The 72089-nt window shown below is 33.0% G+C and overlaps 1 protein-coding gene and 1 long non-coding RNA gene across 2 annotated transcripts; both read left to right on the forward strand.

Annotated features, from left to right (window-relative positions):
- The first annotated feature begins 23994 nt into the window (after window positions 1-23994).
- LOC134710906 (uncharacterized) lies at window positions 23995-25516 on the forward strand. Its single transcript, XM_063571322.1, has 2 exons — window positions 23995-24842; window positions 25105-25516. The coding sequence occupies exons 1-2, from the start codon at window positions 23995-23997 to the stop codon at window positions 25514-25516; spliced, it is 1260 nt and encodes a 419-aa protein (XP_063427392.1).
- Window positions 25517-34689: 9173 nt separating this feature from the next.
- LOC134709590 (uncharacterized) lies at window positions 34690-40338 on the forward strand. Its single transcript, XR_010105993.1, has 3 exons — window positions 34690-34764; window positions 37916-38106; window positions 39746-40338. It is a non-coding gene; the product is annotated as an uncharacterized LOC134709590 (long non-coding RNA).
- Window positions 40339-72089: the final 31751 nt, after the last annotated feature.

Here is a 72089-nt window from a genome sequence, read left to right on the forward strand (position 1 = left end):
AATGTCATATAGATAGAGAGTATAAGAGTACAACTGTGACAAGTAAAACATTTCATAACAAGTTGCTACAAAGATTGTTTGGCTTAAATTGTGTTGTTTTGACATACTGTGAACTCGTTAATTGGATTGCAACAATATAATATATGGATGAGTGATAATAGGTGGCAAATGGTCAGGAAGAAGAAAAAAAACATCATTTTGCTTAACTTTAAACACAAACTATCGTCCAAATAGCAGCACTTTCTGCTTAAAAATTATTTCACTTTCTCAAAATCAAAAAAGGAAATCTAAATATAATTTTTTTTTTAATTTAACCAGTATATAACGTTTGAGCAGCAACATCCATATAAGCCATCCTTTTTATTCTAAAACTCGAACAGTATTTCAAAAAGTGGGAAGAACCTCGCATTTGGTTTCATTAAGAGTCAGTATGTATCAGAATCACTTCACTTCTTATTATGTTTCCTTTTTAAACCTATGAAAGTTGATGACTTGTACTTCAGAAGGTGTTTCAATGTCTGTTTTGCTGAATGTAGAGTTAATTAATTCAGCGATGCATGTGTACGGCTTTAATTAAATGGACACCGTGTTTCAGTATCACTTTAACGTATACCATCTGGTCCCTCAGGCTCAAATAGCAACTGACGGCCAATGTCATCATACTCAAAAGATTGAAATGACTTCTCAGACAGGTACATATCTCACCTAGAGAAACAGGGCAGCTGTGTTTTATCATCACTAAATGAATGTGAAAAACGAAAGCCTCACTTCCCTTGGTAATGCAATTTTATCTGAATAAGATCACACACAGGTTTATTCCCCAAAGTCATGTTAGTTCAGAAACGCGAGTCTGGCGTACTAAATTATGATCCTGGTACTTTTGATAACTATTGTGACGTCTTTCAGATTCATCTGACCCACTCATGCTCATAATAATAAGAGAATCAATTCAATCATTTGCAAATTAACAACTAACTTTCTTAGGCTTATATTCCTCTATGGTGGTATCTGCTAGTAGAATGCCATTTATTGTGTCTATTTCCTCAAAATGGGGAGTACAGCAAATTACGGGCAAATATATTTATTGGTAAAGATGGGTTTCGTCTAATGATAGAGCCAAAGTTTGAAGCAGTTATTCTTTTACGACTTTCAGAATGCCAAAGGCCAGATTGAGACTGTTGAACTGTTGATAGTGTATAAATGTGTTTACATTGATCTACAGAAAGATTGATGTGTGTATCCAAAAAATCATTCTGAAATTTTTCAGGATCTGTGATAGATACATCAGTACTAACCTCAATAGCATCTGTACCATACGATTGTCTAGCTTTCATTGTAGTTCAGACTTTTAGAGATGAGACTTTCCGTTTCCACCTTTTTTGTTTGACATCTGGTTTTGATTTGTGACGAATGTTTTTTTTAGCATCTATTCGTTACCTTTGTATCTAGCTGTAAAAAAAATTCCTGGTTCTGTCGCTGTACAATTTTCCCCAAGCCTGACATGACCACTGCGGACCTAAATTCACGCGAAGAGCTCCTCCGTAGCATCTTGCATGCCATGACCCACGATTACAAAGGTTATAGACCTTTCCTCCATCAAATTTGGTTCGGATTTGCATCCAACTCTCTGCCAGGTTAATTGTACTGTTCCTGGTAAGGCGGTCTGATTTCTCAGCTATTCTGTTAAGGAAGGTCAAGACATCCTTAATTATAAATTGTTCTACATTGCTGTATTGAGTGATTGTACCAAGTCTGAACTCTTCCTGGGATGCCAAGGACGATCCTTCTGACCAGAAATCTATTAAATGATCAGAATTTGATGAAGTACATGTATGAATATCAGATGATGTATCTGTTAATTGGGTTTTAGCGCGGCAGAAGTTAGAACAGTGATCATGTTGACCATAAACATGATTGACCGAGTTAATGATGTCATGGCGAATTCGTTTAATTGCTGTTGATACATCTACTGTTTGTTCTTTAAGTTATGTTGACCTAAAGCGGATGGCACATCTTAACGCACTGACCAGGCGCACTCGCGTTGTTTTAGACAAATGGTGTCTCCCTTTGTACAGTGGGTTTTCAGTAATCATCTTTTCCAAGTTGAAACGATAACATTTACATATATGGTTGGCGCATTCCTCCTTAGTTACCTGTCTTCTCCATCGTGGCACTTCTTCCCTGATAGATGCAAAAACAGAAAAGTCCCCATCGCCTACCAGTCTCATGTACCGCAAACCCCGTTTTTCTTCTGCCTGTTTAAACTCTTCTAAAATAATTTCACTTTCCATGGACTGGCTCTCTTTTTCCCAGTTCTTTAAAGCATGTGTGAGGTTTATTGTCATTCTGACAGCAAATATGGCGGTGTTTTTTCCTAACACATATGTGTTGTAGAACACATAGTTTCTTAGTTTCTTTCCCAATTATGATAGCAACCCCTCCTACAGCGTTATAGGAATGCTTGAGTCCTCTTTGATCAACCTCGAGCTACATCTACTATTACTGTTATAGCAGGAACTTCATGGTGGTAATCATTCCTATCAGTTTCCTAACGTCTTTCTCCTTGACCTGCCATCATCATCTCGTTCTAAAAAGTAAAATCACAAAAATACTGAACTCAGAGGAAAATCAATACGGAAAATCCATAATATAGAGTGCCACCATTTTCCAGTATCAGTTTCAATTAATGTAAAAGTTGGCTGAGACAATCCAGGTGGATTCAATGTGGCCATTAATTCATTCAAATGTAATGGGCCATTGCCAGTGACCATACTACCCCATACGGCACGCACATTGACGTCGTAACGTTTTGAACAAGGGACTCGTATCACCGATTAGTCAATAAACTGATATTTTCCCAATGTTTACTTCACTTGATAAAAAGATCAACCGTAGTTCTTCAAACTGGAAGTGAGTTCTCTCATATAGTTATTTCTTTCGCATTAGAATTTTATGATGAAATCGATTGTTTAATGTCCAAAATCTTAATTCACCTGAAATATATAATAAAAAATATCAGAACACTCATTCAATTTTTGAAGAAAAAAATGCTATTTTTGTTATATTCGAAAGTGCGGTGTAATATCAGACCATGAACTACTACTTTCGTTTTCAGAAGGATCAAAGAACATCCAATTCAACAGTTTATTTTACTGTGTAAATGGTAAAAAAAAATTTTTGAATAACAGCGAAATATTCTCATACACAAATGATTTTGCAAGTAAAAATGTGTCAAGGGAGATCAAGCCAATTAAACAGTTGTAAATAGTAAAAATTCAATCATACAACAATGTAAAAATGGCGGCTATCCAAAAGCGTTGGACACTCTGTTATTTTTAACTTAAAAGCAAGACAAGATGACTTTTAGGAAGTTGAAGGTATAGCTCGACCTGCATTGAAACATTAAGAATACTCGGTGCCAATTTTGGGTGATATAGCATTGATGTAAGAATATTTTGAAAAAATATGTGTGTTGTGAAGATGCATTTTAAACTTTTAACATTGGAATAGCGTATTTAATTTTAAGGTTTGATACAAGCCCTGCATGGACCCACAAATACTGGTAAAATCTTCATGATTGGTAATTGCACCACCAGATTGAAATTTTGACTTTAGCGGAACCTTAAGCCTAGAGTTCAACAATACGTAAATGCACATACTAGACGTTTTAACACCAAAACATTCTTGACAAACAACAAAATCCATGAACCGGGTGATGCAAGTAGCAGTTAACTGGAAGCCCCAATATGCCCGATATACTATTGCTGATGCTATCTGGAAAACCTAATCAGATGATGTACTTATTTGTAAAAGGCTGTGCTGATTCGCCTGACAACAAATCTGCTCATCTCTGCTAATCCTGCACACAATTGAACAATTGAACTGAGTTTCAATCTTGGATGACGAAACAGGCTGACGAAAATTACGTTAAATGTTTTAATTTCCTTAATAACATGTTCTACATACAGTCTACGGTTTCTGTGTAAAATGTTGAATTTCCTTCATTATCTTTTCTTAGCCCTTGTTTGTCTAACAATTTCAACAGATTTGAATGGTGTTACTAGAAGATATTCATTTGGATAAATACTGTGGAGGAAACTCGAGTGCATCCCCGTGTCCAATCGGGCCTCTAAGATGATATGCGTTAGCATCATTGTCATGTCCGAGAAACCCTGAGTGGATATATACGAATGTTTTTGTCGCTTTCACAGATACCTTACAAACGTTATAAATATATGTACTTTTGATTTTCTTCATATTAACCATTGAGCCTCCTGTAAATCGCCATTTGCTTTCATTGCTGCTTGTACCTTTGAACTGAATGTGTTTTGAGCAAATATGTTGCTTCGTCTATCTTAATACTCATTTGCCAATACCCATGATAACTCCGTTCCATTTTCTTACCATATAATGTTCCTGCATGTGACGAGTAATAGTAAAATGTGTCTTTTTGACATATTCACAATTTCAATTCTTAAATTTATTGGTTGATGGTTTTGATTCAATTTTCGTTTTAGGTAGACACATTGATATCCTTCTGGTGATATTGGTGTTTTAATTAATTATTTAACTTGTGAAGACATTCCAGGACGTACTTTTTAAACTCAGTAACACTTTTGCTGATCAAAACCATATCCAGCCACTCCATTTTCTACTTCTTGCATGTCATCATCAAAATTATCATCATTAAAAAGTAGATTGTTTTTTCTTTGCAGCACTCCACACGAAATGATAAATTTGCAGGTAAATGATGGAGATGTTAATTCGTATTTGTATATTATTTTTCATTCGAAAAAAAAAAAAACTGTTTCTAGATTGATCTTTTAAAGATAATTGTCTTTTAGTCCCTTTTTTCTAAATCGTCATGCCTGCATATATCATGAATTAATATTAAGCCAGTGCTTTTTGATCTATTTGTGCTTCTATAGATACAAATACTGACACAATGTAAGTGATCCAGTGAATATATTGGCACATGTAACGATAGTATTCTGTTTTTTGGAACTTTTCTTAATTTTTGTAATTTTGCTTAAGTAGGTAGTTTAACTTTTTAAGTGTATGTTTGAATGTATCGCTGATGAGTCTTTTGTAGACCAAAACACGCGTCTGCCGTTAATATACAATTTCAATACTGGTAACTATGAGTTGATTCTATAATTTTTTAAACAGATGTAAAGATGTGATCGGGTCGAGCCCATTCTTACCATGTAGTCCTGCTGACGACTCTCCTAGATTGTGTTGTGTTAAATTTGTTCAGAATTATTGGCAGATGTTATTTTAAAGATGAGGAGATGTATCTACCACTGGCATACGACCTCGTTCAAAAATATGGAAACGTTTGAAAATATGTTTAACATATTTGGGAGTGACCAAATATGGAAGGGCAAATGTCTTTCTTTCAACGATAGGAAATTTGAGGTTTCAATCATCTCTTTTAAATTTTTTGACAATTCACGGTAATCTTAATTTTACATTTTATTTTGGTCCAGTACACATGACGATTTAAATTTAGAGTCAATTTTAATCAACAACTACTACATGTACATAACAATGAAAATCAGTGGTAACTTTGAGAAATATAGCACTCAGCCAATTATTTACCTGATTTTAATGATTATTTGGGTAATTTTTAATTTTAACAGGCTTTATAGTAGTAGGAAAACAAGCAATTAAACCTCAGAACACTTACTGTAAGTCATGAATCGCACGAGTCCTGTTACTTACAATGTATACCTGTTTTAATGTTTTCGAATATTCGAATAGAATATTTATCTAATTGGGTGATGGTCTCTAAATCTTTCCACTAAAATACTTGTGTTTTCGAGTAACTGTATTGTCTCTTCAAGGAAACTACCTTTTTCGCCTAAACTGCTGGCGTATGTCTTTACTAGGTGTAAAATTTCCTTATTTAAAACATCCCCGGCAAACTTGTTTCTCATTTTAGATTCACATGATAAAAAATGTTATTGCTTAGTTTTTGATGTATTGGAAATAGATTGTTTGCAATATCACACATACATATGCATTTTTAAATGTCAAGTTCCAGTAAATACAATGCTCATTGTGCTACAGATGCCTTTTATATGTGTTCTCTTTATTACTTTTCACTAGATTGTTTCTTGATTTTTTTTATTATGTGTGAATAATCCATAATAACATACACAAACTGGTTTGACAAAGAAAATATATTCTGCCCTTTCATAGTGGTTATTGAAGCAGACTTAAAATCTCCGTAAAATTTTGACAAAATTTCTTTCAGTTAAGGGCCCCATCCATGCTGATGTACCTGACATTTAACCCTAGAAAAATAAATTTAAATCAGAAGCTATAGCTTGTTTTGTTTGGAAGTGGAAAGCAAAACTCTGTGATGATTCCTAAATAGACAAAATGAAGCACATGAGTTGCCATAGGGATTTCTATTTTACCACTATTTATACTGTCCATGAACTATGATTCATTCAAAATGTCGGCGAAGCCTACAAATGATTTTTTTTCATTTTTTGGAGTAAATTTGTAAATAACTCTGAATAGACAATCCATCTAAGAGAAGACCTCCGTCATTTTTCTTTGGGATAAATTTTCAATACAATGCCTCATTCTTCATCCAGTTTTAAAGTTCTTTATTTAACCCAGCCTTTGATGAAATCTGCCTTTATACAACTGCTGGAGTTGTTGTCATGGTAAAATCAGGAAACCACTGTCTGAGATCTGCATAGCACTAAGGACTTACTCCATAAGGCAGGGCATAAACTGATAATGTTTGCATTCCTGGCAACGCCTTACCATGTCCAATGATTAGAAAGTGCCCTTTTCTGGGTCTTTAAAACTCCATAATTTTGGGTGAACAGTCCTTGTGCGTTTCATTGAAGTATGTCTCTATATCATTACTGTCCCTCTCATATACTGTCAATCCTGTGATCACATGAGCAACACGACGTTGAAAAAACAGAAGACAATAGGTACAGATCGAATAGTCTTCGCAGTCAATATAAAATGTCTACAACTCAAAATGGTTCAAAAGAACCCTGCATGTATATTTTATGTAAAAGACATTTCTTACGGAATTGCGCAGCCGGTGGTCCAAAATTTTGAAAGCAAATGAATGCTTTCTCTTTTCTCGTTACGGCAGTTTTCATTCGTTCGTAAAATGTTGAGAATCTCTAGCAATAAATTTCACTTTGAACGAGGTCTTATGCCAGTGGAAGATACATCTCCTCATTTTTAAATTAACATTTGCCAATAATTCTGAACAAATTTAACATAACAAAATCTAGGAGAGTCACCTATAATCTAATGTCAGCAGGACTACATGGTAAGAATGGGCTCGACCCGATCACATCTTTACATCTGTTTACAAAATTATAGAATAAACTCATAGTTACCAGTATTGAAATTGTATATTAACGGCAGACGCGTGTTTCGTCTACAAAAGACTCATCAGTGATACATTCTATCATACACTTAAGAAGTTAAACACCTACTTAAACAAAATTACAAAATTAAGAAAAGTTCCAAAAAACAGGAACTGAACAGAATACTATCGTAAAATGTGCCAATATGTTTACTGGATTACTTACATTGTGTCAGTATTTGTATCTATAGATTCAGCAACACTATGCTGAAATTAAAGCCGATTATCTCGATTTTTCAACTGTCTATACTGATGGATCAAAAGATGGTGATAGAGTTGCATCTGCTGCTGTCTTCAGGGACAGAGCTGCAACCCTCCGTTTGCCATCTGATGCATCCATCTTTACTGCTGAAGCAGAAGCAATAATTTTGGCTTTGAAATTTATTGCTTCTTCAGATAAATCCAAATTTATTATATGTTCGGATTCACTTTCATGCTTACAAGCTATACGAAATACTAAAATTAAAAACCCAACAATCCTGAAAATTTTATATGTAATGAGAAATTTAAAAATTCTTCTGAAAGAAATAATATTTCTATGGGTTCCGAGTCATGTTGGAATCCTTGGAAACACAGCTGTAGACCTTGAGGCAAAGAATGCCCTTGGTGACCCTCTATCTAACTGTGATATACCATATACTGATTTTAAATCTAATATTAGAGAATATGTTTTTAATATATTGAAAAATAAATGGAGTAAAAAAGACGATAATAAATTGCATGAAATTAAACCTAATTTAGGCAAACCTTTTGATAATATTATGTGCAGAAAAGATCAGTGTGTTATTACTAGATGTCGTATTGGTCATACTAGAATAACACACGAGTATCTTTTAAAAAATGAAGATGAACCACAATGTGTTCCTTGCAACTGCAAGTATACTATTAAACATGTTTTAATTAATTGTATTGACTTTGCTGATATTCGTAAGAAGCATTTCAATGTCAATAATATGTATGATTTATTTAATAATGTTTCATTTACAAATATTGTTGCTTTTTTAAAAGAAATTGGAATTTATTTTAAAATATAAAAATGTTATTATATTTAAATCGATTTTAATTTTTATCACGTTATTTTACTGTTGATTTTTATTTGTATATAATCAATTTGCTTTAGTCAAGAATTTTAGTGTATTGAAGGACCTTTTGTCTTATTTTAAAAATATGCTTTAAATTGTAAAAATATTCGAATTAGCTCTCGCCGCGATATAGCCTTTTTGTGCTAATGCGGCGTAAAGCAACCAACAATCAATCAATCATGTATCTATAGAAGCACAAATAGATCAAAAAGCAATAGCATTAACTCATGATATATACAGGTATGACGATTTAGAAAAAAAGGGACTAAAAGACAATTATCTTTAAAAGATCAATCTAGAAACAGTTGGTTCATTCGAATGAAAAATAATATACAAGTACGAAATAACATCCCCATCACAACCTCTTACTGTGCATCAAAAACTTGTGGGTACCTACAACATTATAATATAATGCATACATTTCTAGGGTTTAGATAAAATTTTGTCAGTCAGTCCGATTTTTTTTGGATTTATTTTGGGGAGGAGGGCTTGTTTTCAGTTAGACATTGTAACAAAGCTACTTCCCCCAATAGTCTCACAGGGTAAATTTTGAGTTGAAAACGCATTCAAAAGGTCAACAGAATTATGAACCCAAGTGATTGTCTAAAAGCTTCAGGGAGACCTGAATACTTTACCCGTTTTTGTTTGAAATCTGGGCATTCAGGCACAAAGCTACTTCAGATTAGATTTTTCTTAGTAAACATTTAAGATAAGGAAACCTTTTTATCTAAGTGGTACGACCTTAAACTAGGTATTTCCTTAGTAAAATCACAAGTTGGTTTAAGTCCAGCCACAACACTTAAGAGGTATGCCTAAAACCCATAAAACAACTAACATTTTGAGGTACCTTAAAATTAAAGAAATTTGATTTACATCTGTTATAAGTGCGTGTTATGTTAAAAATATTCTAGGTTTGCTACCACTTACTGCAACATTAATAATTTAAGGATATTAAATATTTATATTGCCAATATATATTCGTCACGCACAAAAGGGATGATACATGGGTAATTATGCCATTTCATACCGTCTTTTTTTTTATTTCCTTCGTTTGAACAACATAATAACGAAAATAGACTTCACTATATTGAAACCCATGGAATGCGTGTTTAGTTTTTTAAAAACTCCCAAGAATTAAAGAATAAAACCCCATTGAAATTCGTAAAGAAATGATCCATTTATACAAAGTATAAGAATAGTATAGTTTTTGGTCCCTTTTTTTAGCCTAATGCCTGAACAGTGTGGGCCATAAATCCCAAGATCAATTCCAACCTTCCTTTTTTTGAAAATGGTACAATTCCAGAGAGATTCATACACTAACACAAATTATTGTCTTGAAACTATAAAAATACTTATGTTGACCCTTTTGGACCCGTTGCTCCTAAACTGTTTGGATTTAAAATCCCAAAAATCGATCTCAACCGTCCTTTAGTGGTTATAGTATAAATGTAATTGATTTCTATTTACTTATAGTTAAGTAGTTATCCGAAAACCATCTGGATTTGGATGACGCCGACGACTTGATACCTATATATATGACTAAAAAACATTGCGGTTGTAATAAAAGTTCATGAGAATAATATATCCAAGGACTTTAAGTGATGTTTTACACCAAAAAGGGTATGTTTCAATATCTGAAGTTAATATTTTCATGGATGAATGCCACGCTATCTTTTGTCTTTCAGTTTGAAGTAAAATATTAATTAATGAAGTGTTGTACAATGTTTTAGTTTTTGATGGTCAAATCACCTTTTAGCAAGTCTATATTTATACATCTTAGCATTTTTTCTTTTTTGGTGCACGTGCACTTTTTTCTTAGGTTTCCCATCATCATCTTCTGATTTTTTGGTACATGTCTTCTGTCCATCTTCTGATTCTGAAGAGGTTATTACATTTTTTTTTTAATTTCATTTTGTTTTGGGCCTAATTTTCTCTAGCGGTATTCCAGCATCAGAATCGGAGCTGATTTGACTTCTATTAGATTTTTTGGGCTCTTCAAAAATGAGCTCTGCCAACTCAATATCAGAGTCAGCATCTGTAAATAATGATGCTGACTGCTTGACAGGCTGTTGAACATCATTGGATGGCATTTTATTTTGTAGGCCACTGGTTGATGGCTGTATGGGATTTGAAAACAGGATTTTCTTTGGACCCACTTTCACTAGGTTTGGAGATATGATTTTCTCTAGTGTTTAAACGGTGTCCAAACGGGGACTAGCTTTGCATGGGTTAACCATTAAATTTGTCAAACAAAGCTCCTGTTGCTCTATGGCTCTCAATTGCTGCTTTAATTTTGAAATCTGTTGTTGCACATTTGCCTTTTCACGAACTTTGTTTGAGTCTTTGGATTTGTTCTTGTAGGTCAGACATCTGCAATTGATTATACTGGGTTATATTTATATTTCAAAACCAACATATACACAACTAACATGCATTTGTATGAAACTAAAATATTGATAAATAAAATGCTTTGTTGAGCGCAGCTTGATACGACTGCAGAAGTCAAACTCTGAATGGTTGGAGCAAATTTTCAGACACACAATTAAATTTTGATACCGTTTTGAATTAGGATTGAGATGAAATTTTAGACATAATATAAATAAAGATGTTAATCACCAAATAAATGTGGTGTATCCTATGTAAAAAAAATTGGGGAAACACATGACCTTTGTTTAACCCCCAGTTATAACAATTATTTAAAAACTTGATTCCAACCTTACATTTAAATTTGTACTATGGAACCTTGTAGTAAAATTGTAGGTACCTTCCCTAAAACCAATTCTAACCTTTCTTTTGTAGTACTGAACCTTTTTGTAATCCTTCAGAGATCTATTCAATTAAATCAAAAGTTGTCTGTGGCCAAATGTGTCTTAGGAGGACAACTAAAAATGACAGCGACGACCAACATCATAGCATTATAGAATCAAGGAAATATTGTTTGGAGTTATAAAGAGATTGTTTTTGTTTTATTTGGCTAATTATATAAATCAAAGTATATCTATCCACAGTCTAACCATACAATGTAATGAATTGTCAGCTGGTAAAAATGGGTTTACATGTAATTCAAATTGTGGATAGTCTAGAGCATTTCGGATGTCCTGTTTTCCACAGAGACAAAGGAAAACTAAAAATATTTGATGATACACCGGGTCGTTCAGATTTAGACCGTAACATAAATAAAGCATCATTTAGTAAATGAATGCTGTCAACTGAAATATTCAAAATAGTGCATTCTTGGTTAAAGGCAGAACTTATTATGTTTTGGAGAGTTGCTTTACTGTGAAGTTTTGTAGCGATTATGGACATGGTATCGCACAAGTCTGTATCTGTAGCACGGGCAAAACGTAATTTTATAATATCAGAATTATAGTGCATCAATCCAGAATATCCATAAATATCATAAGTGATATGCCTAAGGGGTGGATTTAGTTCCTGCGATAAGGTGCAGAAATGGCTATTACTCTCAAATCGTATTTTCTTGTTAATTCGACCTGTTGATACTGTTTATAATGCTTTTTTGTCATTTTTTATTTACATGGATCTTAGCTGTATACCAGCTTTGATTATTTGTAATATCTTCAATTTTTCACTTATTCTTACAACATTTGTATAAACTTCAAGATTATAAAAAACCGGTTTTTTTTCTAAAGTGAACATTGATTGGTTAAATATTTCTCAGTGTGTTTGAATTTATTTGATAGCCTTTTGGTCATGACTGTTTGTCTCTAATATTTAATTAACTGTGCATTTGTATTCAGATATCGCAGATCAAATTTATTCGTTCTTTGTGTAATCATACGTTTTTTGATTGAGTTAAGTCTGCTAATTGATATTTTATCGTATGTTTTTATATGTTGTGATGTTATGCTATTGTTTCAGAAAAAGGGAGAAGGTTTGGGCCCATTAAAACGTTTAATCCCGCTGCAAATGATTGCACCTGTCCCAAGTAGTTGTCGTTTGTTTATGTAATATATACGTGTTTCTCGTTTCTCGTTTTGTTTATATAGATTAGACCGTTGGTTTTCCCGTTTGAATGGTTTTACACTAGTAATTTTGGGGCCCTTTATAGCTTGTTGTTCGGTGTGAGCCAAGGCTCCGTGTTGAAGGCCGTACTTTAACCTATAATGGTTTAATTTTTAAATTGTTATTTGGATGGAGAGTTGTCTCATTGGCACTCACACCACATCTTCCTATATATAATAACCACTTTCACAACTTTTATTCATTGCCTCCATATCTTTCATAAATGAAACACATGGTTTTGTTAAGTTTTGTAGTTGACATTCAGGCGATTTTGATATTGACGGCACCTTTTCTGCTGCCAAATGCTGCAGAGTTTGAATCATCATTCTGTAGAAAGATATTATTTCATTACATCTTGTTGTTTTTAGAAAAAATTAAAAATGATTTCCCTTCAATATTTATGCAGAAAATTCGTAAGCATGTTTTTTTTTTTTTACATCTGCAGTTTCAAGATATGAGTTAGAGTTGAAGGCAAGAAACTGATTGAGACTAAGTGCACTATTTTATTTTTTCCAAAGATTTTATGTTATAATTAGGATTAATCATGTATGGGTATTTTGTTGTACATGTGCAAAATCAATGGTGCATTAAAATAGACTTAATTTGACCATATATACCATACATTTTGTATTAATGAAATAATCAAATATTTGTTGAAAGTGTAATAATATGATAACTTTAATTACAGGAGTATTGTTAAGCTTTTAAAGTGTGGAGTAGTTTGTATAAACTTTTCAATAAAAAAAGGTTCGAAGATATATAAGCATGTTTAGATGCTGAATTCTTTGTTTGGAATAGGCTGTTTTTTTTATTGAAACAGTTGGTTCAGTACTTTATTGAAGGAATAGATGGCCATTTTGTGTTCAGAAAATATGAATCTGCTAAAAGTAATGTAACAATGATAAAACAAAGGGACGATTGATTATTTATATCATGCATAGCTGAAAGCAACAAATATGTATTTATATTAACAGGTTTAATTTGCTTGCATTATTATCTTTTAAGAAAAATACATTTGATATATTGCATTGTTGTTTTAATAGTTCTGTCTTTAGCAGTCATACCATTAAAAGAATGTTTGTCTTTTTTTGGAAGGTGGGCAAATATATATATCATGGAATAATTTACAAAATTTTGTTTTTCAAAATTAAAAAAAATGGTTATAATTGATTTGTGTTACATTCTATCTAAATGGAATGGTGACGTGCATGAATGAAAAATGACATGCAAACAAAGGAAATAAAAATGAAAACACCATTGGCAAAACAAATGTGCATGCAATCATTCTAGCAAGATTTGATATGTGTTAATGTACATACCTTTAAAATCAGAGATTGTATATGAAGTTTGTATTGTCTGTTGTAGTTTTTATGACATCATTTATTGATGTATTGCGCAACTATGCTATTCTCATTGCAACATTCAGTGCGTGTCCTGGATGTAAAATATTTTGTCCATTCATAATATTCCTAGGTTAAAAGATGGACTGTCAGTTTCCAATAGAATGTCTCCCAAAGGTATTTCTCTTGCTAATTGGTGAATATTGTATGCTGTAGGGAATGTCACCATATTTGTTATTCCAATTTTACAGTTTGAGAAATATTTCCATTTGTGATAATCATTTATTGTAGTAAAACAGCGCAGGTGAATCTTGTGCGATGCAGGTAAATATTCCTTTGCAATATGAAATGCATCCATGCAACTGTCGCGCAAATGAAGAACAATTGGTTTGTCTAATCTATTTGCAATTTTCAACTGTTCTATGCATGCTTTTTTTTTTTATTGCTACAGCACGTTTTTAGTATAATCCAATCCATATTCTCCAACTTCTACACAATCTTTATTTGTTGCCATTTCTTTTACTTTTAGTTCAGTATTTATATCATATAAGTGTGCACGTTTAGGATGTAGCCTAACAGTAAAATTTGTTTTGAATCTTATAAAGATTGCAAATTTTGCCATTGATTGTAATCAATGGGCAAACAGCAATTCGTAATACATTCACCAAAATATTTAGGCATGTTCATTGAATCAACATGACAGTGGTAGTCTTGGTTCAGTAAATCTAAATGGCAGTGTGAATCAATGTAACTTTCTTTTAGATGGGGGAATTTGCAATTTTTGCCTCTGCAGGTTTCAGGTGTTTATTGTTCTACAAAACAATATAAATGGGATTGGCAAATTCCTTGAACATAAACGTCCATTTTCGGGATATCTTCTGAAAAAAATTAAAAAATTAATAATTGTACATTACTATTGACGATAATTTATGGTCATGATTTAGTTAGTAAAGTTTGTTATCATGGTAAAATTGAGCACTGTGGAATACATTTGAATGAATCATTTGTGCGTGGCAAAACAGCTGTGTAATGAGAATGACGGAAAAATTCGCATAATGGAATACTGGAATTCACTTGTATTCCGAATTGTGAATCTGGAATATATTTCAAATGTTTGACAATCAGTATTGATTTTTTGTCAAACAATTCTTTCACCTCACTAGCACTGCACTTTTCGTATATAAAAATGTCATTTATTCTGAATGTAGAATATATGTAAATAGGTCTCTGTAAAAAAATGCTCAGAGTAAACAAATGGTACTCATTCCCCCATGCTTTACCTGGCAAAGAAGTTTTTATTAGATCAAATTAATCCAGGACTGGTTTTGCATTCGTCCAGGACTGGTTTTGCAATACTTCTATCTGCAGCGAGCGACTGTTCAAAATGTGTTTTATAGAATTACAATTCAATTATATAAGGTCAGAAGTTTTCTGTAAATTATAAAAATATTGGAACATTTTTTTTTCTCGCAAAAAATATAGAAACCCTCGACAAATAATAAATTCTACAAATTGAAATAAATTTTTATAGGCATTTGTTATGCAATAAATTTATATATTCCAGCAGCCGGTTGTTCGAACGTTTCATTAAAGTTAACGGCTCATTAAACTGTCATTAGCGCATCATTAAACAAGTGAAACTGCGAGCTACTGCTCACTGATGATGCCCCCGCCGCAAGTGGATAATATTAATAGTGTAAAAATATGAAAGTGTTCGGTAAACAGGAAGTTGTCGAGTGATGAATCTGAAAACGCATCACACGGTATAGCTGACTATATGAATCCTGAAAACAAATTTCAGAAATCCTTGTATTGTAGTTCCTGAGAAAAATGTGACGAAAATTTTCAACTTGGCTATCATGTGTAAAAATCATACAAGTGTTCGGTAAACAAGAAGTTGTCAAGTGATCAATCTGAAAACGCATCACACGGTATATCTGACTAAGATAAACACTGAAACTAAATTTCAGAAATCCTTGTATCGTAGTTCCTGAGAAAAATGCGAGGAAAAATATTCATGGGACGGACGGACTGACGGAAGGAAGGACAGGAAGGACAGAGGTAAAACAGTATACCTCCCCATTTTAAAGCGGGGGTATAATAATGTGTCATTAAATCTGTTGTACAGATATTTTAATGAAGTCAAAGTTCACTTAACTGACATAAAAAAATCAAATTATTTAATGATGCCTATTGGGTTAAAAAGTTGAACAGTTTTCGCATACAAACTCATTTCCACCTGTCAAAATACTGTCATATATCTATAACATTGGGAGCGATTACGGGCACTATTTTGGTTCCCGATCCGGTTTCTTCCATCAAATAGTAAACCTAATTGTTACACCTTTACCTGATTAAGTGTAAATAAACAAATTTTATCAAATGGCATAACAAAATTCTGTATAACAAATGTTAGTCCAAGATTGATATGACGTTTGATGTGCCGCATGTGGAGCAGGATCTGCTTACCCTTCCGGAGCACCTGAGATCACCCCTAGTTTTTGGTGGGGTTCGTGTTGTTTATTCTTTAGTTTTCTATGTTGTGTCATGTGTACTATTGTTTTTCTGTTTGTCTTTTTCATTTTTAGCCATGGCGTTGTCAGTTTGTTTTAGATTTATGAGTTTGACTGTCCCTTTGGTATCTTTCGTCCCTCTTTGAATGACCTTCTATGGATTTGCTTCGGGCATAAAGAGTATTCCAAAGCAAAAACATAATTGTACTTGGGTTGTTCGTTTCTATCTCGAAATCGGTATTTTTTCTTTGCAAATATATCATATCTTTCGATTCAATATTCAATTACCTCCGTGAATATATAATATATCATTCGCACAATTGTAGACTCCACCCCCTGCAATCCCGTAAAACTAGGTCAATCTTTGTATATATCCACAATCTTTTCTTGTGCCTCTGTCAAAGGTTTGGGTGGTGGACCACCGCCAGTTCTCTGGTGATCACGGGCCTTCTCTGAGAAGGCTTTTTTCGCCTCTTGATGTAAATTAAACCACTTAGTTTTAATTTCTTTTGTGGATCTGGGGCACACATCTAAAGAGTTGACCCTTTCGGTTATGTGCTCCCAGATCAACTTTTTTTCACTGGTCACGGAACTGGTGCCCTGACTTGAATTAAATGTATCACTGATTATGGATATGTTTTGTTGCACCAGTTCCGTGTTCAATGTTATTTCCGACGATTCGAAATTTTTAGATCGATTTCTCTGAGTCTTTGTGTTCTCCCTGTCTCTAGTTTGTGCGTTGGTAATGGTAGCAGACGACGGATGTTTACAGCTTAGGGAATTGTGAGGAATATTTAGGGGAAAACCAACATTTAAAGATAGTTTAATGACGCACCCTTCATTAAATGTACATTAGTTAATGAGCAACAAAAGTGTGCTTCGTACAACACATTTTAATAGACTCGTTAACTAATATCACATAAAGAACTTAATGCATCATTTAGCCTTAATGACTCATAAAGCTAATGACACTTTAGAACAACCGGCTGTAGCACGTATATTTTCATTTCATAAAGTAATATAAGCTGTCTATGAAAGGCCGTTTGTGGCAAAACCCCGATAAAGTAACGCGTTACCATTTTTTTTTTACAAATAACAAACATGTTTTTTTACAGATTTAGAAAATGTACGGATTTGAAGAGAAGACAACTCATGAAAGTATCTGTAAGAACAGATGTAATTTCTTTTCTGTAATAACCCTGTCGAGTTATATCCATAGTTATCAAAGGTACCAGGATTATAATTTATAACGCCAGACGCGCGTTTCGTCTACATAAGACTCATCAGTGACGCTCATATCAAAATATTTATAAAGTCAAACAAGTAAAAAGATGATGAGCATTGAGGATCCAAAATTCCAAAAAGATGTGCCAAATACGGCTAAGGTGATCTATGCCTGGGATAAGAAAATCCTTAGTTTTTCGAAACATTCAAAGTTTTGTAACAGGAAATTTATTAAAATGACCACATTTTTGATATTCATGTCACACCAAAGTGTTGACTACTTGGCTGGTGATAACCTCGGGGACGAAACGTCCACCAGCAGTGGCATCGACCCAGTGGTGTAAATAGTTATCAAAGGTACCAGGATTATAATTTATAACGCTATACGCGCGTTTCGACACATAAGACTCATCAGTGACGCTCATATCAAAATATTTTTAAAGCCAAACAAGTAAAAAGTTGATGAGCATTGATGATCAAAAATTCCAAAAAGATTTGCCAAATACGGCTATGGTAATCTATGACTGGGATAAAATATCCTTAGTTTTTCAAAAAATTCAAAGTTTTGTACAGGAAATTTATTAAAATGACCACATTATTGATATTCATGTCAACACCAAAGGGTTGACTACTTGGCTCATGAATGGGTTAATCTCTTTTAAAAGTGAACTGATTTAAACTTTTTGCATCATAAATTATAAAGTTTTCAATCGTATTTTTTTTCAAGGATTTCAAAGAATAGTAGGGTCTGTAAGCCAGGAAATGGTCAATCATTTTTAGAAAAATTCGTAACTTTCTCGAAAGTTCCTACATTGAAGGAGAGTAAGTAAAGTCTTGTAATTAAAAACAACTGCAAGTTTTTTTATCTAAAGCTTTTGTGGAACAATTAACAGTACATTCAGTATTCATGCTGCTATCTTAGTTTGTTTCAGTACTTAAAAGAGTAGCTTAACTATTAACTGGAATGAGTGTCGTAATATCATCAACGACTCACTCCGTGCCTACTGTTTGAAATGGGTAAAACGGGAAAAAGCTGACAAAAAATCTTTGGATTCTTTTTTTAATTCAGTAATGAAGATAGTTGATATTCGAATACAGCATTTTAAAGAACATTTACTCTTAACAAAAACTATAAAAACCCTATTTCGCGTATAAAACCCTATTTCGCGTATCAAAAATAAACTAACAGAACTAGCCAAGGAATTTGTGTTTGTCCCGGCTGATAAAGCTGCTAAGAATATCATTAGTGTTTGACGTAAATTTTATATAGAGGTTCTGCAAAAGGAAATCACGAATTCACCAACATTCCAACTGACTTCATTTTCAGAAAACGACATCTGTAACAAACATAAACTTTTAGCTACTTCTTTACAAGCAGAACCAAACACAATGAAAGTCCCAACTATGTACTGGCTTCCGAAGCTGCACAAATAACCTTACAAATATAGATTTATTTCATCTTCTAGCCATTGTTCAACTACTAAATTGTCTGTTTTTCTTACTAGTACACTTGGTACAATAAAAAAACCTGATAATAAATTGTTCAAATAAGGCCTTTGAAAATAGTGGAATTAATTACTTTTGGAGTGTCAAAAACTCGTTGGAAGTACTTGATAAATTGAATGCATATATTGGTGATTTTGAATCTGTCCAAAGTTTTGATTTTTCTACCCTATATACCACTTTGCCTCATATTCTTATTAAGAAAAAATTCACATCCCTAATTAACTGGGCATTTAAAAAGTCGGAATGCGAGTAAATATGTTCAAACTCTTTTAGATCATTTTTTAGTAGCAATAAACAAAAGAACTATGTCAATTGGACATGCTTTGATACTATTTATGCGCTTGAATTTTTACTTGATAACATTTTTGTTCGCTTTGGAGATTCCATATATCGTCAAGTTATTGAAATTCCAATGGGGACTAACTGTGCACCACTGATTGCGGACCTGTTTTTGTATTGTTATGAGTTACAATTTATGACTAAAATTAGCAAAGACCCATCAAAACAACATTTGATACATAAATTTAACAATACTTTTAGATATTTGGATGATATATTGGCTTTCAATAATGACGACTTCAGTATGTATACAAAAGAAATTTATCCTGTAGAACTTACTTTAAATAAAGCTAATGATAACAATGATCACTACCCTTTCCTCGATCTTGATATCTATATCATAAACGGGAAGCTTAAAACAAAAATTTATGATAAAAGAGATGATTTTTCATTTCCTATTGTTAATTATCCATTTTTAGATGGTGACGTTCCCTTGTCACCATCTTATGGTGTTTATATATCTCAACTTGTACGATTCGCTCGTGTATGTAACAACGTATTAGATTTTAGCGAGAGAAATTTATATATTACTGAAAAATTATTACACCAGGGTTTTCGATATCACAAACTGGTCAAAACATTTACTAAATTTTATCACCGGTATAAGGAAATAATTCGTAAATATAACTCAACATGCAGACATCTTATACGTTCAGGTATTTCACATCCAAAATTTTATTGAAATATTCTTTATAAAGCACAAAAATGTCAGTATTCTCCTCAGAAACTAACAAAACCTTTAAATAGACTTATTAAAAGGGGATATAGTTACGATACAGTTGTCAGGTCATTAAAGATTGCATATTTTGGCTATAACATTGATTCACTGATAGGGTCTTTGCATCGGAACTAAACACATTTATTTCTAAAAAAAACAGTTGTTGGCATGACACGGGTTATGTTCTTCTCATATATTTTATGATAGTATGATACTAAACCCCTAACGGGAGGGATTGTACCTGATATTCATATGATGAAGACATAATCTTTCAATCAGTTTAATTGAGGTCTGGAGCTGGTATGTCAGTTAACTGCTAGTAGTCTGTTGTTATTTATGTATTATTGTCACTTTATTTATTTTCTTTTGTTACATCTTTTGACATCGGACTCGGACTTCTCTTGAACTGAATTTTAACGTGCGTATTATTATTCTTTTACTTTTCTACATTGGCTAGAGGTATAGGGGGAGGGTTGAGATCTCATAAACATGTTTAACCCCGCCGCAATTTTGCGCCTGTCCCAAGTCAGGAACCTTTGGCCTTTGTTAGTCTTGTATGATTTTAAATTTTAGTTTCTTGTGTATAATTCGGAGTTTAGTATGACGTCCATTATCACTGTACTATTATATAGATATAGGAAGATGTGGTGTGAGTGCCAATGAGACAACTCTCCATCCAAATAAAAATTAAAAAATTAAACCATTATAGGTTAAAGTACGGCCTTCAACACGGAGCCTTGGCTCACACCGAACAACAAGCTATAAAGGGCCCCAAAATTACTAGTGTAAAACCATTCAAACGGGAAAACCAACGGTCTGATCTATATAAACAAAACGAGAAACGAGAAACACGTATATATTACATAAACAAACGACAACTACTGTACATCAGATTCCTGACTTAGGACAGGTGCAAACATTTGCAGCGGGATTAAACGTTTTAATGGGCCCAAACCTTCTCCCTTTTTCTGAAACAATAGCATAACATCACAACATATAAAAACATACGATAAAATATTATGCATATTTAAGGGGCCAGCTGAAGGACACCAACGAGTGCGGGAATTCTCGCTACATTGAAGACCCATTGGTTGCCTTCGGCTGTTGTTTGCTCTATGGTCGTGTGGTTGTCGCTTTGACATATTCACCATTTCCTTTCTCAATTTTATTAGCAAAACAAAATACCCACATATTTGTAAAATAGATCCAGTTTATAACATTATGAAAGGTTAAAGCTGTTCTTTAATTGCTTATTGCAGGCCTTCCCATTCTGGACATAAAGAACTCTTGAAGGGAACAATTCCGTGAAAAGACCCTTGATATCCAATCTGACTCAAAATTACTGTAATTATTGAATAGTGCTTTATTAGTGATTGTTTATTACACGAATTGATGAACAGTTAAGCCTCGGTCACACCTTAACGGATAGCACGAACGGACGCCTAACGGATAAAAATAAAAGTTGTCCGTTGACAAAATTGTTATCCGTTGGGAGTCCGTTGATATACTGACCGAATAAAACAGACGTGTAACGGATGCATAACGGACACACACCGAATATGCAACGTACGAGAAACGGACACGTACCGGACAGAACGGATGTCGAACGTACATCCAACGGACGAGTAACACATAAAACGGATACCTAACGGAAGCGTACCGGTTAAAACTGATAAACAAGATATACGGAAAAATCAAAGGCGACAATAATAATACATGTAAATTGCATAAATATTCAAAATGTTTCTGTGTAACAGGTTTTGGTTTAGGCTTCAAAATTCAGCCAAAAGGCAGTGTCTGAATAAGAGCTGTTTGATTGTGAAGACGTGCCTATACTCTAAGATCGATTATGAATAATAAGAATTCATGAACCTTAAGAAATCTGACATATCAATAATCATTTCTGACGCGAAATTTTCAATTGGTATTTATCCGTTTCAGATCCGTTCATCATCCGTTATGAGTCCGTTTTATCCGTTAAACGTCCGGTAGAAGTTCGTTGGTGAATTTATCTTCCAGACCTCCAACGGATGTATAACGGATAAAAAACGGAAACGAAACGGACGAGTACCGTACAAAACGGACGTTCAACGGATATTGTATCCGTTGGACGTCCGTTCAAAGTTTTGAACATGCTCAAAATTTTCCACCGGACAGAACGGACGTCGACGGATAAAACGTACGCCTAACGGAGATGCAACGGATATGGACGGATGTTTAACAGACATGAACGGATTGCCCCATATCCGTTAGGCGTCCGGTCGAGCTATCCGGTAAGGTGTGACCGAGGCTTTACATATCACCAGCCTAGTAAGTGCTGAAATCAATTATCATTGATATGGTTATATTTATAAATTAACTGTTTACAAAATTTTTGATTTTTGAAATACTAGGGCATTGATTACCTTAGATTACCTTGGCATAGATTACCTTACCTGGATTTGACAAAACTTTTGAAATTTTTGTCCTCAATGCTCTTCAACTTCGTACTTTATTTTGCCTTTTGAACTTTTGGGATTCGAGCGCCACTGATCAGTCTTTTGAAGACGAAAAGCGCGTGTAGCGTATATACACAATTTAGTCCTGGTATCTATGATGAGTTTATTTACAATATTTTTGACTGTAGTTACTGTAAACCAACCTTTTTTTGCGGATACTTTCTCTCGTTTGCCATTACTATAAAAAGAAGATGTGGTATGATTGCCAATGAGACAACTGTCCACAAGAAACTAAAAATAACAGAAATTAACAACTATAGGTCATCGTACGGCCTTCAACAATGAGTAAAGCCCCTTTCGTATAGTCAGCTATGAAAAGGTCCCGATATGACAATGTAAAATAATTCAAACAAAAAAACTAACGGCCTTATTTGTTTTTTTAAATAAACGAAAAACAAATATGTAACACTTAAACAAACGACAACCACTGAATTACAGGCTTCTGACCCTTTTCGCGACGATTTAATTTCATGATTTACAAATTTGTTTCATGTAGCTAGATAAGGAATTATCCATGTGTTGCATATTTGCGACGATTTATATTCACGTTACTTTTCTACTCCCAAAAGTCCCGAAAATAAATCACTCGCGAAAATTAGTTGGTTGACAGTTTTTTACTCATTAAATGATAAAACTGTCTAATGTTTTATAATTATTACATTACATGATTGTATGCAGGCACATCAACTATAAAAGGTGTCTGCTAAATAAAGGCAACAGTAGTATACCGCAGTTCAAAACTCATAAATCCATGGACAAAAAACAAAATCGGGGAAACAAACTAAAACTGATGGAAACGAAAGTGTTAACCAAAAGCACATTCTACTTTTTCTGTATTGATTCACTCTAAACCCGTTTGAGAGGTGCATAACATATGATCCCGACGAGACTATAGTTCAATAAGCTGCTTTGGCTTCGAAATCATCTAAACGGGAGGTCGGATGGACCCGGTTCGATCAATCGGCTGGTCATGTCTAGCCCTTCAGTTAATCCTCAACAATAAGCTTTCTTGTTACAATTTTCATAATATACACATGTATTTTAAATTAAGCTATTTATATTTTGGATAACTGAAGAAGGCGATGGCTCATGGGTCAATCAAGTGGTACGCTTTCTTTTTCGCTTGATGGATACGCTCTGCTTGAGTATACTATTCTTGGAACATCTGGTGCTTTCCGCAGTGGATCTTGGGTGCTGATTTTGAGGACCAGCTACATTATATTTGGAGCTCGTTTTCAGCATTAGCACTCGATCCCGGTTCGCCACGGAAACACAGCATCGCCCTTGTAGGCACTCCGAGGTGGGTGGATGGCAAGAATGGTGAATCTTTTTCCTTTCATATGGCACAACAAAACAAACCCTCTAAATCAGCTTTAATACATAAGAAAAGAAAATGTGATGATTCAGAGCCCTGTCGGGAAGATGACAGTTGGCCCAGATTTATTGTAATAAAAGGAACAGAAGAAAAACCAATTTCAAAAATATCGCCCTTTGTAATTCACAAACAAATTCAAAGCGTTGCTGGTACTGTTAAAAAAGTTTCAAAACTGAGATCTGGCAATTTGTTGGTTGAATGTTCCAACAAAAGTCAATCAACAAATTTACTTACAATGTCTACAATATCAAACTTTCCTGTTTCTGCCTCTCCTCATAACAGTTTGAACAGCTGTAAGGGGATCATTCGAGACAGAAGTCAATACCTTGATGACCTTACCGTGGAAGAAATCGGTGAGGAACTTTCAAGCCAAGGTGTAACTAATGTTATTAGATTTCAAATTAAAAAGAATGGAAATATAATCAAATTAAATACTTATCTTTTGACCTTTAGAACTCCAACTCCTCCTCCATCTATTACTTTAGGTTGCTTCGGAATCAGAGTTGACATGTTTATCCCAAACCCAATTCGATGCTTTACTTGTCAAAAGTTTGGTCATGGAAGCAAACAATGTCGTGGTAAGCAGAGATGCTTCAAGTGTTCTGACGAAGGACACGAGGGAACAAACTGTCACTCTGAATCTTCTAAATGTGTAAACTGTGGTGAATCCCATTTTTCATCGTCTAGGGACTGCCCTGTTTACCTTAAAGAAAAAAATATTATTAAAATTAAAACAGAAAGAAACATTAGTTACCCAGAAGCTAAACAGATAGCTTCTGTTTCGAATGATCTCCTTGTTTCAAACAGACCATCGTACGCCAGCAAAGTTGTCCGCTCATTCAGTCACGAGAATACACAAACTCGCATGACTTGGCCAATTGATGCGGACAATTTTAAAATGCTGCCTGTTGAAACAGAACCTACCGATAGAATATTAATTCCAAGAAAACCAATATCTTCCAAAACCAGTACTCAGTCAACTCAATCTTCCCTACAAAGCTCACTATCATCACCAAAAAAAAATGAGAAAAAAAAATAAAAAGAAAAAAGAAACAGTAGAAATACACAATTGGAGCGGTGAATCTGTCTGGGATCTTCCCAGTGACATAGATGATTCTTCCACCTCCAAAAGTCTTCCTTTATCTGCATCCAAGAAGGTATCTTCTTCGTCCAGTACACAGTCTACCAGAGCCCCATCTCCTCTTCGTTCTCAAGAAAAGAAGGATGTCCAAAAGAAGCCAGGAAATACATCCTCTCAGAAGTCTTCTGATTCGAGGTCGCGGGGTAGGGGTCGAGGCGGAGTAACACCAGCTGCGCGTAGTCCTGGAGATCGACGACTCTCCTCGCACAACAGATTTTCAACACTTATCATCGAAACTGAAATGGAAACTGAAAGTGTTCCGCCACCCGAAAGATCACGATCTCAGGGTGAGCGAAATAAGAATGCTGGCAAACTCGACAGCATTCGCCCTTCTTTTATTAAATAATGACAAATATAATCCAATGGAATTGCCGAGGTCTTAAAATAAATCTTCTCGAGTTAACACTTCTAGTTCAGTCTTTTTTACCTATTGCATTTTGTCTTCAAGAAACTCATCTAAAAGAAAGTGACAACGTATCTTTAAAAGGATACAACATGTATAGTACATTTTCTAAGGTAGATGAACGTGCTGCAGGCGGATCATCCATTTTTGTGAAGGACAACGTCATTCATAGCACAGTCCAACTCACAACGGATCTGCAAGCAGTTGCAATTCGTTTATCATTAGACAAAACAATTACATTATGTTCGATATATATTCAACCTAATTCAATTATCGATAAAGCAAAACTCAAAAACCTCACTGATCAATTACCCTCACCATTTATACTTATGGGCGACTTCAATGCCCACAATCCATTATGGGGTAGCAAGACTCATAATGCCAAAGGTAAGATCATTGAGGACTTTGTCTCTCAAGAAGGATTATGCATTTTTAATGATGGATCTAATACGTATCTTCATCCTGGAAACGGGTCTTATTCTTCTATTGATATCACTATATGCGATCCCTCTCTGCTTCTGGATTATTCATGGCGTGTCCATGATGATCTATGTGGAAGTGATCATTTTCCAATAGTACTTGAACATCTTTTTAATTCTGCCCAACAGAGAGTACCACGTTGGAAACTTGACAAGGCGGACTGGTCCTTGTTTGAGAATCTCTGTCGAGCGGAACTTCAGTCAAAGATGTTTGAGACTGTGCAAGATCCAATTTTAACTTTTAATACAGTTCTAACGTCAATTGCTGACAGAACTATTCCTAAGACCTCGGCAAATCCAAAACATCCCAGTAAACCATGGTTTGATGACGCATGTGATCAAGCCATAGGTGACCGTAAAAAATCTGAAAGACGGTTCAATCAACAACCAACGACGGAAAACTTGAGTAATTTCCGTATTTTTCGCGCTAAGGCACGGCGGACTTGTAGGCAAGCCCGACGAACATCCTGGAAAAATTTGTCTCGGGGATTACATCTCGCACTCCGATGACAAAAGTTTGGAATATGGTAAATAAAATAAAAGGTAAAAATTCTAAAGCCACTGTAAAACATTTGAAAGACGGCAATAATTTATTAACATCTGAAAAGGATATTGCCAACAAACTTAGTGAAACTTTTGCAAAGTCTTCTTCTTGTAACAACTACAGGGAAGACTTTAAAAAAGTTAAAAAACAAAAAGAAAAAATTAAATTAAACTTTAAATCAAAAAATGGTGAAAATTATAATAAACTATTTTCTCTTGAAGAACTTAAAACATCTCTGTCAAAAGCCCATGATACAGCTTGTGGGCCTGATAATATTCACTACCAACTCTTAAAACATTTGCCAGATTCCTCGCTAGAAGCTCTCTTGCAGCTCATGAATAACATCTGGGAATCTGGTGATTTACCATCAATCTGGAAGCTTGCAACCGTCGTGCCTATTCCAAAACCAAGTAAAGATCATACGGATCCTATTAATTATCGACCAATTGCTCTTACCAGTTGTGTCTGTAAAACACTCGAACGGATGGTCAATGATCGCCTTGTTTGGTTCCTGGAATCCAATGGGCTATTAGCCAATATCCAGTGTGGATTCCGACAGGGTCGCAGTACTCTTGATCATCTTGTTCGATTCGAATCATTTGTCCGTAATGGTTTTGCGAAAAATGAGCATGTGGTGTCGGTCTTTTTCGACCTTGAGAAGGCCTACGATACTGCATGGAAATATGGTATTTTAAATGATCTATTTGATATGGGGTTGAAAGGCAATATGCCTAATTTTATTTCTAATTTTCTCTCTAACAGACAATTTAATGTTAGAGTTAATTCGACCATGTCTGATCTTTATGATCAAGAAATGGGTGTCCCTCAGGGCAGTATTTTATCTGTTACATTATTTAGTCTTAAAATCAACAGCCTTGTTGAAGTTTTAAAAAGTAATATTGAAGGTTCATTGTACGTTGATGATTTTTTAATATGTTACAGAGGCAAAAATATGGATAACATTGAAAGACAATTACAATTATGTCTTGGAAGAATTGAAAAATGGGCCTCGGAAAATGGTTTTAAATTTTCCACTTCAAAAACGGTCGGGATGCATTTTTGTAACAAAAGAAAATTGCATCTTGATCCAGAACTAACTTTGTACGGCAACCCAATTAAAATGGTTGATGAAACCAAATTTCTTGGTTTACTTTTCGATAAAAAGTTAACCTTTCTACCCCATATCAAAATGTTAAAAGCGAGATGTTTAAAAGCTTTAGATATTTTAAAAGTTGTCGGCAGCACTGACTGGGGTGCTGATCGCAACATTTTACTCAATTTATATAGATATCTTGTTAGATCTAAACTAGATTATGGCTCTATAGTGTATGGCTCTGCAAGGAAGTCCTACATACAGATTCTCGATGCTGTGCATCACCAAGGTTTGCGTCTCTGTCTTGCCGCATTTAAAACCTCACCAGTTGAGAGTCTGTATGTAGAGGCTGATGAGCACTCACTCACTGACAGACGTTTGAAGCTTGGACTTCAATATGCTGTCAAACTAAAAGCGCATTCAGATAATCCTGCCTACAGCTGTGTTTTTAATCCGATTTATGAAGATATTTTTGCAAAACATGAAAATAAAATTCCTCCGTTAGGTTTACGTTTAAAACCACATTTAGCTTCTTTTGATTTAAAATCTGTTGCTCAAGTTCAAACTTGCAAATGTCCTCCATGGGAACTTCCCAAACCAAAAATGATATTTGATCTCCGTGAACACAATAAAAATAAAACAAATCCTCTTTTAATTCAGCAACACTATGCCGAATTTAAAGCCGATTATCTCGATTTTTCAACTGTCTATACTGATGGATCAAAAGATGGTGATAGAGTTGCATCTGCTGCTGTCTTCAGGGACAGAGCTGCAACCCTCCGTTTGCCATCTGATGCATCCATCTTTACTGCTGAAGCAGAAGCAATAATTTTGGCTTTGAAATTTATTGCTTCTTCAGATAAATCCAAATTTATTATATGTTCGGATTCACTTTCATGCTTACAAGCTATACGAAATACTAAAATTAAAAACCCAACAATCCTGAAAATTTTATATGTAATGAGGAATTTAAAAATTCTTCTGAAAGAAATAATATTTCTATGGGTTCCGAGTCATGTTGGAATCCTTGGAAACACAGCTGTAGACCTTGAGGCAAAGAATGCCCTTGGTGACCCTCTATCTAACTGTGATATACCATATACTGATTTTAAATCTAATATTAGAGAATATGTTTTTAATATATTGAAAAGTAAATGGAGTAAAAAAGACGATAATAAATTGCATGAAATTAAACCTAATTTAGGCAAACCTTTTGATAATATTATGTGCAGAAAAGATCAGTGTGTTATTACTAGATGTCGTATTGGTCATACTAGAATAACACACGAGTATCTTTTAAAAAATGAAGATGAACCACAATGTGTTCCTTGCAACTGCAAGTATACTATTAAACATGTTTTAATAAATTGTATTGACTTTGCTGATATTCGTAAGAAGCATTTCAATGTCAATAATATGTATGATTTATTTAATAATGTTCCATTTACAAATATTGTTGCTTTTTTAAAAGAAATTGGAATTTATTATGAAATATAAAAATGTTATTATATTTAAATCGATTTTAATTTTTATCACGTTATTTTACTGTTGACTTTTATTTGTATATAATCAATTTGCTTTAGTCAAGAATTTTAGTGTATTGAAGGACCTTTTGTCTTATTTTAAAAATATGCTTTAAATTGTAAAAATATTCGAATTAGCTCTCGCCGCGATATAGCCTTTTTGTGCTAATGCGGCGTAAAGCAACCAACAATCAATCAATCAATCAACATATGATCCCATGATAGATGTTACCATGGTATTTGAATTACAAGTATTAAAAACATCATTCAATCTACTCATTTCTCAACTGATTGTCCTTGGATTTTATTTTGGCACTAAAATTCTTCCCAAGGAGCTACATTCCCAATTGCATATAGATCTAAACTAGTCTGTTGAAAATGAATAATTGATTGATTGTTGGTCGCTTAACGCCAGTGGCAAATATTTCATGCATTTTCAGGACGAGAACAAGTTCACAATACATATAATAGGTAGGTTGATACGATAGAGGCCATCTGGGATGATGGTCGGGGAAATTTGGACTGTCACTGGAAAATGAGGGTATCTTGGATAGGGACAGAAATTTTGCCTTGCAACAGGCCACCTACGGAACCCTCAAAAGAGTTGTAAGATGGGTTCTTAATGTGCAAAGAGCGTGGCAATCTCTTTACACGAGGCAGCGGATTTAACGTCCCACTGCGATACTGCGAACTTGATACATCCCGCACAGCCAAACGGACGCCCCACGTCGGCAAGCGTTTTACTGCCGGTCGGGAGAAGACCAAGTGACCATATTTCTATACCCAAGTCACCCTTGGGGTGTGAAAATGAATGACAAATTATGAAAAAAAAAATATTATATAAGTAGATAATATGAAACAAAGAGTGAAAAATGCAAGTGAAACAGTTCTAGAAGTTCTGACATATGAAAATACAAATGTATTATTTATTTATTACCATTTCACAAAAACTTTAACAGTCTTGACCTTGTTGGAAGGGTGTCGTGGTGCAGTGGTTAGAGCATCGGACTACTAACACAAAGGTTCCAGGTTCGATTCCCGTTCTGGGATGAAAATTTTAAATTACCAAGATCAAGATACCAAAAAAAAAGTATTCTTTGATAATTTGTATTTTTTTTTCTATTGTATTGTGTGCATTTTTGTCCTGTGCAAAATCACACTATTTCATTTTACTTTTTGTATTGCTGTGAATTAGATCATCAATAAGCATAAAAGAATTATTTATGTATATAGTACAAGTTTATATTTGTCACAATATTTAGTAGAATGTGACTTTTTATATGACTATTTGCCCTTTTAAGAAGATAGATATCAACAACAAAAAATAAATAATAAGCAATATAAGATCAGCAAAAAGGAGATTTTCGTCATGAATATGAATTCTATTATTATCTTCAATGTTTTTTTTATTGTTTTGCTGATATGCATATTAATGTAGGTGTAGGACACATGATTATTCGATGTTTATTACTTTTTCTTTTATTGGTGTGATTAAGCAATATTTCTTTTTCAGCTGCTATTAAGATAGAAAAGATTTGGGAGGACCAAATTGCACCCGGGTCCCATTACTTCATTGCCAAAGTATATGGGACTAACATCACTTATGGAGATATTGCCTCTTTGAAAAAGAACAGCTGGTTGACTGATAAGGTAAATATATGTCAATTATGTTATATACATGGAGATTGCAATCAAATTGAGTATGTTCTTTAAACGATAAAATGTAGATGCATAACATTGCATTTTGTCATTGTTTTTTATTTTTTCAGATAATGGACGCCTACCTTGAACTTGTTGCCAATAGAGAGATGGCAAACGGTCTAAAGATAAAACATATGTTGGGGACAACAACCAACATCATTTTGAATGGGCAATATGTTCCAGGACGGAATGAAAAGGTATAGTTCCTATATCTGAATTGTATAATTACTGTAACAGTTTTAAAAACATAATTTTGTTGTATTATACTACAAAGTAAATCAATAAAACCAAATTTGGGAGGGACCTGTTTAATGGCATACTGTATTTGAAAATTAGGTGATAATGATTTAGTTTTGTCTGAATTTAATATCTAGAAGCTGTTGGTGTTTTCCTTTTTAAAAAATTGTGGCTGCAGTACATGATATATAAGGTAAGAAGATGAAATTCATGGCAGGTTACCTAAAATTTCTGTTGTGAAAGATCCTAAGATCCAGTCAAAGAAATAATTAGTTCCATTCTAGAAAAGTGAAAACAGTTTTATTTTTAACCGACGAAATGAACCCTGAGGAAACTTATACAATTGACACAAAACCATTAGATATGTTTGTATGAAATGTAAAATAACCTGCAAAAACTTCTCAACAGCATCCAGTGTTTAATGTTAACTAATTGCTGATGAAGCTACATGTAGTTTGTCTTGTGATATAATGTGTGACTCTAGTAAATATAACAACTACTTCCTAAAACTAAGTGATCTAAGTAACATTTTTTTTATATATATTTTTATTTGTTTAGAAATGAAATTCAGGAGGTGAAGTATTCAGGAGGTGAATTCCATGTGTTAAGATTTTGTATGATTTGAATTTTTTATTTTTTTTGTAGAATCTATTGATGTCTACTGAGGTAATAATTGGAGCATACCACCAAAGTGGAGATCACTGGGATTTGTTGGTAATTGTTAATCTTTTTCTATTAGTATAATTTTGTTTAATGAACTGATCATAATAATATATCAATATATTTAAAAAAGCAAATTCAATATTCACAAAATAATATATGCTATGTAAGAAAGATCGAAATGGACCAGAAAATGGTTAGGACATGCAAACCAATTTATAAAAATACAAATTTGTTGATAAGAGCTACATTTCTTTATTTTCTTGCATATCTTATATTGGTAAGGCCATAACCATACCCTGACTGAAACATTGCGCTACTATTTAGTAATGCATAGCATGCTAGATTAATGTGATAAGACTGACTGACACCACACTGAAAAGGTTAAGATGTTTTGTTTTTCTATAGTACACTGTATATTAGATGTGCATGTATGTGCTTTTATGAGGAGAGATGATGATAGATTTTTTATTTAACCTGTTTATTTCAGATTGTAGAACCTTTAAATAAAAGGATAATCTTCCTTAATCCAACGGGTGAATCAGATTTTCAGATGAGGACAGTTCCTTTTAAATGGAAGTAAGAACACGTTGGAAATATTGTAAAAAAAAATGCTCAATGCTGCACTAAAAAATCAACAACAAAATGTACCTGTAATTATTTCGAATTTGTCGATTTGTGTCAATGCACTAACATTTCATAAATGAGCACAATCATTTTACTTCAACCATTCAAATCAGTCATCATTTTCATATATGTTCAAATATGACACAGTACATATCCTTTGAACATATTGGTAATGTTGCCTACAATTGCAATAAAAACAGTAATTTTATAAACCACTTAGAACTGGTTTCAACATACAAATATATATTTCATCTCTTATCAGATTTTATTCAAACTGTGAAACTGTGAAACATCTATGACATTTCTTCAATGACATCTTAAACCTATTGGGTAAGGAATATTTCTGTCATATAAAGGGAACATCTTGGTATTTAACTACATGCAATTCAGTTATACAAGGTGAAAGTGAGGTTGCATTAGGTTTAATGGTTTTATGGTCAATGGTCAATGTCATAATTGTTGTTTTCATTTCAGAAAATTGAAACTTCTACACCAGTTTCCAGCAGATGCTGCTGTTATAGATAAAGAGTGGAACCTAGATGTACCAACTCATTCAAAACAACAGGACGGATCCAGCTGTGGGATTTATTGCTTAAGGTTCATCATAAGGAATTGAAAAATATGGCAGTGTTTACACCTAAAAAATTACTATGAGTACAGAGAAACTGGTACATCCAGGAAAGTTTTAAGGCATGGCAGGAACTAGATATATAAAAGTTATACGAGGTTTACGTTTCAGAAAATTAAAAACTTACCTGGATTTTTATGTCCAATTTTTTTCAGGCTGCAGGAGATAGCAAAATAAACAAACAGCCGAGTTTCATTTCTTACAGTCCACTCAGTTACACAGTTTAAACATGTTAAATCACCTATTGTTTACAGGTGTGTATTGTCCATTTAAATCAATACTACTCACATTGATTATATGAGGGGAGCTACTCAATCGTTTTCTCTACTTAGTTATTTTTTTCACCTTCTGCAGGAACGAAAAAAAATGGATAGCAAAACCTAGAAAAGTTTATAATTTTCTGAAACATAAAGTGCATTTAAAATTTATATATCTAGTTCCTGCCATCCCTTAAAACTGTTGCAGGTGTATAGGTTAGTCTGTACTCAGAGTAAAATTTGGGGTGTAAATACGGCCATTTTAAGTAAAGTAAAATAAAGTATTGTATCGCAAGAGAAAATTCGATGTTACTGCGAGCAACATATCCTATATCTGTGTTTGTCTTGTTTATAGGCTATTGAATTTAGAGATTTAATGCTTTAAATTCGGACGAGCAGGGCGAGGGAGAATTTAAATACAGAGAACTTGTTTTTAAAAAATATCACGATGACAAAGTACAAGAAAATGTGTAACCAGGAATTATATCACATATTTATATTTCTTTTAATAGGTGAAGTGCATTACTTGCTGCAAATTCTTACACAAGAAAAGACGTTGTGTTGGCGAAGAAGTAGACCAACTTAACCTTACAGAGTTTACATGTGCACTAGATAGAGTGTAATTACTGTTTTGTGTAATTACTGTTTTCAATGTATTTTGTTAACAACCTGTGATATATATTTCTTATAATTTCTCTGGACTGGCTGATATCATTTACACAGAGAATTGGTGCAAATTTCAGTTGTTTATATAGTTATACATGTTGTTGAAGAAATTACATAATTCTTTGCATTTTAGTTGTCCATTCCATGTCTAGGAATACGCAAGTTTTTTGTTTTGGTAGTAGAAATACTTACGTAACAATATTTGTCTCTAATATGTTAAGTGTAAAAAAAATCAACCTAATGATGTTAGAGAAGATCTGATTCGTATATGCCTACACTCTATATTTTGTGAGGCTTATTTATTGTTTTGTATGTGTGTGGGTGTCAATCATATAGTGTTGCTGTCTCAGGAAGGATTATAATGTACCGATATGTTGCATTTGTGCTTTCTTTTTTTTCAACTTTAAATACTTTATTTCACTACTGGTTGTGAATAATGTCACTTAGCGCTACAACAATGACGCTAAGCCTGTGTTGTTAATTGCTAATGAAACCAGGTAATTTGATAAGCAAAATATATCTTATATTCATATCTTGTGTTAGTAGCATTTTACAAAGTATTCATACGAGCACACAATACATATATATTATTCAGTGATCCTATATATAAACAATCATATAAGAAAGTAATAAAAAAAAAAAGATCACAAAATAACCGGATTTTGCCCGTCATTTCTTTTGATTATATAAAACTAGTTTAACCGAAAGTAGAATGATCAAGAATGATCAAGCATGGTTGACCTCTTGGTTTGACAAATATTTCATGAAATCATATGGTGAGTAATTTATTAGACATAAAGTCACTTATCAAATGTAAAAAATTTTAAACTTATAATAATCGAATATTTCAGGTACATGTAAGTAAGAATGAAGTATATTGGAAGAGATCAAAGAAGGAGCTATTGACCCCTGATCTTGATTGATTTGTAAATTATAATTTATTGATTGATTCTTTGTTATTTCAATACTGTAGTATTTGTATTTGATTCTTTGTTATTTCAATACTGTAGTATTTGTATAAGGTCTAATTCTCCTTCAAAAAAAATATAATCAAAGTTTTGATATTTTTCTCTGAATTTTTCTCAAAAATAGACTTTCTGGATGATATAACTTTTGAAAATAGACTATCTGGATGATATAAATTTGTGTTTCAATTTCATTTTTTAGAACTGACAACATGTTCACTAATTTAGTCCTCTTTTCTGATAAATAAAAACATTTATAAATCACAAAACAAATTATTGTTATGACATGATTTAGTGGATTATATTCAATATCTTCAATTTTATATCCAAATACCAGATTTTTAAGACAAAAGACATGTTTATCTCTATTAAAATACATAAATATGTAATAAATTATTGACCAATATTTTTTTTACCCATTTACATTTAAAGAAAAAATGATTATATTTATCACATTTGGAACAAATCACACAATTTGGATTATCAGATACAAATTGTGATTAATTTCTATAATATTATGCAGTAATTTCCATCTAAACATTTTCATTCTATTATCTTTGAAAAAATGGAATGTAAAAGTAAGGTTCTTCTTTGTTAAATAAGTAATGTTATCAAAAGTGAAATTATTTTTCCATACATATACATTATATATATATTTCTTTGAATGAAATTTTGTCCAGATTGTAATACAATCCATGGCTATTTATCTTTATAGCTTGTTGAAAATTAATTTTAGTATTTGTAGATGTTTTACTCTTTAATTTTTCTTTCCCAGATTTGGGTATAGCTTTACGTAAAATACACGTTTCTGCTATCCAATTTTGTTTCCTTTTAAGTTTGTCTAGAATTTTTTGAGAAATTTCTCCTTTATCGTCGATTATGTTGTTAATAAAAATTATATCTTCTTCTATCCAATGTTTAAGATACAAACTTTTGCCTTGATTTTTAATATATTGATTTCCCCATATAACTTGTTTCCTGATATCTGAAAGTTCTCAGGTTTTTTTGTCTTCCCGCCTACATTTTTAATCCAGCACTTTAAGATTTCTAAGTAAAAAGTAGACAGGTTTTTTATGTTTTCTTATGATTTATGAGAGCCAAGATTCATTTTAAATATGAGATTTTTAAATAGTAGGTTGGAATAAGTTTCTAGTTTGCCCAACTTTCATCTGTAAGACTTTAAACCCAATGTATTTTCATTGCTTCAATGTAAGGTTCTAGATCTGTCATTTTTAACCCCCCTTCTAAATATTTTTTTCTTAGCACTGAGCGTTAAACTTTCTCACTGCCACCCTCCCATATAAAATTATATATCATCTTCTTAAACTTAGATATAGTTTCTTTGCACAGATGTATTAGTGATGCAATATATGTTATATTAGGTATGACAAGTGTTTTGATAATAGTGATTTCACCAATCATGCTAATTTTCCTTTCTTTCCAATCATTAATTATTTTTTCTGATTTTTCCAACTGTTTTTCAGTATTAAGTTTTTGATATTCTTTCTTGTCAGAACCAAAATAAATACCAAGACTTTTTACGTTATGTTTCCAATTAATGTTTTCGAATTTGTCCTTGCAGTGTTTAAGTTTACCTAGCCATATACCTTCTGTTTTATTTCTATTAAGTTTAAGTCCAGAGAACGATCCAAAGGTTTCAATTATACTAAGTGCATGCTTTATTTCATTTTTAGATTTAAAAAAAAAAAGAGTTGTGTCATCTGCTTAATGTGAAATTTTTAGACTGAGTTTTTTTTTTTTTTTTTTTTTTTTATCAATTTTGATTTGTATTTCTTTTATATCATTAGAGTCTCTTATTCTGCAAGCAAGTAATTCAACTGATAAAACAAACAACGAAGCGCTGACATCTTTGTCGAAATCCGCGCTCAATGTTAAAGGTTTCTGAAATCCACCCGTTATTAAATACATCCTTTTACGTCATAATATAGGGTTTTAACCCACTTCTGAAATGATTCATTGAACCCAAATTTCTTTAATGATTCCAACATAAAATCCCATTCCAGTGAACCAAATGCTTTAGAAAAGTCGATAAATAATATAGCTCCTTCAATATTGAAATAAAGCGATTTTTTATGTATCCAGTTTGGTCTCTATAAATTATTAATGGTAAGATTTGTTTTTAAGTCTTTGTGCTAAAGTATATGTTATTAATTTCACATCTATATTTAATAAAGTTATTGGACGGTAGTTATCCAGGGACAAAGGGTCATGTTTCTTATAAATTAATGATATAATCCCAATCTTTTGGGTATTAAATAAAGATTCTTAATCATAACAAGTATTAGAGACTTTCAAAACTATGTTCTTCACTTTTGGCAAAAAGTGTGCTTTCTTTTAACTTGCATACCTCTTACAGTGTTAAATTATTTTAAGGTGGCATATTTGTTCATTAATTTTTATTAAGTTCATAACAAATGAAAATGATTTTAAATTGTTTATGTGTGATTTATGTAATATAAGTATTAGTTAAAGATAACATTACAGTATGGGGATGAAAAAAGATACAAAATAATATAATGTGTTTGAACATCTAAGGTCTGTATGCAAAATATTGTGGACAAGTTTTTATTATTATGAGTTTATAGTCATTGCATAAAATTAATTAAGTTATCAAAGGTACCAGGATTATAATTAAGTACGCCAGACGCGCGTTTCGACATGAAGACTCATCAGTGACGCTCATATCAAAATAGTTATAAAGCCAAACAAGTACAAAGTTGAAGAGCATTGAGGACTCGAAATTCCAAAAAGATGTGCCAAATACGGCTAAGAAACATTGAAGTGAAAGCTTCATTTAACATGTTGAAAAAACAGAAGGAAAAAAGAATATATCATTGTAATTCAATGATTTATTGTTATAACACAAGATAAAAGAGAAAATAAGAGTTGATGATTTTAAATTGAGTTTAAATTTCTGTAATATATATTGATTTTTTTTCAGGTGGAGAACTCTGTGGGCGAAGAGGATCTAAACATGTTGGTGATATACCTACCAAAGAAAGGCAAAAGATATAAAGACACTTCCTCTCACTGTTCTCTGTAACCTCTTTCAACAGTGAAGAAATCCAAGGGGATGCTGGGGCATAACTTTATTGAAACCAGAGTTCTGGCCTGTGGTTACAAACTTCAGAAGTATCTCTTGTTATGTTGCATTTAATAGAAAAACTAGGGTTTAGTGGTAAATAGAGCAAAAAATTTTGCAGAAAATCGACAGACTTTAAAACAGTGTGTTTGAATTTAAATTTACTTTTAATACATAATCATATTGAACATGTCAACGAGAAAGTCGTTTTGAGCAGAGAGACAGAAACACACTTTTGAAGCAAGAATACGAGAAGAAGCGACATATTTTAAAGGCAAAATAGTCGTCCACTTTGACTTCAGGAGATAGAACATACATCTTACATTGTTAAATCATTTTAAGGTTGCATATTCATTCATTGATTTTTAACCGGATTTTTGTGACAAAAATGTCGGTTATTAAATTGGGGATGCTCGGCGGGCGGGCGGTCGGCAATCAAATGTTGTCCGTGCATTAACTCATGAACCGTTCAACCAAAGCTTTTAATATGTTGTTACTGACAACTAAATGAAGGTCAAGTTCAATAATGGCGGTTTTGACTTGTACTGTTCAGGAGTTATGGTTCTTGAAAGATTGAAAAATGGCATTTACAGTCGTGTCCGTGCATTTACGCATGAACTGTTCTACCAAAGCTTCCCAAATTTTAAGATGTTGTTACTGATGACAAAATGGAGGTCAAGTTCTATAATGACGATTTTGACTTTTACTGTTCAGGAGTTATGGTTTTTGAAAGATTGAAAAATGATGTTTCCAGTCGTGTCCATGCATTTTCTCATGAACCATTCAATCAAAGCTTTTCAAATTTTAATATGTTGTTACTGATGACAAAATAGAGGTCAAGTTCAATAATGACGATTTTGACTTTTACCGTTCAGGAGTTATGGTTATTGAAAGATCGTAAAATGGTGTTTCCATTCACGCTGTTACATTCACTCACAAACCATTCAATCTAAGCTTTTCAAATTTTAATATGTTGATACTGATGACAAAATAGAGGTCAAATTTGATATTGACAATTTTCACTTTCACCAATCATCAGTAATGGTTCTTGTGATATTGCCAGGACACAAATAAATGCTAATAAATCCGGTTTGCTGTCGTTGTGACAGCCTCTTGTTATAAAATTCATATCAAAATCAAAAACTGAAAATAATTTTAGATTTTGTATGTGTGTGATATGTAATACAAGTATAAGTCAAAGACAACATTACAATATGGAGATGAACATAGATACAATTTATATAATGTGTTTGAACATCTTAGGTCTGTATGCAAAATATTGTAGACAAGTTTTTTTCTTATTATGAGTTTATAGTCATTGCATAAAATTAAGTTTGTTACAACATTAATTAGTTATCAAAGATACCAGGATCATAGTTCAGTACGCCAGACGCGCGTTCCGTCATTAAAAGACTCATCAGTGAAGCTCTTATCAAAATAGTTATAAAGCAAACAAGTACAAAGTTGAAGAGCATTGAGGATCAAAATTCCAAAAATTTGTGCTAAATACGGCTAAGAAACATTGAAGTGAAAGCTTCATTTAACATGTTGAAAAAACAGAAGGAAACAAGAACAGATCTTTGTAAATCATGAGTTATTGTTATAACACAAGATAAAATAGAAAATGCGAGAAAATAAGTGTTGATTTGAGTTTAAATTTCTGTAAGATATATTGAATTTGTTTTTCAGGTGGAGAACTGGGTGGGTGAGGAGGATCCAAACATTTTGGTGATATACCTTCCAAAGAAAGACAAATGATATAAAGACACTTCCTCTCACTGTTACCCTTTTAAACAGTGATGAAATCAAGGGGGTGCTGGGGCATACATTTATTGAAACCAGAGTTCTGGTCCGTGGATACACACTTCAGAAGTATCTTTTGTTATGTTGCATATAATAGAAAAACTTGGGTTTAGTGGTAAATAGAGCAAAGATTTTTGCAGAAAATCGAGACTTTAAAATAGTGTGTTTGAATTAAAATTTACTTTTAATACATAATCATATTAACAGTTCAAAGCGAAAGTTATTTTGAATAGAGAGAGAAACACTCTTTTGATAGAAGAAAACAAGAAGAAGCGACATATTTTAAAGGCAAAATTGTTGTCCACTTTGACTTCAGGAGATAGAACATACATCTTACATTGTTTAATTATTTGAAGGTTGCAAATTCATGCATTCATATCGATAAAATACAAAATAAAAAATAGAAAATGATTTTAAATTGTGTATGTGTGTGATTGTGATATGTTATATAAGCATTAGTTAAAGACAACATTACAATATGGAGAGGAAAAAAAATACAAAATAACATAATATGTTTGAATATCTAAGTTTGTTTCTTATTATTATGAGTTTATAGCAATTCCATAAAATTGAGCTAACAACATTTATTAGTTATCAAAGGTACTAGGATCATAGTTTAGTACACCAGACGCAATGACCAAAGTTCGTTTCTAGTTTTTGACCCTGAGAAAAAAAATTTGTTTGTTTCACCCTCAGCTGCCAGTGTATGTAATGCTGAAATTGAAAGAAAAAAATTGTTTTTGACTTGTTGCGAAAAAAATAGATAAAAAATCCATAGCCACGTTTAATTTTACGAAATATCGAATGCACCTTTATATGTCTGGAACAAATTCATTACAAATAAGTAAAAATTGGTGATAACGACAATATATATTGCTGGGTTCTTTATTTTAAGAGTCTGCATTTACCAAAACACTCCTCCTCTAGTCGTACCATATAAGGCCGCAGAGATTTTTTTTCGAGAATATGATATAACATTAATGACCAATATGACTAATATGTAAAACATACTTTTTTCGGGGTTCAAAAAAGATGAAGAAAGAGTTCTGGAAAAGGTTTGAGGTAATGGCTGCTGACAAAGAAATTTAACAGACAGGAGCCTGTAATTCAGTGGTTGTCGTTTGTTTGTGTTACATATTTGTTTTTCGTTCCTTTTTTTTACATAAATAAGGCCATGGTTCTCTCGTTTGAATTGTTTTACATCGTCTAATCGGGGCCTCTTATAGCTGACTATGTGGTATGGGCTTTGCTCATTGTTGAAGGCCGTACGGTGACCTATAATTGTAATGTTTGTGTCATTTTGGTCTTTTGTGGATAGTAGTCTCATTGGCAATCATACCATATCTTCTTTTTGTCGAGCCTTCGACTTTAGTCGAAAAAGCGAGACTAAGCGATCCTACATTCCGTCGGCGTCGGCGTCGTCGGCGGCGTCAACAAATATTCACTCTGTGGTTAAAGTTTTTGAAATTTTAATAACTTTCTTAAACCATACTGGATTTCTACCACACTTTGACAGAAGCTTGTTTATGATCATAAGATAGTATCCAGAAGTAAATTTTGTAAAAATAAAATTCCATTTTTTCCGTATTTTACTATAAATGGACTTAGTTTTTTCTGCGGGGAAACAAAACATTCACTCTGTTGTTAAAGTTTTTAGAATTTTAATAACTTTCTCCAGCTATCCTGGGTTTTTACCAAACTTGTACAGAAGCTTGTTTATGATCATAAGATAATATCCAGAAGTAAATTTTGTAAAAATAAAATTTCATTTTTTCCGTATTTTACTTATAAATGGACTTAGATTTTTCTGCAGGGAAACATTACATTCATTCTGTGGTTAAAGTTTTTAGAATTTTAATAACTTTCTTAACCTATCCTGGGTTTGTACCAAACTTGGACAGAAGCTTGTTTATGATCATAATATAGTATCCAGAAGTAAATTTTGTAAATAAATAAATTCTTTTTTTTCATATTTTACTTTTAAATGGACTTAGTTTTTCTGCGGGGAACCACTACATTCACTCTGTGGTTGAAGTTTTTAAAATTTTAATAACTTTCTTTAACTATCCTGGGTTTGTACCAAACTTGGACAGAAGCTTATTTATGATCATAAGATTGTATCCAGAAGTAAAGTTTGTAAAAAGATTACTCCGTTTTTTCTGTAATTTACTTTTAAATGGACTTAGATTTTCTTACAATCATAAAATAGTAACAAGAGGAATATTTTTATTGATTTTTTTCCTCATTGTTGTTGAGCCTGCGATTTACAGCATAAATAGGCGAGACACTGAGTTCCGCTGAACCCTTACAAATTTTTTATATGTACAATAGCTGACGGGTGTTTGTAGAGCTATAAAAGAATAGATATCCTTTCTAGTTTTTGGTTCGTTGTATTGATACTCAAGATGGCAATTTATTGTTGTTCTAGAACTTCGTGCTGGATTATCAAAAAGACGTGTGGATACTATAAATTTAGAATGAAAAACATTATAGGTGTGTCATCTCAATCACTTTTGAATCCTCCATCAAATGCAAATCTTGTCATGAATACTGGCCACTGTATGTTAAACATCCAACAATCAATCTAGCAAATGCATACTAAATGTGCCGATTTATTTTTTTAACTACGACTTTATAAAAACAATGATCGTTTTAAATGCATAAGAGAGATAAATCGAACGTAAGTACAACATGTAAATAAACGGAACTGAACGTAAGATTAAGCAACATTCAACAACACATAATCAATCTGACCACTAATCTTTGACCAAAACAATAAAATGCAAGGTTGCAAAAAGAATATCAAGTTGTTTACTGTTGTCTTTAAGCACGCTGCAATATCGGAAGACATTTCTTACTGTCTTAATTTCTTACTGTCTTAAATTACTACTCCTTAACGATTCGTTCCTCGAGTGTTGTCCGTTCAAAAGATATTGAGTAGCCTTCATGAAGGGTTGTTTCTTGCGATTGTTTGGATCTGTTGCTTCTTGCGTTTTGAATTATTAATAAAAATTATGTTAATGATGACATATAAAAAAGAAGATGTGGTATTATTGCCAATGAGACTATCCACAAAAGACAAAAAAACATTAACAAACTATAGGTAACCGTGCGGCCTTCACCAATGAGCAAAGCCCATACCGCATAGTCAGCTATAAAAGGCCCACAAAAGACAATGTAAATCAATTCAAACGAGAAAACTAACGGCCTAACGACAACCACTGAATTACAGGCTTCTGACTTGGGACAGGCACAAACATATTTAATGTGGCGGGGTTAAACATGTTAGCGGGATCCCAACCCTCCCCCTAACCTGGGACAGTGGTATAACAGTACAACGAACTATAAAAATCAGTTGAAAAAGGCTTAACTCATCAGGTAGACAAAAATACAAGTGGACGTGGCCGGGTACTTGTACATCATGTATATTTCTAGACCGAGCGATAGTGTATGCTAATGATGACACATATATTCCTACAGTAAGACATGTTTTAAACTGATGATGAGAGTGATATTCCTACTCTTAAATCGAACTTATGCTGATGGTGACACTAATATTGCTACATTTAGTTTTAATATATTTATATATATGTTTACACAAATCCACTTCAAAAAGATCTCTTTGTTCAACTCCCCGTTGGACTGGCCATTTTTCTGATCTATCATTTGCCGCATTAACACACTTCTGTGTTTATATCGATCAAGACCTAGTTGCAAGATTAATATTAGTAAAAAAAATCGTTATGTTCTTAAGGTAAAATAAATACACTATAAATATCTTTTTAAAACATGTAAAATTCATGAAAATGTAGATAATTCTGTCAGTGATGGAATATCATCAAAAGTAAGTGAAAAAGCTGATTTTATTTTGTAGGATTGTTCTTTTCAATTGTAATTTTTTTAATGTTTCAATATAAGGCATTTCAGCACCACCCTTTTGAAAGAAATAATTATATTATGCTTAACCTTCGGTGTAGAACGGGTATATTGTGCTACGGATTAGAATAAATGATTTTACCATCTTATAACCTTTTACAAAGATATAAATATATTCTGTAGAACAAACCGAAAGAATAAACAAATTCAAAATTAGATGAAAAATAAGGCAAAACTCATTAATAGTCCAACCGAGAGCTATAAGAGTGGTATAATGATGGTTGAAATTAAAACGTAAATAGTCCAACCGAGGGCTATACGAATGATCTAAGATAGATGAAATTAAAACGTAGATAGTCTAACTGATCGCTATAAGAGTTGGCTTAAATGATGGATGAAATTAAAACGTAAATAGTCCAACCGATCGCTATAAGAGTGGTCTACTGATGGATGAAATTAAAACGTAAATAGTCTAACTGATCGCTATAAGAGTTGTCTTAAATGATGGATGAAATTAAAACGTAAATAGTCCAACCGATCGCTATAAGAGTGGTCTAATGATGGATGAAATTAAAACGTAAATAGTCTAACTGATCGCTATAAGAGTTGTCTTAAATGATGGATGAAATTAAAACGTAAATAGTCCAACCGATCGCTATAAGAGTGGTCTAATGATGGATGAAATTAAAACGTAAATAGTCCAACCGAGAGCTATAAGAGTGATTTAATGATAGATGAAATTAAAACGTAAATAGTCCAACCGAGGGCTATACGAATGATCCAAGGATAGATGAAATTATAACATAAATCGTCCACACAAAAAAGTAAAATCACAAAAAATACTGAACTCAGAGAAAAATCAATTAGGAAAGTCCATAATACATGGCAAAATCAAATAACAAAACGCATCAAAAACGAATGGACAAGAACTGTCATATTCCTGACTTGGTACAGGCATTTTCAAATGTAGAAAATGGTGGATTAAACCTGGTTCTAAAGCGCTAACCCTCTCACTTTAATAACAGTCTCATCAAATTCCGTTATATTTACATGATGCGTTAAATAAACAGTCACAATTAATAAAATAGTCAAAATATGGGTACATCAGTCATCATCGTATAACAATTTTAAAAGGGGACAATTTAACCGAACACAAAAACATCTTCTATCTACGAACACGTTAATTGATTTGAGTGTCTGACGTCAGAAAATTTTATACGTCACATGAATTTGTCGTTCAATATGCATACAAAGGGTTTCAAAATTTACATAGGCAATGTAATGATACAGGGTTAAAAAGTCAAAAGTATGTAAGAATAAATTACAGAAAAAGACCGATATTCAAACTAGTCCAAAAGTTATAGGTGGAATTTAGGAGAATCCAAAAATAGTTAATACCACTACGCGATTGAATGATTTTGACGTTTGTGGTTCAACGTATATAGTAATTCATAATAGAAATATATCATAATGATATAATAGACTAATATAATACTGACGGGATCTCTTAAATTACAGAGTCACGTATTAAGAACAAAAGAAATACAAAAAGTCGCATATACAAAACAAACCACAAAAAAAATGAAAGCCAATACAAACACATTGACGAGATGTATAAGTACCGAGCCACGTCAAACTGATATCGCATTAAACCATTCAACATTAAAAGTAATATTAATAATAGAGCAAAGACAAATGAAAGGACAATAAAACATGCTGTTAAGATGATAAACAACATCAGTACGCAGAATATATGCATCAAGACCATCGTGTATTATTTGAGCAGTTGATACGGTATATTTATCAACAATGTCTTGATACCTTCCGATGAACTTTTTTTAGAAAAAGGACGAGACGTTCTTTGACATATCCCTAGTTCATCAACTTTCTACTCAGACACTGATGACGTTTTACAAAGTCTGAGTAGGAGCTGCAAGCTCTTGAATATCGAATAAGTTGGGAAATATATATCCCATATGCAGGTGAAGTTGGTATATTGCTACTAAGGTGGGGGAAATTTATAATTTCAAAATTAAAATCGTCTCGTTTGTCATAGATTCTGGTACTGAGATGACTGTGTAAGTCAAATTCGAGATATAAGTCTAAAAATGAGGCGGAGGAAGCTGTGTCTGTTGTTTCTTTAAGGTTTATGTACCCTTCTGTAGCCATTTTTGTACGAACTTTTCAAACTTCAATTGTATCAAAACTACAGATATAATGAATAATAGAAATAGGCCATTTTGTACATATTCAAGGGGAAACTTGATGCAAAGCATAATTTTTTACTGTTCCATTGCATTTAATAGAAAAAGAGGACTTTGTGGCAAATAAATCAAGATTTTTATAGAAAATCCACAGCCTTTATCCTTGTACTCTCATATTTGGCAATTTGATGACTGATAGATATAGGATTATTGCATGCAGTGCTACCATTGATTTCCTTAAAACAAGTTTATAAATGTAGTTATTGGTTAAAACAAATATGAATATGGCCAAAATCAAGTACACCTTTTAGGGTGCGCTCGACTTTAGTGACTCAGCACGAGGTGTTTTGGGATTTACAGGTTGCTTAGAACTTTTTGTAAAAAATAAACACTAGCACATCATAGAAAATCAAGTGAGTAACATATGTTTCAAATTTTAGAACAAAAATCTCTGTATTAAAGTCTGTGGATTTTCTATAAAAATCTTGGTTTATTTGCCACAAAGTTCTCTTTTTCTACCAAATGCAATAAAACAGTAAAAAATAATGCTTTGCATCAATTTCCCCCTAGGAATATGTACTAAATGGCCTATATCTATTATTCATTATATCTGTAGTTTTGATACAACTGAGGTTTGAAAAGTTCGTACAAAAATGGCTACAGAAGGGTACATAAACCGTAATCTCTAGTTCTGGGGGATATATCAATGGAACCCAATCAGAAAAGTTCGGATTGTTTATGGATAGAACATCATCAATATATCTGAAAGTGAAATTAAATAATCTGGCTTCTTTGGTCCTCTTGTTTTTGACAAGTGTCTGGAGGAACTCCGATTCATATGAAAATAAGAAGAGGTCGGAAACAAGAGGCGCAAGTTGTTCCCATAGGAATGCCGACAATTTGTTGGAAAAGTCTACCTCCAAACTCAACAAATATGTTGTCGATAAGAAACTCCAGCATACTGACCACTTGTTCTTCTGTGTAGCATGTTTTACCTTTTTGTTTGTCAACCGAGAGCTATAAGAGTGGTCTAATGATAGATGAAATGAAACACAAATAGTCCAACCGAGGGCTATAGTAGTGGTCTAACGATGGATGATACTGAAACGTAAAGTGTCCTTCCGAGGGTTATTAGAGAGGTAAAATACTAAATAAAATTGAAATATAAAGTCCTTTCGAGAGCCATAATAGAGGTCAAATGATGCTTGAAATTTAATTAAAAAAAATCGTCAACCGGAGGGATATAAGGGAGATCGAATGATAAATAAAATTAGGACATAAGTAGTCCACACGAGAGACTAAAGAGAGGTGTAATGAAAAATAAAAAAATAAAAAAAACAGTCCCCTTCCCTAAGGCCATAAACCAATAAGGGTGTCGAATGATACATGAAATTAACTGTTAAAACATTTTGAATATATGAAATACTAAGTATTTCCTACCTCAGAATTAGATTACCTTATTTGTATTTGGCAAAGCTTTTAGGAATTTTAGTACTCATCTCTTCAACTTAGTAATTTTGTTTGGCCTTTTATCTATTGTTGTATTTGAGCGTCACTGATGAGTCCTTTGTAGACAAAACGGGCGTCTGGTGTTAATATAAAATTTCAATTATGATATATGTGAGGAGTTTATTTAATATTTCTTAGGAGTCATAAAAGAGGGACGAAAGATACCAGAGGGACAGCCAAACTCATAAATCAAAAATAAACTGACAATGACATGGCTAAAAAATTAAAAAGACAAACAAAAGTACACATGACACAACATAGAAAACTATAGAATAAGCAACACGAACCCCAACAAAAACTATGGGTGATAGCAGGTGCTCCGGAAGGGTAAGCAGATCCTGCTCCACATGTGGCACCCGTCGTGTTGCTTATGTGATAACAAATCCGGTAAATAGTCTAGTTAGGTAGGTCACATTCATGGAAGGAAATGCAATTGTAGTTACGTCGTAAGGAACATATCAGATATCATTTGTGAAACGGCTATTCCATAACGGTCAACCAACTCGTGATGGCGTCCGTAAAATTTACAAAGGGGTGATTTCAACTTCACCATTTGGAACTTTTGGTTTAATAGCTTCATTGTCAGCAGCAACCTTTTATCAAGAAAATCACTATAGGAAATGCAAGCATAACTCTTTCAAAAAGTCGATCGTTCATCAATACAGAGCTTGTCCAAGAGATTGCTGATATTAACCTATAGTATAAGTTTTATAAAAAAAAAACTGTCCAGAATTGAAAAGGGAAATAAATCAAACACATATACAACATGTAAATAAACGGAACTCAACGAAAGATTTAGCAACATTCAACAACACAAAATCAATCGGAACACTAATCTTTGAACAAAACAATAATATTCAAGGTTGCAAAAAATATCAACTTGTTTACTACTGTCTTTCAGCACGCTGCAATATTGGTAGACATTTATTACTGCTTTAAATTACTGCTGAGATGTGTACCCGTGAGAGCGGTAACGAGGCCATTTTCCAAATATTTAATATATCTTAATGGATATTTTTTTTAAAAGTCGTTCATTCACCATCTGAGAGCATGTCTGGTATATAGTTGATAATAAACTACTGGATAATTGTACCTGTGAGAGCGCTAACAATACTGTACAGACGGATACCTGGTATTTTCATGCCCCCTCTTTCAGCAATGCGTTACGTTGGGGACAATAATGAGTTATATCCAAAATTAATTTAATATGCCTAATATACGACAGTTTATGGACATAATGTTTTCTTGGATGTGCGTTCGTCCGTTCGTCTTTGTCCAGTTTCAGGTTGGGGTTTATTGACAATGTAGTTTCGGATGAAGTTTAAGTACAATCAAATTGAAACTTAGTACACTTGTTCCCGATGATATAGTATTTCTAGTGTAAATGCAAAATTAGATCTTCGACCCAAATTTATAACATCAATTTCAAATAAGATTTTGACCCCATTTACATGGTCCACTGAACATAGAGCATGCACTATGGACAAATTCTGCTTTTTCTTTATAATTCAGCACTCAATCAACATACTGATGATACCGAGTCGGCCAGGGCCAGGGCACTGCATTTACTATGCCGCGCTTGCTTACAGTGAATAATATACAAGAATAAAAAACAAAGTTTTCAACATGATTTTTTTTCTTCTTTTTTCTTTTTTTTTGTACTATGAAAACAACACGTTTACTAATTTCTAGCGACCAAAGAGCTTTTTTGGATTTACCTACAATAGGAACGGTCAAAGCCAAACATTTGAAATCCAGGGATGTATAAGCACTGAAACCGTTCAAGAGCTATATGACAAAGATATCTAAAATAATTAGCCAAATTCATCTTTGACTGAAGAAGTTGAAACCTTAGTTTCCTAATAATTAAAAAATTTATAAACGGACAATTTCAGAAAGGTTTGTTAAATCATTTCAGCACCGAAGTATTGACTACTGAGCTGAAGATACCCTCGGTGACTGATAGTCCACCAGCGGAGATATTGACCCAGTGGTGAAAAAAAAATTGAAAACAAGACGTTTTTAAAAAAAAATCATACGTCCAAAGCGCTTTTCTGGATTTACCTTCATTAGGAACAATAAATTTTTGTTAACACTATATACAGTGTAGAAATTAAATAATGTTTAGATGTTTATTGATAACAGATATTGGAATCTGTGCTCGAAAATATTTCAGAGTAGTACATTGAACTGCAGCTACTGGAAGACGGTCCCATTGTAATAATGTTTTGGGGGAAAATAGTATTTATGTGAATCTTTAGTGGTCTGTTAATAGGTCTATTAAAATAAATAAGTGAATATTGTTGTGTTTTTGTATCGGATTGAGGGAGTAGATCCTACGAGATGGGTGGAATGACGTAGCCAGTTCTTCTCTCCTGTTGCTGCTGATGTAAGGTCGTCTTGTAGTGTTCGTGGGTCTTTAATGTTACGTTAGGTTTTGTAAATTATGCTGTCATCTGCGAATAGTCGTAGGGGATGTGTTTGATGTTTTCATTAAACTTGTTTATATACACAAGGATTAGGATATGACCAATAACTGTTCCTAGAGGAACACCATAAATTACCTTGATTTTGTCTGACTCAACACAATGACTGTTCAAGTGCGAGATGTGATCAAATCTATGTATTCGATTCCATAATACTTCAGTTTGTGGAGGGGTGTTTTGTGAAGAACTTGGGATGAGAAATGTTCATCGTAGACTTGGACCACTTGTCGGAAAACACGTAGGAGAAAATAAACCAAAACAGAGAGGATTTTGACTCGTTTGTGAGTGGAAAAAGAATATTGTTAAGGACGAATATTGAGATAATAATTGTATAAAATTCAAGATTGCATGTAACGCATAACCGGTTTTGAAATCATATGGTGTTTGTCGTTGATTGAGCATGATAGTTGTTTATGTACCGTTTTCATGTTGAGTTGACTATTATTAATGAATGGCTATTATTTATTTTGAATTTATTGAACCATAAAACTAATTTTTGACTCTTCACATTGAATAATCCGCGAAGCGGATTATGTAGAATGTGAAGAGTCAAAAATTAGTTTTATGGTTCAATAAAATCAAAATAAATTATTGCCATTAATTATAAATAAATTTCTATCAAAAATAAGGCTCAAAGAACTTTTTATATTAATTATATTAAAACAATAACAACGTACACACAAGTTGGCGTATGAATATACAACGTCAGAGTGGGCGTGTCGCCATAAAAATTGACAACATTGAAAATAAAACTAATAATTGTAACCAATCAGAAGACAGTAAAAACACTAAATTTATTTATTAGATATTGAGTGTTTGGATTTCAGTCGGGATTGTTTTTTTTAGTTTGATGGTGGTCAGATGTATATCTGTCACGTATAGTGATGTCATTCTAACGATTTGTAAAAAGTTATGACCCCTTCTGTATCCATGTAATAACGAAATTAAAAACTGCAATAGTATCAAAACAGCGAAGAAAATAATAAAAGGCATTATTTTTCATTGTTTTATTGCGTTTAATAGAATTAGGGGACTTTGTGGCAGAGAAAACCACTTTTTGTAGAAAATCCAGACTTCAAAGACAGATAATTTTGTTAAAAAATTCAGACCACTGATGACTTTCTTGTTTTTCTATGATGTGCTAGCGTTAATTGTTGGCCAAATTTTGTAAACAACCTTTTATATTTCAAAAAATATGCCTCGTGCTGAGTTGCGAAAGTCGAGCGCACCTTTAAAGGTGGACTTTGAATTGGTCCATATCTATATTTGATTTAACCAATATCCAAATTTATAAACTTGTTTAAAGGAAACCATTCTGTATCTGTATTAGAAAATCCCTCCTTCAAAGGAGCACTTCGTAATGAATATGTTTTCAAGAAGTCTATATATACTTAGTTTGAAAATATAAAAAATAAAAATATAAATGTACGCCCCGTGGGGTGTACGTTGGCTACAGTCGTTGACCTTTGCGCTTGCTAGACGGGAAGGTCTTTAAGAGTTCATTTCTCTTGGCATGTTAAGCACAGCCTAATTTTCTGGATACGTATTCTAATACCATAAAACAATTGTAAGTGCATCTGCAATCACAAGCACAAAATAAGTGACTCGGATCTTAAATGAGTTGTGCGTCTATTACAACGTTGGTAAGATTAAAGCATTTGGTACAGTTTTTTAAAGCTACAAAGAAAGCTTTCAAGTTCATGCAGGTATGGTATGCGGGTATCATGCAGTCTTACATTCACGAAGGAAGTGATAAACCGTTTCAGCGAATCTGTGCATAGTAAGCAGGTTGGATCTACACTATTTTGATAAAAGGAAGCTTTGTTGCTTTGAAGATAGTAGGTTCCTGTAAGAAGCTTTAGTTTTGTTTGAAGACGACTTGTATCCTGAGATGATGTGCCAACACTTGCAACCGAGACTATTTTAATTTTGAAATTAGAAAATTTCCCCCACCTAAGTAGCAATATACCAACTTCACCTGCATATGGGATATATATTTCCCAACATGTTCGATATTCAAGAGCTTGCAGCTCCTACTCAGACTTTGTAAAACGTCATCAGTGTCTGAGTAGAAAGTTGATGAACCAGGGGTATGTCCTTTTTCTAAAAAAAAGTTCATCGGAACTTTTGCCACCAAGACCTTGTTGATAAATACTCCGCATCAACTTCTCAAATAATACACGATGGTCTTAATGTATAGATTCTGCGTACTGATGTTGTTTACCATCTTAACAACGTGTTTTATGGTTCTTTCATTTGTCTTTGTTTTATAATTAATATTACTTAAACTGTTGAATAGTAATATGTGATATCCGCTTGACGTGGCTCGGTACTTGTTTGTATTGGCTTTCATTTTTTTTTGTGGTTTGTTTTGTACATGCGACATTTTGTATTTCTTTTGTTCTGTTAACGTGACTCTGTACTTTAAAAGATCCCGTCAGTATGATATTGTTCTCTTATATGTCATTATGTTAATTTCTGTTATAAATTACTATATACGCTGAACCACAAACATTAAAATCATTCAATCGCGTAGTGGAATCAACTATTTTTTATTCTATATATAACTTTTGGACTAGTTTATATCTCGGTTTTTTTAAATTTATTCTGACATACTTTTGATTTTTTAACCCTGTTTGCACATTGAACAACAAATTTATGTGACGTATAAAAAAAAATTCTGACGTTAGACACTCGTATCAATCTATGTGTTCGTAGATAGTAGGTGTTTTCTGTTTTGTTAAATTGTTCCTTTTAAAATTGTTATACGATGATGACTGTACCCATTATTTTGACTATTTTATGTATTGTGCCTGTTTATTATAATTGATGAGACTCATTAAAGTGAGAGTGTTAGAGCTATGGAACCAGGTTTAATCCTCCGTTTTTTACATTTGAAAATGTTTGTACCAAGTCAGACATATGACAGTTCTCGTCCATTCGTTTTTTGTGCGTTTTGTTATTTAATTTTGCCATGTGATTATGGACTTTCCGAATTGATTTTCCTCCTAAGTTCAGTTTGTTTGTGATTTTACGTTTTGCAAGACAAGGATGAGTGTTTCGCCAGAGTATATTGTCAGTGGATAGATAATGGAGAGAACTGTATAGGGATACTTTTGTTCTCAATTGATCAAGCAAGACACTGTCAACTGCTTTTTTGAATTGTGTTTTCCATCGATTTTTATTGATCGGATTGAGCATTAGATCATGAGCTGAAGGTAGATTGTACTGGGCTAGAATACATCTTGCTTTTGAGAACCAGCTTCGAGAGTTGAAACCAGACATAAGTAGTTGTCGTTCAGCTAGATCCTTTTATATTGAGGATTCCATTCCACATATTTTGTAATAAATATTTATGACAGCTTTATGTTTTGTTTCTTTTATTGGAATTACTCCTGTTAAAGTATAGACAGCTGCAGTATTATTTGGCAGTGATAGGATTTATTTGATTGCTTTCATATAGAATACTTCTAATGGCTCTCTGTGTTTTTTGTCTGAAAGTAATATATAAATAGTTCATAAATAAGGACAGGTAGGATAGATATTTGAAAGATATGTAGACAAGTAATTGGGTTGAACCCATTCTTTCCGTGAAGACCAGCCCCCATTAGACTATACATTGTCCGTCTCGCTTTTGATTCCAGGCATAGATTTCCTTAGCCGTATTTGGCACAACTTTTTGGAATTTTGGATCTTCAATGCTCTTCAACTTTGTAATTGTTTGGCTTTATAAATATTTTGATATGCGCGTCACTGATGAGTCTTATGTAGACGAAACGCGCGTCTGGCGTACTGAATTATAATCCTGGTACCTTTGATAACTATTTTGAAATATTTCCTTCAATATGAATGTTGATTGTTTTCAGTCAGAGCTGTTTAATTCCTATATGAGGATCCGAGCTTGGTTGAAGCATATCGGTATTATTGATCTCAAATTTAAAGTCTGTATTTCTTTGGAGGTCACATTTTTTAATACAAGGCTCTTGGTGGGATTGAGTTTGTATTTTCATGAATACTGTAGTTTCAACTGCACTTATCATTGACTGGAGATTTGAAGTTGAATTTGCAACCAGGGCGACATCATCAGTGCAGGTGGGCAAACCACAATATATATTCCCAATGTAGGAACCCAGACCGCTATTTTCCAGTTGGTCTGGAATGTCGTTTATATATATACTTTATATAGTTCGGTACGTGAATTCCACCATGTCGTACTCCTTGGTGAACAGGTAATGGATTTGATATTAAACCATTCCATTTGATGGAGGTTATGGCGCAAGTTCTAAGTTAAGTTAGCGTATTAAGAGCCAGAGTTTTGCACCTTCTCTTGATAAGAAGAGTTTACGATGCAAGCTATCATGGTTGACGACATCGAAATCAGCCTTAGCATCCAGTAAAGCAAGAAAGATAGGTATTTGTTGGTCCATGGATTCTGCAATTGATTCTAGTAGTATGAGAGCACTGTATAGTGGAGAAACTGTGGGAGTAAAGCCTCTTTATAAACGATTTTGAATAATTTCAATAATGGTCTCTGATCAGCTAGCGCTGTCTGAGGAGTGTTTCTAGTATTTTCCTAGTCGTTTGTGTTTTCTCTTATTTTTGAGATAAGACGTGGCACGGTACTTGTCTATCCCAAATTCATGTATTTGGTTTTCATGTTACATTTGTTATTCTCGTGGTGTTTTGTCTGATGATTGGTCTGTTTCTGTGTGTGTTGCGTTTCGGTGTTGTGTCGTTGTTCTCCTCTTATATTTAATGCGTTTCGCTCGGTTTTGGTTTGTTACCCCGATTTTGTTTTTTTGTCCATGGATTTATGAGTTTTGAACAGCGGTATACTACTGTTGCCTTTATTTCCCAAAACTTGGGAGTTCAGTGATGCACGGTAATTTTTTGCATCTGTCAATAACCCTTTATTTTTTAAGATTGGGGTTAGTTTTCCATGTTTTAGACAATCTGGAACTGAGGCTTCCTTGCATATGTTGTTAATTATTGCGGTAATTCCTTGTAGTAAAGCATCACCGCCATATCTGATGTGTTCTGCTGTTATGCCATATATATCTGGCGCTTTGTTGGTGTTAAGCTGATTTATAGCTTCTTCTGATGTAAAGACCAGAGGTTCCACATTTTCTTTGCAAATTTCTTCAATGATATCAATATAAAATTTCTTGTTGGTATCAGATTTGAGATTAGTAGTTTCCGGTATTGCAAGCTTGCTAAAATTTTCATTCCAGCTAATCTTTAAAAATTAAATTTTGAATAGCGTGGGAACATCCACACTTACCACGGACTTCTCAGAATAGCAGTATAAGAATATAGCAAAGATCCACGGCCTTTTGTTTATTAAAAAAAAACGTCGTTAGGTACTATCGAAATATAAGACTATAAAACATATAACATTGACAAATTAAATTTTATTACGAGTTCATATTGCATATTTTCAATTACACTGTTCAGCAAATTAGATGATTCAATGAAGCAAGATCTTGTGAAGAATTGTTGGTATAGCGTAGAGACGTCCACACTTACCATCTACTTGAACCAGCAATCGTAGAGAATTTGTAACGAGATTTTGTGAAGCCAGCCGGTGTCAAGTAGATATCTGGGATGAATCCCGTTTTGATAAAGTTCTAAATTGTAGAACAGCTTGGTAGTTGAATGTGGGGTTCTACAAGTGGTGTATTTTGGGTTGGTACATATATTTATGTTGAAATCTGGAGATGTGAATCGCAGTGAAAGATTTCGATCATGGATTTACGAATTCAGAATTTTGATTTGCTGAAGGAGATTGTTGTATGATGTATATAGGATTTTGGGCTTTGACATAATCGTTGTATTTTGATATGGAGTACATCGGTATATTCAAAAAAGTAACTCTACAAGGACATTTATCGATGAGATTGACTATTTGTCTGTATTGATGGATAATAAAATCAACTGTATCTTTGTTAGCGAGATGGATCGATCCTTAATTTTTGTAGTGAGATTACAGGTGGCTGCTCAAACATATCAATGAATGTCACCATACATGTTGTTCTGCTTTATTGTAATTGTAATTGTTAGTAACTATATATTGTCATAAATGTATATGCACTATATGCCCCTTGAGGGTACCTCTAATGGAAATAAAAGATATTATATTCTATTATGTAGGTGTCTATTTCAGATCTTATATTTTCCTCCAACCATTTTTTTAATCTTGTGTTGATGCCCCAGGTCTACACCGAAAAACAATATTTGTATGGATAACATTATCAGGGAGCAGCTCACGCTCTAGCTTGGCTCCTATTTCCATTGCTAGCACTTCATGCAATAATCCTCTGTCTATCAAGCAATGAATTTTTATATACGATGGTACAGGGACAAGGCTGTGAATTTTTCTATAAAATTTACATGTTTTGCATCGAGTTAATACAAGAGTACATAATCCTTAAAACATGTTCAACAATCTAGTCACATTTTAATAAGGTACAACACACCGTGGTTTATTAAAATGATCTGTACCGAGTTTGAAATATGAGTTGTTCATTTCTATGTAAGGTACCGTATGTTTATGTTGCATTTCAGTGTTTCTGTTGTTGCTTTGTTTTCCACTTATAGCTTATGTGTTTCGCTTGGTTTTGATTTGTAACCCAGATTTGTTTTGACTCTATCGATTTTTGACTGTTGAACACCACAGACCACTATTGTTAGTTTCAATTTGTTTTCTAACGAGTAATCTTATTGGGTATTATGTCCTTAAACCTTAATAAAATACCTTGAAACTGTAACAGGAGTGGATGAATTTTTTTATGAGTATAGTAGTTGTAGCAACAAATGCGCAGAATGTTGAGTGTTATCCACCACGTATAGTATTTCAAGTTGAGCACCATATTCACATTAAGAGGCAGGTACTAGAATCATGATGCATGTGTCTGATGCAGTGAAACACGAACCTTAACGAGTCATGATTCGAACAGTCGTTACTGATGATGGTGCCATCACTGTTTCGATATTCCGTGACGTAGGGAAAGGCAAAACTCTTTGGATTAATATCTATCAACGGCTTTTCTAATGAAATAGACAATGAGTGATCGCCAACACTTATTGTGATCAATGCCTTTACCGGTTGTGATAAGGTTCTCTTTTTGCTTGAACTGCGTGGGAGATAAATGAAGGCAACAGTAGTATACCGCTGTACAAAACTCATAAATCCATGGACAAAAAACAAAATCGGGGTAACAAACTAAAACCGAGGGAAACGCATTAAATATAAGAGAACAACGACACAACACCGAAACGCAACACACACAGAAACGGACCAAGCATCAGACAAAATTCCACGATAATAACAAATATAACATCAAAACCAAATACATGAATTTGGGATAGACAAGTACTGTGCCACGTCTTATCTTAATATCTCTAAAATAAGAGAAAACAAAAGAAACATCGTTAAAATGCAACACACAGAAACGAACAATAATATTCCTGACTTGCTACAGGACATTTTTAAAGGGGAATAAAAATAGAGGGTTGAACCTGGTTTTGTGGCATGCCAAAACCTCGCACTTTAATGGAAAAGTTAAATATAACATTGAAATGACAACATAATATTAAAGGACTGCAATACAAATTAATAGGAGAACATATTAGACAAAGAAACACATGATTAATAGATAACAAAAAGCATCAGGTTTAAAATTCAATGCGCCAAAAAACGCCTTCTCGTCCACACCAGACTCACCAGTGACACCCAGATATAAAAGATCGAAAGTAAAAAAAAGGTACAAAGTTGTATATCACTGAAGATCAAAAGTTGAAAAAGGTTGTGCCAAATACGGCGTTGTTTTTATTCTTGGGATAAGAAGATCCTTATTATTTAGAACAATTAATGCAATTGCAAACAGTAAATTTTATCAAATGAATATAAAAGAGATCATTGATTGCATTTGAAGATGTGACTCTAAATAAATGATGTTTGATCAACCTAAATCACCGTTGTTGTACTGTAAGATCACACAAACTTATCAGATTGGGCTAACATGAAGCAAGAAAATAATTATTTGCACACAAGGGAAGGCTAATTGAGGCTATTTCCTCAACTTGGTCTAGTCTTTTCCAGCATGTTAAAGGTGCAAATTACTAAGGCGACGAGCTTTGGAGTGGCTCTTATGCTACCCAGTTCATGCACTAATGGATGACAAAATGACAAAGAGGATCCTTTAAAAAAAACTCTTTCTGAGGCCTCATCATTTTGTCAGAAGCTTGTATATTCTGGATGTAAGAAAAAGATGTCGCGGTCGTTTTTGATATGGAAAATCGGGTCTGCACTGCTTTGTGTGCATGTGGTGGTGACTGTCAATAAACAGGTTTTTTTGGCCTAATAGTAGTAATTTTTAAATATGTTTTATTATTATAGTGATTTTAGTTTGTTTTAATCAATCCATCCAAAACTCTTCACCAAAGAAATGGATTCGGGACTCATCTTTGAAATTTACGCAATATTTTTTACCGGAAGTGTCTATACATTTACAACATAATATAATGAAAGGTTTTGATGATAACGTAAAGCCAGAAGTTTAATGACCAGCACAAGAAAGCTAAATTTTCTATACATTTTGAAAAAAAGTTGAATATTTAAATAATTAATTGATATTTTTATGTCCGCCATTTTTTTTTATATTACCGGAAGTATGGGTTTTAAAGACCGATTTTGAATACATATTGTACCCATGAGAAGCACCAAAGAAAGGTTCCTGCACAATGTAATGATAGCAGCAATACTTCAAAACGCATTTCAATTACCCTCCCTAAAAAATAAGCTTATTTTAGTACTATGTCCGACATTATGGATTTTACCGGGAAAAGGGTTTTTGAATACATCTAACTATATAATATATCCAAAAGAAGTACATAACAAAGATGTGTACCAAATATTATAATAGAAGCAAAAAATTAAAAGCTTTTCAAATACTACCCTTCGATATTGGTCTGATTTAAGTATGAAGTCCGCCATTTTGAATTTTACCAGCAGTGCGACATTTTTTTCATATGTTTCCCTATCTGAAATGTCAGAGTAACAGTTAAGGAAGCTTTGTGTCAAATGTCATGCTTGTAGCAGGATGTGCACATTTTTCACAAAGCCGCCGTACTAAGAGAGGTAGGTGTTAATAAACTCGTGTATTGTATTGCAAATTCTAAAGCCAATTTAGATAAAAAGCTTGATTATCCTTCAATTTAAATTTGTTCTGCTTTATATAGTATAAAAACATTAAAGTGTGATGTCGCTGTCTAAACATCGAAGTCTGCATATGCATTATATAAATACACTAGCATTAGCTTGGGGTGGATCATCGCGATCATAATCAAAAGTAATGGCGCCTTTTAAATCTTGATTTAATTGCTGATTTTTGCCGGTCATAAAAGCTAATATCAAGGATTGGATATTTCGTACATACTATTTTTTTTAAAGGTTTAAATAAACAAAGTCCAATCAAGTCTTCTCTTCCAACAGCGATTTCTACTTTTCACAATAAACAGCCGCTTTTATAAAAGTCCTTCTTGTTTTCAATTCAAAAAGACGATGCAATGCATTCTTTTTATTTCAGTTGGTCTTTTTCGAGATTTCAAAATAGCCAAAGATTCGTCACCAACTTGGTATACAAAATTTATTAATATACTTGTAATAATATAAGCAGCTGCTGCTTGTCAATTAACAAGTAAAGTGTGGCAGATCTTGATTAAATTGAACGCTACAATTTCCTATTCATCACACTTTATTTTTATTTCCTTTTCTGCAAGGTACACACTCTCTATTTCCTCGTTCTCAATTTGTTCTTTCTGATCTTTCATAAGAGCAACCAAAGGAGATACCACCAAAACAACTGAATTCTCTATTTTTTCATTTTTCTATATAGTTCAGGAAGTATAGAATAAATAACCGTCTTCCCATGTCCCTTTGGCAACACCACAAACACGTCATGACCCTCTTAACAAAAAATGAATAGCTGTGTTGTGGTGTTCTTTTGGTTGGTTCTCAATTTTTGTTTCTACTTTTCCTAAATAGTTCAGGAAGGGTAGGACACATGACAGTCTTCTCATATAAAGTTGGCAACACCACAAACACGTCATGTCCCTCTTACAAATACTGAATAGCTGTTTTTTATGTTGTTTTAGTTGGTTGTATATTTTTGTTCACTTTCCAAAATAGTTCAGGAAGTATAGAGTACAGAACAGTCTTCCCATATCAAGTTGGCAACACCACAAACACGCCATGACCCTCTTACACATTGTACTGAATAGCTGTTTGCTGTTTTAGGTTTTTTTTTAGTTCTTTTGAGTATATTATTTACTATTGAGGCTGCCATCTTGGATTTTGTTTTTCACAATTTCCGATTCTGCAACAGAAATCTGACCGAAGATGTTAGATACCACTGCAAAAATCCAGACGTTTGATTCATAAAATTTATGCGTCTAGGTAACCGATATTAGCAATCCTGACGCTACGAGTTAAAAAAGAAAAACATTTAATTATGCATGATCTGACTTGTATACCATCAAAATATATTTCTGCAAATAATTTCTGCAAATGAATCCTATTTTACCGAGCTTATTGAAACGGGATATTTATTCCTTCAGCGTTTATGTATAAACACGCCCTATGGCTCATTTTCAATGTAAAATCAAATTCGCCAATTAATCTAGCCAATGTGTAAACGTAAACATTGCTGTCCAGTTACAATGTAAATCATACAGTAAGAAGTAAGCAATATAAGCTATGTATTCACAGAAGTGACAAATTTTATCACAGAGAAGCAGATCATTTATTTAACGATTTTAAACGAAAATTTCAGAAATAATGTTTTCTGTATATGACTTAATACATTTTTTTCCATACACAATCATAAGATATTAATCTAATCTTTTTTTCAAAGAACGAGGCTGTTGCTGTTTTGTATAATAGTTATTATTTCAGCCTATCAACGAAGGGAAGAAGTGTTTCTGTCAAAAAGAAATCTTGAAAGAAAAATTTACAGTAAAGCCTCAGTGAATAATTATTTTATTTTTTTAAATATTCTCAAGCTGACTGAATCCGGCTAAACATTGACGTAGGTCGTAATTTTATTCATCGAAATAAACGTCCATGTTGTTTCTACCAAAAAAGGACCTGTTTTCATAAATAATAACTCCATATAGGTATATAAATATATATAAACAGCCTTATCAATATCATAATAACTTGATGTTAACATTAGCATAACTAAAAATGGTGCCTTTTTTGTACAAAACGAAATATGTCATTCCAAAAGATCTAGACAAATAGTTGACCGACCCTTCTGATCCCATTTATATTTTTACTATATCAACTAAAGAACTTCCAATTTTAATACGTTGTTTTCTTAATTACTTGGTAACAATTTCAGAGAAATTTTTGACAGACCATATGCTTCCTATTTCAGTTAAGATAAGTCGTGCGGTAACAAAATATTAAGATAAATTTGTTAAATTTGCAGCAATGAAGGTGTTGTCTTCTAGCAAGAACTTTTTGTCGACCTTTTTAGTTTAGTTTAAACATGCTTTATTGTCTAAATATATTATAGGATTGGATACAAGTTATAACAACTTGAGATCATTCTCTCTATATCAGTACAATATACAAAATTTCAAGATGAGAGCAATTATATATTTCAATTCAATAAGAACAATATATACAATAGATATATTATGTTTAGACCGTATAACAGTTGGATACGAGTACACTTTAAGATACAGCAATATCAATCAAAGAATCGTTTTGTATGGCGTATATAACTATGTACATTTCTGAAAAGGATTGTGTTTTGTTCAACGGTAATTTCGTCTAATCTTCTAATGGACACCCTCATTCATAACTTTGGTCATTTACAAAATTAACTCTGTATAAATCAGCTTTTAAAGGACTTCATATGTGTCGTAATTTTGAATGTAGTATATTTTCCATCCTGTTTCAAATGAAATAATATTTAGGTATACCAAAGTTGAATATCATTTCTCCGGATGGTGTTTTTGAAATTTGGAGATGATTGTATGGATCTAATATCTAATGGTAATAAATTCCATGCACGAATTGAAGAAGGGAAAAAAGATTTCGAAAATATGCCCTATCCACATATCGATTTTTTTTGTCCGTTAAATTTGAAAGTAAATACGTGTTAACAGTAATTTTATTCTCGATCTTGTCTACTAGCTTAGACAATCTTTTTTTTCATAACCAGGAAGTAGGCATCTTATTTCTACTGATATAAACGTACATTTGTAAATGATACCTTATAATGTAGACGAACTAGTTACAAATAACATTCTTAAAACAATTCGTCTCGATTTACTACCGTTTTAAGACTTCATGTTGCATTTAGTTTCTTTTTATTTTAGTTTTTTGTTTATTATCAATGGCAAGTCGAAATGAGTCGGTGAGAGAATATTTGGTTTAAGATCTTTTTCCTCTTCATTTAAATATGGATATGGTGCCACCTAGATCATCTTGATTTAGTTAGGTTTTTAAAATAAAAATAGCTAACTCATCTTGCATATGGACCTTATGATGGAAAATTTCAATACATTGACTATATAGATTTTTTTATTTTAGAGTGCAAGAGGAATTCTGACACAAATTTTATTGTTTTTCTTTTAAATAAAAACTCGAGTCAAACACAATCTTGCATCTCTATATGCATATCACACATAATGTACTTTATAAGTTTTATATACATTATAAGCCTCATAGCCGTTTAAATGCAATGCCTTAATTAACCCATTCATAGTTTCTCACAACTACTATGGGTCTAAATTGAGATTTACTCGTACCTAGAAAAATAAATAAAGGCTACAGTAGTATACCGCTTTTCAAAAATCGTAAATCGTTAGAGTGATAACAAGTCTGAAGAAACACGTTAACTATAAGTGGAAAATAATGGAACGATGGTACAACCGAAATACTGAAGGACAACAAACGGATACGCCAACGTACATATAAGCGAACTATATGATAACAACTGCCGCGTTTAACCTAGTTATATAACCAGCCAATTCTCCCGCTTATATGGCAGAGTTAAGAACAAATGTAAAGCTTTAAAACGCATTAATAAATAATAATATATTCTTATTCAAACAAATATATGTTTTTATTAAAAAGAAAAAAAACAAAAATACTGAACTCCGAGGAAAATTCAAAAAGGAAAGTCCCAAATCAAATGGCAAAATCATCAATTCAAACACATCAAACGAATGGATAATACCTGTTATGACTTGGTACAAGTATTTTCTTATGTAGAAGATGGTGGATTGAACCTGGTTTTATAGCTAGCTAAACCTCTCACTTGTACGACAGTCGTATCAAATCTCTTTATATTGTCGACGATGCATGAACAAAACAAACATTTTTTTACATAAATAAGGCCGTTAGTTTTCTCGTTTGAATTGTCTTATCGGGGCCTTTTATAGCTGACTATGCGGTATGGGCTTTGCTCATTGTTGAAGGCCGTATGATGACCTATAGTTGTTAATGTTTGTGTCATTTAGGTCTTTTGTGGATAGTTGTCTCATTGGCAATCATACCACATCTTTTTTATATAGACACAATGGGTAAAAATTCAAAAATCGGGTAATAGCAGTCAACATTGTGTTATCATCTCAATCACTATAAAAACAACAAATGTAACGAAGAAGCACAAAAAAGCATACATCAAATTTATCACATTTTGCTTATATCATACGATTTTATTTATCTATGTAAAATCCATCCATATAGGATGGAAGGATTTAAGTCCTGGTGTAAAATTGCGCGTTTGAAATTCGCACAGGTAGACATAAAATAATTTTGTCGTTCAAAGTATGACGGGATACATAAATACAGAGTCACGTAATGTAGACATAACAAGATACTGGCATACCAGAAAAAGTAATAATAATTAATAAAATAATTGTGTGGTTCATAGTATGACGGGATACATAAGTACAGGGTCTTGTCAACTGTATATTACAAAAAACAGACTTCACAGTAAAAGTAGCATTTATAAATAAAATAGTTTTGACATTCAAAGTATGACGAGATACAAAAGTAATATAGTTTTTATCATATAATCGTCAATTTTTTATCTCTCTGTTTGTTATGATTTAACAAATATGGTTACTCATGAAATGCCGTGTTTTGAAGCCGAGTTTTATCGATTGTCACCTTATAGTAAACAAATCACAAAAAGCATGGGTATATTGAGCACGTGTTTAACATGTATAATCATATATTTGTTTATTTCAATGACAAATCCATGCGTATTGTGGTCACCAAATTTTTACGAGGAGGGTTACGCTCGGGTCACTATGCATACGGAAAATGTGTCGGCGAATTGCTTGCTAGAAGCAAGCAATGAAAAATAAGTAAACTTCTTCATAATGTGGTCAATTTAAGAATTTTCCTCAGAAAAAAGTATATGTACATAAGTTGTATAATGAAAACTATCCATTTAGTTATGAAAAACATATGCATATTTTTTTTTAATTTAAGGTTTCTTATGACTTTAATAGAATCCATAAATGTTTTGAAGTTATGGTTCCAATTGATGTGTTTAGGTTCTCTAAACTTGGGACCATGAGAAATCACCTTTCGGAGATTTTTAGGTTGATTTTATGTTTTGATCCCCAGTAATAACATGGCCATAGGGGCTGTAATTGTAAGGCGAGTGGGAACAGTCACATGGCAGAGGGTTTTTTATGTATTGTTCTAAATCAAGATCCTGTAATGCTTGTTGATAGTTAAATATTTTGAGTGCAATGGTTTTGGTGTAGTGCAATGGTTTTGGTGTAACTGTAGGTTACAATAGGAACAGACTAATTTTGTAAAAAAAATATAGAAATTTTAGATATAAAATTGTGATGCAGAACGTTGCTTATGTTGATTGCATTAATTCCTCTATTGGTAAAATAAACAGGAAGGAATTTCCTCATGTAAATGTTCCGATCGTACTGGTTTAAAAAGACGAGAAAATGTATTTATGCAGTCTTTGTCAGGTGCATAATCTCTCAAACATTTAGAAAATCAAAATCAAAAAAGTAACCCTAGCGGGGGATGAAGATGAGAAAAAAGCTCATCAAGACTTTTTTTTACATTAGGCCGATAATAACGTGTTTACCCATGACTACGTTGGTTTCGTAAGGTAGTATTAAATAAATGCATTACATTAACATCACTGCAGGCTGGACTTGGCAAATTTCCTACTCCTTTGACATTATCATTGCAACCATATGGCATTGCAGTACCTTGTTCTCTTATCCAGATATTTTCTCTATCTTTTCGGAAAGGAGTACTAAGTACAGGGCTATTTCATAAATTTTTTGTCGATGATGCGTTCTTTCATAGATAACGAAGGATCATGGCCCGGTTGATTAAAATGGTTATATAGAACCCTGAATTGCGGATCTTTATTATCAGACCTGTGTTGATTCATCCTTTAACGTAAAGTTTGTCGAGTTTCAACAACAAAGTTGTCCACACAAAGTACATTCGATTCCATACACGACATTGTCCGTGGAACAGTCCGGAGGCTCGAAAGATTTAGTATAATACGTTTTTCCTGTTAAATTACTGGTGAAATCAGGAGTCGTGATGAACATATTACATGTCTTACACATGCTCCTTTTTTCTTTCTTTTTTTTTGTGTTTACAAGAAGAAATGATAGATGTTGAGTCACTTGTAGCAGGTGTTTTCAAACAGTCAAAAATATTAACGCAACATGGCTTTAATTTATGAAAAGTATCTGAATTTTTGAAGTAGTAATTAGTTTCTGGCTGAATGTACGTCAAATCAGGGGTATCCTGGAGAATATTCCTTGGAACGCACAAATCAAATGCTACAGTGTTCCGTGTGGCAATAGAGACATTGGTAACCCGGGCGACGTCCCAGCCGGCTTGTTCTTTGTTCTATTAGTATTCATCATTTATTAAACAAAACAACACACAAATATGATACAGGTATAGCAATTTTAATATTAATTACATTCCCAATTCTTCGAACTAAAGTCTTTGCCTATAAATTCAGACACACTACTAATCCAATCATATAATAGTATATACAGTAACACATTCAAAATCGATCTAAAATAATGCATATCAATATAATGTATTATTTGTATATATCCCCAATTTACTAGAACAAAGTCATAAAAGGGATGAGTGGGTGGTTAAACATAATAATGAACTGCTGCTTCGTTCAGTAAAGGCAGACTTCAAATAACTTCATTTTCTCAACAAACCTCTTAAATTAAAAATTCTCTGAAACTGACATCAAGATGCTTGATTTCTTGATTGACAACATATTAGATACGTTCGGAGGACGTGTTTTTCAACAGACTGTCGGCATTCCAATGGGAATCAATTTTACCCCTCTCATGGCCGACTTGTTTCTTTATTATAATGCGGCCAACTTCATACAGAACTTCTTATGAAGAAAGACAAGACGTTAGCAATATCATTTAACTCTACTTTCGGCTACATAGATGATGTTCTTTCACTAAATAATTCTGTAATTTGTAAATATCAGGACAACAATTTCGGTAAAAAAATGTCAGGATAAACTAAAAAAAAAAAAGGCAGGACAGAGATTACAACTTAAAAAAAAAAAGGTAAGACAGAGATAACAGCTAAAAAAAATGCAGGACAAAATTTTTCATTCAAGGATATAAGATGACGAAATATTTAACTCGGATACTAATAAGTAGTCTTCATAAAGACAAGGCCTCGGAGCTATAACAAATTCGACCTGCTGGTAATCTGTGAGGAAGGTATTGTAATGATTAAAAATTGTAATCAATGAAAACATTTTCTTTTAAAAAAAAAAATAATTTAGACGCAAACCAACTTTTATCATTGAAAGTTGGCAAAATAGGCATCAACCACATCATGTGTGTTGCCTGTTTCCTCTCCATTTATATAGTGTGCTCTTTTCCTCATGGATATCATAATTGTCTGAACATAAGTTCCTGACCGTGCGACAGTAGTGTCTTTACTCAACTATTTGTCACTTACGGTTATGACACTAACGGCTTCAATGATGTCCTCTTGGCCATTTGCGTCCGTCTCCATATTCTCAGCTGGTTGTTCTTCTATTGATGATTGACTATCAGATTCTTTAAGTAGTTGCCCAATGTTGTCTTCTTGTGATTCATTGTTGTTTTTGTCTGGAATAATTTTATCTATATCAAATGTTTGTGAAGTGTCACTGAAATCAAGCTCTTCTATCAGGTCGAACATGGTGTCATCCTCACTAATATCTTCGAATAGGACGGTTGCTGATAATTGTCACCCTGGGTGGTGTTTTTCCATCATGTGTTGAGACAGGTTCTTCTTATATTTATAGTCCTTATGGCATGTATCACATCGGCACATTTTGACAGTTGTATAACTAAGGTTACATTCCAGCTCCTTTGTTCTAACAGGAATGATCTGAACCGGATCAACCATACCAGATCACCCCAGTTTGAGTTTCTTTGTTATGCATGATTTCCTGTTTTCTGTTACATTTTGGTGGGAATGGCAAATCCACTATGAAACTTATAATTAATTATACAGAAAAGACTACCTATCGCAGTTCACGAAGAAAAAATCCAGTGTATATGCTAGGTTTCGAACTCAAGACCTTTAGCATATCAAGCTACGACACATACCGCTACACCATGCAGGACGGATGGATACGTACAAACAGTAATTTAACATAAATAAAGGAAGCATGAAGTGGAGCGAGTTGACAGACCTATATTCATTGGGGTTTAAACCTTTTTCGTTAACGAGTGAGTTGTCAGACTGATTGTTCAATTTGATTTTAAAATTTTTCAAAAAGTGGGGCGAGTCGGTAAACCAGAGTTGGGCGATTTTTTTTAAAGTGGCGATACAGTATGGGCCGATTGGCAAGTGGAGCGAGTTGACATTGTTTGATATTTACACATCTCATCGTGTTCGGGTTCATAACGGGTATACATCATATAGTAATATATAAAGTATATTATAATGATTGAGTGGCGTTCTAAACTAGATTTTATGAATTGTAAATGGTTTTTCGTCTAATTTAAAACAGCTCGGATGTAAAACAGTTATCCCACTTAGACTTGGCAAGGGCGTATAACTAGCATCTAATATACGTCCTTGGACTTTGAGTGTCAGTGTTAGATCACCCTCTGGACTCCGGCCATCGGGATGATGTTACACTGACACACCGCGTCCTTGTGGGACTACTATTAAATAATGAAATTCTCGTGCATTTAAATTTGGCGGTTTATTATTCAACGGAGTCGTTAACCTACTCCGTTTACTATAAATAAATCAGGTAATTTAGAGTAGCCTTTCGACCTAAATTTGTAAATATCAACTTTAACCAATGAAATATGTGTTCTTATTTAGCTATCTACAGCTAAAGATTGATACAAGCAAGCATTTGATTGGATGTTATTGCCTTACTGAGAAAACAGTTCTTTAAAAAAAAATTATTTATAGCACAAATGAATAAAAGGGGAACAACTCAATTTTTTTCAAAATATTTTTTTCATACAAAGAGGAACGACTCAATGTTTCCCTCACCACTTGTATTACTATAGTCTGTTTCATGCATGTTCTGGAGAAAAAAAAGAAAATACCATTAAAATACATGTATTTAAACAAATCTGAATAATATTATTCTGTAGTTAAATGAATTCTTCAATTGGGTCAACATTACCATTATAGATGTATTACCTTATCATTTTAAAAATTAAACAGTAAAAGAATAAATATGCACATGACTTGACGTACATCATTAGACATAGTACTTAAATTAATCATAATACCTTCAAAAACAAAATATCCAGTAGTAAAATCTGTTTTCATCTCCTCACAAGTCAATTTGTACAGCTCTGTCTCTTGGTTTGATTTGCCATCTTTATCATTATATTAAACCTGCAAAATTCAATAATAATATATAGCAATATATTTTATATAATGGTTAAATATTGATATTTTCAATATTTTTCTTGAAATACTCATATCGCTGAAGACATTTTACAATTATAGATGTCGTTTTCTGAAAATGAAGTCAGTTGGAATGTTGGTGAATTCGTGATTTTCTTTTGCAGAACCTCAATATAAAATCTACGTCAAACAATAATGATATTATAAGCAGCTTGATCAGCCGGGACAAACACAAATTCCTTGTCTTTTAGTTTATGTTTGATACGCGAAATAAGGAATTTATAGTTCTTGTATAGAGTAAAATGTTCTTTAAAATGTTGTATTCGAATATCAACTATCATTATTACTGAATTAAAAAAAGATTTTTTTGTCATTTTATTCCCGTTTTACTCATTTCAAACAGTAGGCACGTAGTGAGTCGTGAATGATATTGCGATACTCAATCCAATTAATAATTGACGGGGAACGATATTTAGGTCATTTACTTAGGAATGATTTTAACTCTCGGTCGCGAACGATGTTAAGGTCTCCGGTTATGACACGAGAAATGGGGCCATAAGTGTATTCGGTATTTCATGACATAGGTGTATTTTCAATTATACTAGAACACACCCGCGAAATCGCGGGCATTCAGAGCGTAATTTAAAGTATGTAAAGTGTTGTTGGAAGAATTTTGTAAAATATTGAATGACTGGAGAATTTCAGCAAAAGTATCATAAGTCATAGATTAATTATTGGGGACAGGAAAATGCTTTTTTTTTTTATCCCTCCTTCTTTATTTCCAATATTCCCATTTTTTTGTTTTCTTTCAATTTCAATATGAACATACATTTTGTATGTTATGAACATTCAAGTAAGGAGCCTGTAATTCAGTGGTTGTTGTTTGTTTATGTTCATTTTTTTTTGTACATAAATAAGGCCGCTAATTTTCTGGTTTGAATTGTTTTACATTGTCAGTTCTGGGCCTTTTAAAGCCGAGTATGCGGTATGGGCTTTAATCGTTGTTGAAGGTCGTACGGTAACCTATATTAGTTGTAAATATCTGTGTCATATTGGTCTCTTGTGGGGAGTTGTCTCAACATGGCATTCGTACCACATCTTCTTTTTTTTGTAATCAATGAATTTTGTAAAAGATAAATGACTGGAGGATTTCAGAATAGGTATCAAAAGTTCACATGAATATTTTTAGCGCTTATCTGTATATTATGAATATTAATTATTAAAATAAATATAGTGTATTTACTTTCAATTCGAAGTTTACTAATCAATCCATAGTGGTCATTGATATAGTATACAGACCCTCTCCATTTAATAAACTCTGTGACTGCCGTGGATAGTAAACTTGAAAATGATAGCAGATAGAATTCTGTGAAAATACACTTTATTCTATGTATATGTATGTTCACAAGTATACAGAAAAACGCAAACCGGAAGTCTAATCTGACTTAAAATTTCGTCCATGCAATGAAAGGACAATATCCGGATGCCTTTTTCTCGTTTTTCTCCAAAAATAACTCAATCTGAATAATCATATGAATGGATGACAAATGGCACTATGCACTGTACCTATAGGACACAGAGGCCTGTTAATTAATTTATTGTAAAAAGAAGAGAAGCGACACCCAAAATGAGGTCTTCTCGTTTAATAGTATAGATTTATTTCTTTACACAATTGGCTATAATCAAATACATATTTCCGAGTAGATTTCTTGTAAATATAACAAATAAGAGGAAGTTCAGTATTATCAAAATATCCAGGAATTTGATCTTTAACAAAATGGTCGTTAAAAATACCGGCAATATTTACAAAATCAAAACCTTTGTTTACATATTTTTTTTTATGATCTTCAGGGCGATCAATTTTGGGAAACAGTTTAGAATAACAATAAGCCATTACAATTTGAACGATTTCATACTTAGGACTGCATATTTTCAGATAATAACCAAATACTGCAAAATTTCAAAAACATTACCAATTCAGGTGCAGAAACTTAACAACAGTTTGTCGGATTCGTCTATATATTGTAGGACACCTATATCTAGACCTGATAGACAATATTAGTATAAATCTACATTTTACTCCTATGTTCTATTTGTAGCCTTGGTTCGAACCAAATTTTTAACTAGATACCCCAGTGATGATTGTGGCCGATTTTGGTAAAATCTAGCCCAGTATTTCAGAGACTGTTTTTTTAATAACGTTAATAACGCCGACGGACGCTAAGTGATGATAAAAGCTAAAAATGGAAAATTAGAATACAAAACTTTTCGAAAAAAATGACGAGATGTATGAGTACATAGCCACGTCGTATGTGTCAAATAAACACTAAAAGGCATATAATAGACACAGCATATTAGAAAAAAAATGAAAAACAAGAATGCAAAATTTATCTCAAAACAAATAATTAGAGTCACGTCAATTGGGTACCACCAAATACAGACTAAATACTATATGAAATATTCATTTAAACACTTAAAATGTACTTATAACACGTTATTAAGAATATAAACAAATTCAGACCCAAGAATCTTTACTTCAAGGCCATCGTGCATTACTTTTGAAGTTGATACGGAATATTTATCAACAAAGTCTTGGTACCTACCGATGACTTTTTATTAGAAAAAGGACGAGATGTTCTGTGATATATCCCTGATTTATCAACTGTTGACGTTTTTCAAAGTCTGAGTAGTTACATATTGCATGATCCTGAATACCGAACGAGTTAAAAAAAACATTTTTTCTGTTACTTATGTTTTACTACTCCAATTCCTTTTTTATGAAATAATTATAAGAAGTTGTTATTTTCTAATATTGTTTTGAAATTTAATTACTGCACCGTAAAAGTCTTTATATTATAAGTAATGCACTCAAAAAAAAGAAATGTAAGTTTTTCGTATATTAAAAATCTATTAAAAACAAAATCCCTTACTGGTAAGATATCTTGCGTGCTCCGAATTTGCAATGTTTATCAATATAAAGATGATCTCACTATCATATTTTATTTCTATTTTGTTTTATTGATCATATACTGTGGTCAGTTAAACATTAATCCCCTTAATCACCGTTATCTGATTCTTGCCAAGCAGTACTAATGAACCACAGTGAATACTGAAGGGTTTCAAATTACAAAGATTGATCGGTATTATACAAGAACCATGTTTCTACAGCAACACATCACTAATCACACAACAAGTCTAACGTATTTTGT

This window comes from Mytilus trossulus, chromosome 3 (assembly GCF_036588685.1).
Source record: "Mytilus trossulus isolate FHL-02 chromosome 3, PNRI_Mtr1.1.1.hap1, whole genome shotgun sequence".
Classification (NCBI taxonomy): domain Eukaryota; kingdom Metazoa; phylum Mollusca; class Bivalvia; order Mytilida; family Mytilidae; genus Mytilus; species Mytilus trossulus.

Excerpts from the sequence above, each read along its gene's own strand:
- LOC134710906 (XM_063571322.1), top strand. The coding sequence starts at position 23,995 with ATGGCACAACAAAACAAACCCTCTAAATCAGCTTTAATACATAAGAAA. Across the intron at positions 24,843-25,104 it reads CTTGTTTCAAACAGACCATC|CGGTGAATCTGTCTGGGATC; the intron begins GTACGCCAGCAA and ends ACACAATTGGAG.